The sequence below is a fragment of the Ctenopharyngodon idella genome, chromosome 22 (assembly GCF_019924925.1).
Source record: "Ctenopharyngodon idella isolate HZGC_01 chromosome 22, HZGC01, whole genome shotgun sequence".
Taxonomy (NCBI): Eukaryota; Metazoa; Chordata; class Actinopteri; order Cypriniformes; family Xenocyprididae; genus Ctenopharyngodon; species Ctenopharyngodon idella.
The window spans coordinates 29,002,415-29,074,503 of record NC_067241.1 but is presented as its reverse complement, the minus strand read 5'-3'; the positions used below and the strand labels follow the sequence as shown (position 1 = coordinate 29,074,503).

Below are 72,089 nucleotides of genomic sequence, written 5' to 3'. Positions count from 1 at the left end.
CATACGTGACATATATACACACACACACACACACACACACATATATATATATATATATATTCCGCATATGTCGTGTGCAATGCAAAGGGCATTTGCTGATGTATAAGTTTGTTTGGGCTAGAATAGAAACATGAAATGTGCAGAGAGTTTCTAATGTCAAAAGTTAATTTACCGCAGTACCACGTATCATTTGCATTTGTAATCATTTGTCAAAAGCCTAAAAGCCAGTTTTTGATGAGCTGTTTGGCATCAATGACAGATAAAGTTTAGACATCCTTCTGTTTTCTGTTGTCTTGCACACACGTAGCTTTATTTGTTTAATTTTTCGTTTTTGTTGTTGCTCACACAGCCATGCACGAAGGAATTCCTAGGGTTTCAATTTTACAAAGCAAATTTGTAGATGACATGTCAGTGTCACAATATTATTCAAATAGCCTTTAAATGACTGACAATGGCAAAGATTTTATTTGCTTTATTATAGCACACGTCTTCATTGAAAATAATATTTGACAAGAAAATGCCATTCAGGTGTTGTATAATGTAATGTTACTATATCAGCTTGTGAGTGTGAGGCACTTTGATTTGTACATCAATACCGTCACGCACTCTGTCGCAATTTGATAGCTCATCGCGATAAAATACTTTGCTGTTAAGCTGACTGTTTTTTGTTTGGTTGTTGTTTTTATTTTTTGACGCAGTTTGTGTTCCATAACAAGTATGACTTTATTGGCAAACTTTAACCATTAGAAGTAATGAAATCCCTTATTTTTTAATCTCTACAATAATACCAGCATCATGAAGTGCAAATATTTAATTGTAATGGATGTTTGTTCACAACTTAACACGGTAACCAGTTAAATCTTAACACTGGCACATTTTCTGTAGAATGAAAAAAGATCATTTTATTTACCATGTTAACACGTTGTCACATTCACTATCTGTCTCACCGTCCCTGAACTCAATTTCCCAGCATCCCTCCTGATCCACACCTGCACCCATTCAGCTCATCATCTCTTCGTTACACGGATTCCCTGCAACTGCACATCATTACCTGCACTCACTATAAATGCTCACTTCTCCTGCACTCCCTTGTCTGGTCTTGTCAACGTCAACTTCTATGTCAAGCTCCACGACCCTCTTACCTGTTGTTCGTGCGTTCACTCCTTGTTCCCCACTGCTCCAGATCTCCACCATCTCCACGCTCCGCTGTTCCCTCTGGATCCCCTGGAAAGAACAAACGGACAATCACTATCAGATAAGCCCCATATGACTTTCCCATTCCCTGCCTGCTCACCTGCACATTCTGCTCGTCTCACACATTCCCATTGTTGTTCAATAAACCTGCTGTTGCGTATATCACTTACCTCTGTGTCCCGTGTCTGTGCTGACACACGTACCCCACTTTATTTTTTACTGGCGCTTTTCTATTCATACTGTTAATCAGATCTTTAACTTATCCTTCTTTGCTTTTGCCCTTCTTAAAAAAACATTCAAATAATCTCATGTGGACTTTTCAAAATTAGTAATAAAACAATCACTCTTGGCAACAGGGAAGTACTGTATGTTTGCTTAACATAGTGTCAAACATGACAATTTATGAGATTAATATCATGATTTGCTCCAAAATAACTACGTAGACTACATATACACGGCGGCAGTCGTGTTTGAAATAACTTCTGTGGTCCCATGCCAGACTATTACAATCTGGCAGAATTTTCTGGGATTGTGAAGTACGACTCACCCACTGTGATCCGGCACCTGAATTGGCTTTTTAAGAGGCTGAAGGTGCACTCAACTACACGGTGCCGGGTAAAGCTGTAAAAAAACTGTAAAAAAAAGTTTCAGGTTTTGTGCTCAAACACGGTGTGCTACAGTGGCACAAAAGTTTAGTGATCCCTGAATAGTTTGGTGAACCATCAACATGGAAAGACCAGCAAGCAGTCACATTGATATTACTGCATGATGAGAGTTCTGGGGCGCTGGATGCTGGAATTGTGAAAGAACTGATAGAGTCCACAGTGTAATAGCCAGCCTGTAAGAGTAAACAAAATACTTTGTCATTCTATTAAAAAAAAAAAACAGAGAGGAAGAACCCCTTTTCTGCATTCTTGAGCAATTCCTTTTAAACTGTATATTTGTATTTGTTTTTGTCATTTTGTGCAACAGTGTACAAGAAGCAGTAGGCTACTTCACTTACCTGCCAAGGTAGTCCTGTTTCTGCAACATCTTCATAGTAGATCAGAATGAAAGAGCAATGAGCATTGTAGGCTAAAACCACCTGGAAACACATTCAAACAAACCAAGATGGACCATTCATTGAAAATCTAAGATTACTGTAGGCCAACCCGATCACATGAGAATGCGTATCAATAGTATGCGAGTGTAATCTCATAGAATATATATATGCCAAAACACAGTTTTTCACGTGTATATGTTATGCACTTTATGGCCTGTATATAATATGCTTGGTAGTCTTGGGTAGGATTAGTGGTGTGGGGTTCATGCCTATTGTACGCAATAAAGTGCGTATCATATGCACGCCAAAACTCATTTTGGCGTAGATATTCTACGAGATTACACTCGCGTACTATTGATATGCATTGTCATGAGACTGGGTTCGTAGGCCTTACCCCTCCACCATTATAGTATGGCACATTGTCCCAGGTAGCGACAAAAGCTGAAGTAGCAGCAAAAGTTATGTTAGGGAATTAGTTCTTAACAGCTGCAGTGGCTTGTGCCAGTACAGCACTGCTTGTATCCTCTCTATAGGAGATAGTTCCTCCACATCTATTGTCAAGGTGATTCCAAAGAGGAGCAACGATGTCTCTTCCAGAATCCAAAGAGAGGGGTTGTAGGCAGACAGCGGCTTGGTAAACTTTAGATTTTAAAAACTTTAAATTAGTTGGCACTACTAAAAGGATAGGTGATTCTGTTTGTGCCACAAATAATTAATGGTTGTTGTTCATTGACCTGCAGTGCCTTTCTGTAACATCTGCATCCGCCATCCATTCCTCCAACCGCCAGAGGGAGCCATCTCCCGAATACTGAGCACTGCCGGTTCTTCTCTCTTCTATTCCTGTCTACACCTGTTATAAGCCATGGGTGCTTCTCAATATCTCTCCTCGTTTTCTCGCTCCTCCGTCCTCCATCCTATGACCCGGAAACCGATCGAACTCAGCCATCTTGAAGGACATCTCAATTCTTTAATTGCACCACGAGGAGGCAAGGAATGAGGAGTGAAGAAGCTTCCTGAGGAGTCATGAGCGAGGAAACACAGGTGTATCCTTTGCGGAAGTCTTTCTCGTCGAAAAACCTGACGCACATATAAATTCTCCTCCCCCTTCATATCTGTCACTATAATTTAAATGTATGCTTTACTTTTGCGGTTTAAATAAACTTTACATCTCACATATTTCAACGGGGCATCTTGCTTTATTAATATTTATTTAATTTTTTTTTTAAATAACCAAACTTTAACAACATATGGGCAGATCCCTCGAGTGCAGCTGATGACACTTTGAAGTGACGCTAATGGGAGCGAGGATGTCATTTCACTTGATTCAATTCCTCCATCCTCGCGTCTTTTCCTTGTGTCCTTCCCTCGCATCCTGAAGGGGTGGAGCTAAGACACAAGGAAAGGAAGCGAGGAAAGGAAATGAGGATGCACAAATAAGAATTGAGAAGCACCCCATGTTGTTTGTACATCAAGTTGTGAAGTATTGCCAGTTTACCCTGTCTCTACCAAGCGTTTACTTATCCCTGTTTGTTTGCACGTGTATGTCTCTCTGCCTGTTTCTGACCTCGACTTTTGGATTACTGTTTTGGATTTGTTTGCTATCTGGACTGTTGCTATTGTTATCGACCCATTGCTTGTTTTTTGACCACGCTTCGCACTCTACATCTAACTTTGTTTGTGCTGTTGTGCTGAATAAAACTCCGGACATGGATTCAAATACTCAACCGAGTCAGTCATCGTCACACTGTCTTGATACTCAAGAAAATACACACATATGGTTTAAAGGAAACATTAAATAAATTTAATGTTATTTTAGATTATAAAGGTTTTTATAATTAAATGCATCTGAAAGGTGATCTAAAGGTCACATCATGTAGCAATGGTTTGCGTTGATTTGTTATTTTGCCTTTTTTATTTTTGTGCAGGCTTTTGGGTGAAGCACACCGCCATGGTTACGGATTTTGCTGTTTTGCTCAGTTTCGAAACCATCGGTGTACTGCTGTTTGTCGCTTTACTCTTAAAAGCTGCATGAAGATTAGGCATAGGACAGTTTAGTGCGTTGATAGGCAGGGTAGAAGGGGAAAAAGTGAATAGACTTTTTATCTGTACTATGTTTTTAAATGCACTTGCTTTATGTAACCAACAAGTTTAAGAGTTAAAAATGGTAAAATCCTAAATTTTAACGAACATGACCCTGATGTATTTTTTCTCTTTATTTGAGACCATAGCTAAAGAAGGGAATAGGCCGAACGCTGTCCGAATTATTATGCTTCAAACTGTGATTACAGGCAAAGCACAGGAGGCATATGCAGCGCTTATGATGGAGGACAGAAGAGATTATGATAAGGTAAAAGTGACTATCCTAAAAGCTTATGAGTTACTTCCTGGCATACAGCCAGTGTTTTAGGAACTGGAGAAAAGGTGACCACCAATCACATTCTGAGATGGTAAGAGGACTTGTTTCGCACGTTGATCGTTGGTGCTTTGCTTCCAATGTTGATAATTTTGAGAAGTTATGTGACCTTACTATTTTAGAACAGTTTAAAAGCATTGTGCCTGAGTATATTACTACATATGTAAACGAAAAGAAGACAAATGATGCGACTAAGCTGCAGTCTTAGCGGATGACTGCATATTGACGCATAGAAATGTGTACAGAGAAGACCAGTCAGGGCATTGTCTGTGGAGAAGTAACCATCTGGGAGTGTGTCCATCATTGCCAGTGGATGGTGTCATGGTAATACTTGGGAATAATTTAACTGGAGCTAGGGTATGGCGAGACATAATGCCACCACCTGTTGTAGTGCCCACTCCACTGATTGAAAAATCTGACACACTAAAGTAAAAGTTCCCTGAGGTATTTACAGCATGTGCAGTAACTCGTTCAAAGAGTCGTGAGGCAAAAAAGAGGAAAAAAGAAGGAAAAAATCTTGTGAGGAAGAAGAAGTTTCAAAGTATGTTGTGCCTGGTTTGTCTACTCTTTCTCCTATTTCTCATAGGGAATTGATGACTGCACAACTGAATGATCCTGGGTTATAACAATTGTTTGAGGGTGTTATTCCATCCCAAGAGGTAAGAAGTGCTGTCAGTGGATATTTTATCCAAGATGAGATGCTCTTAAGGAAATATGTTCCCTTTCGAAAGGGAACTCAACACTGCATTTGAATACGCTATGGGGAACGTAATCACGTGAACCGGTGTCTGAAAGCAATATCAAATCTCACCAATCCTATTGGCCAGCGACAGCCTATGACGTCATAATAGACGCGACCCAGAAGTATAAAGGAGCACCTAGAGAAGCAGTCAGTATCTTTTCGTCTTCAGGGACTGTTCTGTCTGATCGCGATTCTTCGAATCTGGTAAGAATATTTAAACCATGTCTAGCAAATGCTTCAGGAAGTGTGTGGATCCGTGTCCCAGGTTTCTGACACCTGATGACACACACAATCTGTGCGTTATCTGTCTGGGAGAGGAGCATGAACGGACAGTGCTTGAGGGCGTGGTCTGTGTAAATTGTGAGCGTCTCTATGAAGACGCTCTGCTCGCGTCTGTCCATCTTCTCGAGGGAAGAAGGGCCAAGCATCTGTGCCTGGTGGTTCTGGTCCCGCTCGTGCTGAGGCAGAGCGGCGGCTGAAATCATGGGGCTCTCAGGTGGAGCTCGCTGAGGAGTTTGAGAGAGGTGTAAATCTCTCTCAACACGCAGTGTCTGATGAGGGTGAGCTGCTAGATGATGATGATGATGATGTCCTCTCGTTGACCTCATCAGAATCGGCAGCGAGTGCTCTTCTGCCGTTAAGCTCAAGAGAGCAGGAGATGGCAGTTGATGAGGAAGTGGGCGAGCCTGCTGAACCTTCTAAGCCTCCCTGCCCTGAGTATGCGGAGCTGCTTGAGGTTATGGGGCGTGCTTCTGGCAGGCTGCAGCTGCCTTGGGACCGTGTTAAGAGAGGGGCCGCATGCGGACGGCTCGACGAGCGGTTCCTTTCTGGCCATAACCTGACAGCCCCCGCGAGCCTTCCATTCCTTCCTGATCTACATTTTGAGATCAAGAAGGCATGGAAGAGCCCATACTCGGCTCGTATTCACCGGCATCAGTGGGCTAATTTCGCTGATGTTGAGGGATTTGAGCCAGCATGTTGATGCCCCCTATTGATGAGACGTTTGCGGACTATCTCGTCACAGGGCGGGCCCCGACACTGAAAGCTCCAGTCCTGCCCTCCAAGCCCCTTAAGATGACTTCTCGTTTGAATGGCAGGGCATACGCAGCAGAGGGTCAGGCTTTCTTTACACACTACGGCAGTGTTACAAGCTTACCAGGCTGACCTGCTGAAGGATCTGGATCAGGGGCAAGGTCTGTCCCCTGAGGCGGTAGAAGAGCTGCGCCGCACCACAGATCTAGCTCTCTGGGCCACTAAGCAGACTGCTGCCTCGGTTGGAAGATCAATGGCAGCAATGGTGGCCACGGAGAGACATCTGTGGCTGAACATGGCTGACATCAGGGAGAAAGAAAAGGGCTTTCTCCTCGATGCACCAGTTTCGCCCTCTGAACTTTTTGGTACCTCCGTCGAGGCAGTGGTGGGAAAGTTCAGAGAGGCGAAGGCGCGCTCTGCAGTGTTTAAAACCTGCATACCGCTCAGATCTGATCCTGGGCCCAGACAGACAGGAGGTCCTGGTCCGTCCCGATTCGAGGATCGGAGAGAGGCCCAGAAGTCCAGTGCTACCTCTTGGGCACCTCCTCCTGCTCGGAGCAGGTCCCAGAAAAGGCGGGACTCCAGGAAGAAGCAGGATCTGAGGGAGGTGATCAATCACAGACGCCAGCAGCGTCCTCTCCATGAGGGTAGCTACATCTACCCTCTCCTCTCTTCTTCCACCTCCTGAGTAATGGTTGATTTTACCCAGGCGCTTCTTACATTCAGGCTGTGGGCCGGGCCCATGATCAATATTTCTCTGATGGCTCGCCTTCTGGCTTGATAGTGAAGGAGCTCTTTCAGGCTTGAAAGAACCATAGATTCCATCCTTCTATGATGGTAAGTCTTTGTTCTTCAAGCTGCAGGAAGTAAGTTGGTTTATGTATTTTTATATTAAAATATGTTGACCTTAGTCTTCCTGTATAGCTTTTTCCTGGGTGTGTAAAGTAAAAAGTAAGGGGATTTAGGGCCCTGAAGTTCCCATTAGGTTGGTTATTTCTGTGTTGGTTACATGGCCACTTTTACAGCCACCATATGGCAGAGTAGCTTTCTCCTCTGGTTACAGCTAGAGTTTGTTTAGAGATTGTCACTCGTTTACTTCAGATAGATCTATTTTAAGCGTCAGCCTTCGGGGCTGCCTGACATTGTTTGGCTTGGGTTGAGCATTGCTCCTCTGAGCTCTTGTTTTTAGAGTTTTAGGAGTTGCCTCTTTTATAATGAGTGTTTTAGAGGTTGAGTTTAAGCCCAGGCAGATCTATGCTTATGTGTGGCCTTATAGGCCCACAGCTATAGCTGGCCTAGGTTAAAACTAGGGTTTAGGTGATATACTGAAGCATTTCACAATATTTATTACTACCCCTGTCAGAAGAGAGTGTAGTTTCCTAGTTCTGGCCTCCTCTTATCAGAGTTGTCATGCCAAGGCCTGCTACCCCTTTGGAGTAGGTGCTAGATTATAGCAGCTAGGTAGCAGGCTATTGCTAGTCTCCCTGGTGCCGTTGTCTCAGGTGGTAGGCCCCTTATCACTATGTGAATAAGAGATTGCTAGTGTTGCTAGGCCCCACTTTTCTAGAACTTTCATTCTTAGTAAATTAGTCTTTTCCCCTGAACCCCTTGAATTAACATTCAAGTTGAGTGAAACGGTGTTAGCTTTCATTAAGCTCCTGTTCCCTAGGGTTTAGTACAGATATTTTCTGTCTTGGTGAAAAGCATCCGCCCTTGAAATTTCAGGGCAGGATGAATGAAAAAACGGTAAAGCGTTCCCCTGTTTCTCAGGGTTGTGAATGCTTTAGTTCTAGATTTTGCCCTACACGATGTGAGCCCAATAACTATATTGCTGCCACAGGTTAGCACCTATTTCTGTAGTAGTAGTAGTAGTAGTAGTAGTAGTAGTAGTAGTAGTAGTAGTAGTAGTAGTAGTAGTAGTAGTAGTAGGCTTTGTTCTAGCCTCCTTTAGAGCATGGTGACTAACTTTGTACTCCCCTTGCTATAAAGGTGAAAATGTTTTTTTTTTTTTTTTTTTTTTTTCTGAGTATATGGCCTGTTGGAATGCATAGGTTTAACACTGCCACAAGTTTGATTGTGTTGTTGGAGTAGAAGGCTTTGTCTTGTGCCTCCTTCAGTGTACAATACCTTGTTATTTCACAAGTTTGTTGGTAGATGTTTAATTAGAGTTTTTGCTCCTTTAAAACTAGCATTACCACAGGTTTATGCCTGTGATCTTTGAAGTAGTAGGCCGGTGCTGGCCTCCTTCAGAGCATGGCAGCGTTTTCATTTGTACTCTCCTTACTGTAAGGGTAAAAAGTGTTTCTTACTGAGTACATTGCCTGTTGGAATGTGTAGATTTAAGCTCAGGTTGAGTTAGGTATCTCACTTGATTGTTTGGTTCTCAGATTACGCTCCCTTGTAGCTTAGACACTGCCACTGGCTGACGCCCGTGTTTTCTGGAGTAGTAGGCCATGCTTGGGCCTCCTTCAGAGCACCTTGACATACTTTGTGCTCCTCTTGTTTTAAGAGTTAAGTGGTTTTCTGAGTACATTGCCTGTTGGAATGTGTGGGACAGATTTAAGCTCAGGTTGAGTTAAATAGTTAACCTCACTGGATAGTCTGGTTCTCATTTTGCTCCCTTAGAACTTAGACATTTAGAACTCGCAGGCCTTGTTTAGGCCTCCTTCAAGAACATGATGGTGTAGGTCTGTACTCCTCTTCCTTTAAAGAGTAAAATGTGTTTTTACTGAGTACATTGCCTGGCAGAAATTAGCTCAGGTCGAGTTAACCTCACTGGATAGTTTGGTTCTCAGATTTGAAAGCTTAGAAACACTGCCACTGGCTGACGCCTGTGTCTTTCTGCTATAGTAGGCCCTGTTCAGGCCTCTTTCAAAGCAGAGTGGCGTAGTTTGTACTCCTCTTGCTTACAGAGTAAAAGGTGTTTTACTGAGTACATTGCCTGTTGGAATGTGTTGAATTTGGATTTAGCTCAGGTTGTAGTTAACCTCACTGGAGTGTTTGGTTATCATATTTGGCTCCCTTAGAGCTTAGACACTGCCACGAGCTGACGCCACGTGTCTGTCTGGAGTCGTAGGCCCTTTTTTGGGCCTCCTTCAGAACATGATGGCGTAAGTCTGTACTCCTCTTGCTTAAAGAGTAAAAGGTGTTTTACTGAGTACACTGCTTGTCAGATTGTGTTGAGGTAGACTGTTATGTGAGCACTCTACAGTCTTTTTCTGCTAATTTTACTCATTTCAATCTGAACGAGTTCCTATGTCTGTGGGTGCTTGCTTTACCAGCAGTTAAGCTGCCTTAGGTGTGTGGCCTTCACAGGCTGCCCTGTAAGCTATTCCCCCCACATCTGGGTATCTTTTAAGCAGATTAAGCATGTAGTTTCACATGTTTATTGTGATTATTTCTACACTATGTAGAACTACATCATGTTGCAGGCCCCCTCTTGGGCCTCCATGATTTTGTGCCTACAGTATGGTTTACCTGTTAGGTCGAGCCCAATACTCCCTTCGCTTGAAGGTCGGTCTGCATAGTACTTAGCTCCCTAAGTCTGGTCAGTGGTTGAAGGCCTCCCTGAGGCCTCCCTATTTAAGATCAGCTCCTAGGCTGGTTGTACTCCCCTTGTTTGGGTCCCTCTAGAGTGCACAGCCTCCTCAGTGCAAATAACCAGGCGCTGAGTAGATCCCAGGATTGAGCAGAGTGTTACTCCCCTCATTGGTAAGGGTAAAAAGCGCTAAGCTGAGTCCTGCTCCCCAGGATGCCCATCTTTACGCTCTGGTCTGAGTTGGTTACTGCCTCTTTTGCAGCCACTCTTACTGGATATCTTCTCTGAAGAATGTGAATTGAGACTGTGTTCAGACAGGTTGTTGGCCAAGTCTAGGTTTCTGTGAGACCAGGTCGGCCTCCCTGGTGGCAATCAGGGTCGAGTACGTTCCCCTGACAAGTGACTGGCTAGGGTTTCTTCGGGCCCCCTGGCTACATTCCCTTGGAGGTACCCTCTTTTCTCTGAAAAGAAGTTTGGTCCCAGAAGCCTTTGAGCGGCCTTGGTAGGCCTTCTGTGGAAGGCCTCTTTGAGGCTTATAGCTTGGGCTGTTGGCCATAGGGAATTGTAGCAAATTAACTCAAAGGGGGAATAATAATAATTATTCATAACTCATTATTATTATTAATTATGATTAACACTCAGGGGTCGGCTGGTCACGCCAGCAATACCACCGTGCTTTTTTCTTATCTGTATGAAAGATACATACAATTAAGAGTTATACACCATTTTAATCTGTGAAATATCTTCTTTTATTTGTGTACACTCAACAAAATGTTGTGCTTTTTGCAAAATAAAGAAAACAAACATGATGCGTGATCTTTCGTCTCCCTCTGAACGAAGTCCAATCTGATAGTTCTCAGAAAATTGTGTAACTTAGTGAATACTAATCACAAAAAAATTAAAATTATGTCTAAAGAAACATTGAAATGTCAGGTTTTAAATCGTGTAAGTCAAATCGAAAATAAAAATTTTCTGTTTATGTAATCTGAATGAAAAGAGACACATGTCAGATGTCCGTGATTCAGCTCATTATCTGCTAATGCGGCCACGCCCACGGAGCGAGCGCTATTCAGACACAAATTCTTAGGCAATACATGTATACATCGTCGCAATCGTGTATTTATTATCTTCAAAAGTGTTTTTCTGCATGTTATAGCCATGGTTAGCGATCTCTGGAAGCCTCTGTTGTTAGTTCCTGGAATGTCACATGGTATGCCTGTTCTTCACTGAGGCATTTGTGGACTAAATGTGCACAGAGCGCCCTCCGGCTGCAAGTATGAATTGAAAACACAGTATCCAGTGCTCATAGTGATGACAATAAATATTGAACAAATATTACTCCTCTGTATAGAAAATTGACATAAACATATGAGAATCCATCAATTTTTCTCCAAATGTGCATGCTTTTAAGCTAAAAGCCCTGATGGATGTTGTTTTGTCAAAGGTAATGACTCCGTTTTTCATATTCATAACTCCTGACACATAGGCTATTAACAAATTACGGTCACTATAAGAGTAAAACAGAGGTCAAAATGTGAAGCTTGAGTCTTAGATCTTTTTAATGATGTATAGTTTGTCAACTGCACATTAACAAAGTATATTAAAATAGAAAACCATTATTTGGTTAGAGACTTGAGACTTCTTTTAAAAACATTATAATAGTAATGCGTCCAATCTTTTGACTGGTACTGTAATTTAAAATATAATAGGCATATACAAAATTTTCTTCACGTGCAATAATACGTGCATCATGAGATCACAAAAACCATGTTATTTTTGTCAAGAGTGGACATTACATTAACTTTAATACAATAGCTGATGTGATCCTGTTATCAGCATGATCACAGAGGGTTTTTCACATAGCCTACCTGACTGAAAGGGCTCATTATGCGGGTCATTATGCAGGTCATTATTCGGGTCTTTGTCTTCTCAGGTGTGAATCACAGCATTATTCATGAAGATTCACGCCTCCACGCATACTGTGTTTCTTGACAAAAAGTGTCTTACAAAATTTAAATTAATATATTGTTTTATATGAACGAGTAGGCAGGATCATTTTTACATAATTTTGAAGCAAAAACTCTAGTCTACAACTTCCAATACCCAGAAGTCTTGTGAACACATATATAATATTAGTTTTGTGGCCTTATTTCAGTGACTTAAGTTTTTTGTTTTTTCAATAACCACGCATAAACCTTAATCCTTCAAAAATACAAATACATACATGTTCCTTACATATCATGGTAGCCTAGTTTGTGCTGAATACAGTGTAATGACACCTTTTCCATTAATATGTTTATGAACAACTGAAAAATGCACAAATGTCAGTGAATGTCAAAACTTCTCCAGGGCCCCAAAAATCCTCAGACCCCAGAGGGTTAATTATGAATATGTGAATCAGTTAATCGGATTAACTTGATGTAGCTACATTTAAAATTAATATTACAATCATTTAACCTGTTCGTTCAGTGAACACTCAGTGTTAATTGTTTATTAATTCTAAGAAATGTTCATTTCTAGGTTATGGAAATCAACATTCTTATTGTACAGTACTACTCAGAGCATGTAGTCAAGATCTAAATCATTTAAGAGGCAATTTATTAGCTGACGGAGTCAGAACCAAACATGTATTGTGCACAGAACCGGAAGTGGGACCGGAAATGGAGCTATGGGAAAAAGTTAAAGACAATCTGGAAAAGAATCATCAGTTTCCTCAGTAATAAAGCACCTTAGCTGACACAGGTGGTTTACAAATTAATACTAAATCGCTGTTTAGTGTTCAAATGTACGATACTTGCAAAATGCCTTTAGGCTAAGGAGCTTGTAACCAGTCTCTTCTGCATTGGTCGAAGACATATGAAACAACTTGAGCTGTTAATTTGACTCTTAGTGGGGAAAGTGTTCTCCCTCTCCTAGTCAAGCACATGGTTGGGGGCTGGGCAGGCCCAAAGGCCCACAGGCAGCCCCAGCAGTCGCTGTGTTGTCGGGGAAGTAAGAGAGAGGGAGAAGCATTGCTTGCTGGCTTTAAGCTCTGGGAGAAGTCACACCCATAAGCAATGAAATGGGTAGGATCGCCGAGCAGCAAAATTTCTTTATGGGGGCTTTTATGACTGAGCTTGATTAAAATGGCTGAGTTGTTGAAGATGAACTTTTAAAGATTCTTGTAATACTGATGTGTTACACAGTTATCAACATATCTTGTGTATACAAGCATTTAAATCGTCTTGATACAGACCCATAGACACTAAACATGGCATAATTGAAGTTACCTTAAATGTATCATAAAATATGTGAATACACCACTGAGTACAATACAACAAACAGTAATAATGGATACCATTTCCTGGGGATGTGCATTTTCATTTATAGAACAGTCTGTCTATAAATGAATGCAGGAAAGTGGGGAAAAATGCAGGAAAGATGCAGGTTTTCTGTGTCTCTTTGTCTCTGCTTCTCCACGTGGCAACACACACATACTTCAGAGCAATAAAACTAAGGCTGGTCTTCTCGGGGGTTGGGGACAGACCCCAGAGTAAGTTTTAAACAATTATTTGTTTAATATAACAAATAATTGTGTCTGTTTTGTCTCAGTCGGTACAGAATGCTGTCACTGACAGCCTATGTGTGACCCGTAGTGGGAGTGGTTCTGGCATTTCAGTTGAAATTGCTAGTTTCTGACGTTCTGAACAGTCCCTTCAGACGATAAGGTACTGACTGCTTCTCTAGGCGCTCCTTTATACTCCAGGTCACGTCTATTATGATGTCATAAGCTGTCGCTGGCCAATAGGATTGGTGAGATTTGATATTGCTTTCAGACACCAGTTCACGTGATGACGTTCCCCATAGCGAATTCAAACGCAGTGTCTCGTTCCCTGTTCTCAGGGAACCATGGTTACATACGTAACCTGAAATGTTCCCTATAAGAAAGGTTTGATGGACAAATCTATAATTCAAGTTGTGGTGCCAATGTAATTTCGAGACATGGTAATGCAAATTGCATATGGTGAAGTTGCTGGTCATTTAGGAGTAAATAAAACTCATGACGAGCCCTTGTCAAACTCGTTCAAATCCTTACGCTTCTTACACATCAACTTTGAGGACAAAATGTTCACTTGCTGCCTAATATATCCCACCCACTAACAGGTGACATGATGAAGAGATAATCAGTGTTATTCACTTCACTTCTTATACTGTATATACTGTATATTAAAAAGGAAATTATGATTTTAAAATTTCACTTTTGATATTGTCTGGTGTTTTGAGGATCCTCATCATGATGTTGATGGGGTGTTTTCAAACCATGATAGGCATTTCAACCGCTATGCACAATTTGCTCTAATCCACTGGGGGTTTGTTGGTAAATGCCCATTTTGGTTCTGCATGTGTACTTTTCAGCAGTCTAAGGCTACGTTCAGACTGTCAGTCCTAATCCGATTTTTGTGCATATCCGAATGAAATCCAATCAGATTTAGCAAGTGTGAATGGCAAAAAATCACATGAAATATGATTTTCACAAATCCGTTTCAAGCTACATTTATAAGTACTTTGAAATCCTAATCACATTTCTGGGAATCCCTTTCAGTCTGACAGCTCAGATCAGATTTTGCTGTGTTTTATGACTTTCTCACGCCACGTAAAACGTAAACGTTACGTTACTCGTGAGACTGGAAATGTTTTTAAAAATGTTAAGCCACAAGAATGAACGTGAGCAAGAATGTCATACTTTACACATAGCCCACATATTGCATCTATTACTCAATGCTTGTAGAACATCTTGCCTTCTTTCCTTTAGTGAAGGCAGATGAGCAGGGACAATTTAAAAAAAAAAAAAAAATGAGAAGCAGCCTCCTGATAATGGTGACATTGGTTATACATTGAGTTGTAGCTCAGAGGTGTTTATTCCTCTTCATACTGAGTTTAGCTCCAACACACCTGCCTGGAAGTTTTTATTGATCCTAATGACCTTGATTAGCTAGTTCAGGTGTGTTTAATTAGGGCTGGAGATAAACTCTACTGGGTGGTTGCCCTGCATGCTTAATAAACAAACTCCAGCTGGTCCAAAATGCAGCAGCTAGAGTTCTTCCTAGAGCCAGGAAGAATGACCATATTAGTCTGGTTCTGCCAACACTGCATTCCCTATTAACACTCAGAGGTCGGTGGTCACGCTTTTTTTTATTTGTATACACTCACAGTAAAAACAAAATGTTGTGCTTTTTGCAAAATAAAGAAAACATCTTAGTTTACGTATGTAACCATGGTTCCCTGAGAACACGCACGCTATTCATACGTTTACCGCTATGGGGAACCGTCACTTGTGACAGGTGTCCGAAATGCCAAAGAATCACACCACTCCAATCCTATTGGCCGGCGACAGCCTATGAGGTCATCATAGCACGAACCCGGAAGTATATAGGGAGCGCCCGAGGAAGCAGTCGACACCCACTCGTCTTGAGGGACTGTTCAGCAGGCAGCCCAAAGCATGGCAGGGCAACGCAGAGTCTCTTTCCCTGTTCTCAGGGAACCATGGTTACATACGTAACCTGAGACGTTCCCTTTCGAAAGGGAACTTCACTCTGCGTTTACCGCTATGGAAAACGATATACCCACGCCGCCATGCTAAAGGAGAGTGCATGCCAAATGACTAGACAAACGTCCAGCAGTTCCAGAGAAAACCCGGGAGCAACTCCCCCTCGGGTCACGCAAGGCTGTCAATGACAGCATTCCCTATGGCCAACAGCCCAAGCTGAGCCTAAAAGAGGCCTTCCGCAGAAAGCCTTCCAAGGCTGCTCAAGCCATCTGGGACCAGCATTCCGTGGAAAATGGTCCCTTAAAGGGAATGTGGCCAGGAGACCGAAAGAAACCCTGGCCAGTCACTAGAGGGGAACTAAGTCACCCTCAGCGCCACCAAGGAGGCCGTACTAATCTAGCGAAAGCCAAACATAGTCTGGGCCAGCCCTGTCTGATACACAGAATCTCCAAAGCGCATTCTTCAGAGAAGAGAGCAAGTAAGAGCGACTGCGAAAGAGCAGTGAGCAACTCAAACCCACGCGCAGAGATGGGCATCCCGTAGAGCAGAACTCAGCTGAGCACTATAAACTCTCGTATTGAGGGGTGTATAATCCGCTCATCCTAGGATCTACTCAATGGCTGATTAAAGCACTGAGGAGGCTGTGCACTAGAAAAACACTGGTACAGGGGAGCACAAACCAGTTTAAGGGCTGGTCTCAACGGGAGGCTTCATAGAAGTCTACAACCAATGACCAGCTTAGGGAGCTAAGCACAATTACACAGTCAACCCAAAGGGAAGTACGAAGCTCAACCTAACAGACAGACCATACTGTAGGCACATAGTCATGGAGGCCGGAAAAAGGGCCTACAACATAACTAAAGTTCTTACAAATGAACTAAATATCCCACAGAAACTTAACACATATGGTGGTATTCCAGGATGGCCCATAAGGCCACTCACCTGAAACATAGTATGCTGGACGCACGACCAACCAAGTAATTAAGTAGCTGTGAGTGCCCACGAAACAGTCCGTCCAACACAATCCAACGAGCAGTGTACTCTGTAAAGAACCTTTTATTCTTTAAGCAAGGGGAGTACAGCGTACGCCATCACGCGCTAAAGAAGGCCCCATGGGCCTATAACCTCAGCAGACACGTGGCATCAGCTCGTGGCAGTGTTATCAAGCTCCAGGCAGAACAAACCGACTACAAAGGAGGTTAATGAGTCAGCCGGAGCCCTGGCCAGCCAGCGACATAAATCCTTTTTACTGTCTTCAGAAAAGAATGTCAAAGAAAACACAAACGGTACATGCCAGCATGTTCCCAAAGGAGGCCCCGAAGGCCTACCTGTCACACGGCATCAGCTAGCGGCCACTAAAGTTCTAAGAGCAAAATAGAACCGAGTAAAAAAACAAGGTAACTACTTAGCTCAACTAGAGCTAAAAGAGAACATGCTCAAGGAAGTGAATGCATAAAATCGAACAAACAGTTGGTTTAACACAAGAACTCACCCTGAGAGGCAAGCCACTCAGAAAATGTACTCAGTAAAAGCACCTTTTACTCTCTGAGTGAGAGGAGTACAAAACCAAGCTCCAGCATGATAAATAGGAGGCCTGAAAAGGCCTACGACCCGTAAACACGTGGCGTCAGCTAGTGGCAATCACAGCCCATCCATGGTGATGAGTCAGATAGAAGCCAACACAAAAACTGTGCCAATATGCAAACTGAAAGGAGGCCCTGATGGGGCCTTCAACCTCCATAAACACATGGCATCAGTCAGTGGTAGCTTCATGACTAAAACCAGCCAGTAGGCCAAGTACTGAAAAACACTTAGATAAGAGGAGTACACCTTGCGCCACAGAACTCTATGAGAGGCCTGACCTAGGGCCTACTCTTTCAGAGGCGGGCGTGGCCAATGGCGGTGTGAGTCAGCAAACAAGACTCAACCATGGAAGTGAGTCTAAATATAACCAACCTAGCTGGGCCACCATGAAAACTAAAAAGGAGGCCTGGCAAAGCTTACTACTTTTAGCACCATGTGGCGCCAGCCAGTGGTCATAAATAGGGCCCAAGCTCAAAGGGGACCAGCTCTAGACCCTACAAGTTAACTGTGGGTAACTAGCTACACAACCTGAGCTTAAGCCTACACATGTACATAGTACACAGGCAATGTACATAGTACACATAAACATGCTATCATGGTCTAAGGAAGGCCTACAAGGCCCACCACCTCAAACAACATGAGCATAAGCCTGAGGCAGTGCTAAGATACGTGAGAAAACTCGTGATCGTAAACCAACAGCGCCCGAGAAACAAGCTGTATTAAGAAAGGCTACCAATAAAGAGCCAACAATCTAACAGTATATGTAAAACAGCTGCTGTGGTCATGATTGACTGGGTGCTAACAGAGATCATACTATTCTAACCAGAATAAGACTCTCTACACTCGACCTGAGTGTGCAATCCAACAGGTGATGCACTCAGTGAAACACAAACCCTAACCGGGGAGTACAACAAAACGCTTAAAAGCCCAAAAGGCTTAAATAACGAGTGCAACTCCAACTAGACTTCAGTATTTAGCTGAGAAGCTACTGTAACACAGGAGGCTAAAAACCTAGTGGCCATAATGTGGCCTGCAAGTGAAACTAGCCAGCCTAGCGATTCAGGTATTTTGCCCAAAAGAACCCCTTCTGTAACACTGACTATATGCTCAGGAAAACTATACAGGAAAAACAAGGTCTACACTTTTATAAGAATAAAAGATAGACCCAGCTTACCTCCTGCAGCTCATAGAATGAAGATGTCTCTTCCTTTCCTCTTGCATGGAGAAGGATAAAATCCAAAGTTCTTTTAAGCCTAAAAGTACTTTTCACTATCAAGCCAGAAGGCGGGCCGTCAGAAAAATATTCATCATGGGCCCATCCGTCAGCCTGACTGTCAAAAGCCTGAGCACATAAATGTTTTCAATGCTCCCGGGAGGCGGAGGAAGAAGAAAGAGCGAGGGCAGACTGTAGCCCCCGCGAGAGAGAGGAGATCGATCATCAGCGCTGCTGGCGCCTATGCTCGATCACCTCCCTCAGGTCCTGCTTCTTCCTCCTTGCATCCCGCCGCTACTGTGACTTACTCTGGGGAGGAGGAGGCGCACGAGCGGCGACACTAGATTTTTGGGCCTGTCTCTGAGCCTCGACTCGAGACGGCCCCGGACCTCCCGGCTGTTTGGGCCCAGATCCGGATCTGAGCGGGATGCAGGATCTGAATGCAGCGGAGCGCGCCCTCGCCTCTCTGAACTTCTCAACCACCGCCTCGACGGAGGTGCCGAAAAGCTCAGTAGGCGATACCAGGCCATCGAGGAGAAAGTTCTTCTCTTTCTCCCCGATGTCCACACAGTTCAACCACAGATGTCGCTCTGTGGCCACCATGGCCCCCATCGACCTGCCGATCGAGGTGGCCGTCTGCTGGGTGGCCCTCAGAGCAAGATCCGTGGTGCGGCGCAGCTCCGCTACCGCCTCAGGGGACAGACCCTGACCCTGGTCCAGATCCTTAAGCAGATCAGCCTGGTACGCTTGCAGCACTGCCATTGTGTGCAATGCTGCACCAGCCTGACCTGCAGCGGCGTAAGCCCTGCCATTCAAGCGTGATGTCAGCTTCAGCGCTTTGGATGGCAGGACCGGAGCTCTCAGTGTCGGTGCACTCCCTGTAGCGAGATAGTTCGCAAATGTCTCATCAACAGGTGGCATCGACACGTACCCATGCTGGCCCAATCCCTCAACATCAGCGAAACTAGCCCGCTGATGTTGATGAATTCGGGCCGAGTACGGGTTCTTCCATGCCTTCTCGATCTCAGCGTGTAGATCGGGAAGGAATGGAAGGCTCACCGGAGTTATTGGGTTATGGTCCGAAAGAAACCTTTCATCAAGCCAGCCACGAACAGGCTCCTTCCTGACGCGCTCCCAAGGCAGCTGCAGCCTGCCCGAAGCACGCTCCATAACCTCCAATAACTCCACATACGCCGGGCAGGGCGGCCTGGAGGGAGCTGCGGGCTCACCCGCTTCTTCCTCCTCGGCCATCTCCTGCTCTCTGGGGCTTGCAGCCAGCAGAGCACTCGCTCCTGGATCCGATGACGTCAAAGACAGGACGTCATCCAGGAGCGCATCCTCGTCAGCCGCTTCGGCCTGAGAGAGATTTACACCTCTCTCAAATTCCTCAGCGAGCTCCACCTGTGAGCCCCATGATTTCAGCCGCTGCTCTGCCTCAGAACGAGCAGGGCCAGAACTACCAGGCAAAGGCGGCGACGCCTCTTCCCTCGAGAAGAGGGCCAAACGAAAACGGATCGTCTTCATGGGCAGATGCTCACAGTTAACGCAGACAGCACCCTCGAGCACCATCAGCGCGTGCTCCTCGCCCAAACAGAAAACGCATAGGTTGTGTGTGTCCTCCGGTGTTAGAAACCTGGGACAAGGATCAGCACACTTCCTGAAACGTTTGTCAGACATATTGCAAGAAATTCCTTACCGGTGTTTGAAAACAATGGCATAGACAAGACAGTCCCGAAAGACGAGAAGAAGACTGCTTCCTCAGGCGCTCCCTTTATACTCCCGGGTTCGCGCTATGATGACGTCATAGGCTGTCACCGGCCAATAGGATTGGAGTGGTGTGATTCTTTAGCATTTCGGACACCTGTCACGAGTGACAGTTCCCCATAGCGGTAAACGCAGAGTTGAAGTTCCCTTTTGAAAGGGAACTAACATGATGCGCAAGCTGCAGTCTCTCTCTGAATGAAGTCCATTCTGATAGTCCTCAGAAAATGAACTGTACCTTAGTGAATACTAATCACACAAACATGAGACATGTATCTAAAGAAATGTCAGGTTTTAAATCATGTAAGACAAATCAAAAACAAATATTCTCTGTTTATATAATCTGTTTGAAAAGAAAAGACTTGTTTGTGACTCAGCTCATTATCCACTATTGCGGCCACACCCACGGACCACGCACGCTATTCAGACGCAAATTCTGAGGCGATACATGCAACAGAGAGTGAACGCCCACATCAGCTTGGAAAAATGTATCAAGCTTAGTCAGATTCATGTACATCATTTTGAGATGCAGTGAGGAATAATTCTGGAAGAATTTGCCTCAGAAGAAGAGCACTTTCAATTTCATTTAGATCGAGGATCAACTTGATCAAGCCGATGATTGTGAATGGTAGTTTTTTTTTATTAAGTTCTTTATTCTAATCGCGATATAGTGTCTGTGAATATTAAACCATAAAGACTGTTTAAATATGAATCCTGCAAGTTTTGTGTGTCTCAGTGTGAATTAAGGGGGCAGATCGACGCACAGTTTAGTTTATTACACATACCTTACATTAGTAAATAGCCATATTGGCTATTGAATCATAATCATACCATGCTTGTTCGTTGACACTAGTGTCGCACTGACACTATTGGGTGAGAACTGAACTGAGGTGGACGATGATATCACTGTTTCTGCAGAACTGCTTCATAGATGAAATGAACTAATTTAATAATTGATGATCTTTACAACAGAACTGAATCGGACCAGCGATTCAGGGGAGTTCTCTGGGTTTGGGCCCAATTTCAAGCTTGGAGCCCTCCCCCTGGACAGCACGCCAAATACGCATAACCTTTATCTAATTATATGTAAGTGTGAACTCGTGAAATAGGTAACCTGTCACAGTCACCAGCTGGTGTGCCCAGGTTGACCACTAGAGGGCACTCCTTCCTTGACCTTTGCCACTCAGCCTGGAACTTCAGTCCCCATAATTCTTTGCCCGGACTCATCATGAATGATGAGTCCAGCTGTTGTTCATTACATTGTTAGTCTCAGCCTACTTATTCTCTCTGTCATTGTCATTGAGGTTTTGCAAATGTTACGCTGCTCTTCTGCACACTGTCAGCAGATAGACAAGGGACTCTGAGGTAAGAGGTACAAATAACAGCAGGTTTATTAAACAACGATTGAGACAACACAGGCGAGAGGACAGTCCAGGTAAGCGGGCGGGGAGCGGGGAAGTCTTGCGTGGCTTATCTTAGTCTGATAGTGTCTTTGTGTGTCCCAGGGGATCCAGAGGGAGCTGAGGAGCGTGGAGACGGTGGAGAACAGGAGCGGGGAAGAACTAGGACGTATCACAGGAGCAACAGGTAAGTAATCAACAGGTAAGTGGGTCAGGCGAAACAACATGGCCTACACGACGAACGGGAGCTTCCAGTCCAGAACACAGCTGAACCCAGAGCCCGTTCCACCACCATTGACCACGGAGGAATCGTGTGAGCCCCCCACAGACAGAGAGCTACCACCCGCCACAACGCGTCAGCCAGGGCCCGAAAATAACAAGACCCTCGCCCCAGAAGAGGAGCCCCCCAGTGAGTCTGATCAGGGGTGTGAGCCCATGACATAAGTGGCCGAGAGTATATTGGTATAGTATATTGCTGTTTTTAGACAGCACTATGGACTGTATGAACTCTTTTTCTGTTTCCTCTGAACCTTCATTGCTGTTTTTAGACAGACAAGACAACTGCATGGACAGGGTCTCGTCGTTGTCCGGAAAGCACCATCTGTTCACCATCTCCTGTCTCTTTCTCTGTGTCATCACCTCGGCTACCTCCAAAGGCCCCTCCATCCCTCCCACACTTCTTCTACCACAGCACAAGGTCGTGCCTACAGGGAGAGGGTGTTCTGTCAGGGATATCTGGATTCATTCATCATTAGTTTCACTTTCATGGACTTTCAGTTTGTTTTCATCAGTCACATTTCTTTGTCTTTGTTTACTGCCACTCATCTGTTCCCATGGACACTAATCTTCCACCACAGCTGCACATCATTTAGTTTGTTATCGCTGTGTATTTAGTTCCTCTGTGTTTAGTCTGTAGTTGTCAGTTGATGCTCATGTACAATTAGTGTTATGTTTATGCTCTCGTTCACACTGTTACTCCTGTGTACATTCCAGGGCCCAGTTTATGGCCGGGCCCCTCTCTGTCTGTAACGGTGGACAAAGGTTTGCTGCATTTTGATTTGATCCTGGTGGACTAACACAAACAAACTGTCCAATGCCATCAGATAAAGATGCAAGGACAACATCCCAGACACCTCTTAGAGGGCAAGAAGACCACCTCTGGTACCAAGCCCAGGAAGGACAGGACTTCTCATTGGTCCACATGCAGTTTCTGCCCTTCACCCATCTAGAGACTGATTCCTAAGGTTGGTCAGTGACTGCTATAAAAATTCCTCAGGAGCTCAGCAGCAGTGGGTGAAACAAAGTGACATCACAATGATCCATCCAAAACCATTCATAACTATGTTTGGAAACACTGTTGTAAACTACACACATCCATTTCATTCTTATTCAGAGAAATAAATATTTTCAGTGACAGAATGTTTGAAAGTTCAATCTTTTTCCATCATGTTTGGTCTCTATTTGTTTAGAATATTTCCAAAGGTATTCTGGTGGTGATTTGGAAAGTGAGAAATGCATTGTGTGATGAGCAGGGCAGGTGAGAGCCGTGAGGGAACGGTGAGAGGCCGCTGCGTGTTGCACCGGTCTAAGTTGTGAACGGTAAACACAACTTTAATATATAAAATAAACAAATACAAAACGAAAGTAATGCCGACAGACCCTCACGGACGTCTGCCGGCCACACAAACATAATAAAACATAAAGTAAAGTCCAGGCCTGGTCCTCTCTCGTCCTTCACTGTCGTCGCTCCCCTTTTATGCTTCCGGAGCTCCTCCGTGAGAGACTCGAGACCTGTGCAATGCGCAGTTGACGCTCATTATCACACACGTCACCGGCCTCTCGCCGTTCCCTCACGGCTCTCACCCGTCCTGTTCTTCACACATTGGTAATCTTTAAAGACACTTTAAAGATTTCCAATGGTGTGCTTATGCAATTGAGTTCCACCGGGGAAGGATGGGCCACACTGTGTGTGTCCCCTCTGATACCAGCAGCCAATCGCAGCACTAGAATGGAGAAGTGCCAAATTGCAATCTCCTCCCCACTGGAAAGGGATAAAGGTACCCTTTCAACAGACACTACTTGTTCTGAGTCTCCCATCGGGTGAGACATAACAGATACTGTGTACAAGTTTTGAGTCTCCAGTTCATTGAAAGAGACATTAACAGATGCATTCTCGTTCTGAGTCTTGGGCCTGTAAAGGTGAGACTGTAACAGATACAACGTTCTGAGTCTGTCCTGTAAGGGTATAGACAGGAACCGATCAACAAAGTTCTGAGCCTCTGGTTCACCCAGAGAGACAACAACAGATCCCATGATCTGAGTCTGCAGCTTGAGAGACAGCTACAGATACAACCATGTTCTGGGCCTCCAGCCTGTGAGGAAAGAGATATTAACAAACACTACGTTCAGAGTTTTCGTCCAGCGAGACAGTAATGAAGAGATGTCATACCGACCACAAGTTCAGTATGGAGTACCGCAAGGATCAGTACTAGGACTGTTGCTTTTCACTCTGTACATGGTACCCTTGGGAGATATCATTAGAAAGCATGGTGTTAGTTTTCACTGTTACGCTGATGATACTCAGCTCTATATTTCTTTGTGACTAGCATGACTAGTAATTTCCTTCTTCTAAATTCAGAAAAAAAAAAAAAACAGAGATTCTAATTATTGGACCAAAAACCTCTGTACTCAATAACCTAGAATACCTTCTAACACTTAATGGCTGTTCTGTCAAGTCTTCGTCGTCAGTTAGGAACCTGGGTGTGTTGTTTGATACCAATCTTTCATTTGAAAGCCACATTTCTAGAATCTGTAAAACTGCATTCTTCCATCTTAAAAATATATCTAAACTACGACATATGCTCTCAATGACCAATGCGGAACAGTTAGTTCATGCGTTCATGACCTCAAGGCTAGATTACTGTATGCTCTACTGGGTGGTTGCCCTGCTCGCTTGATAAACAAACTACAGCTGGTCCAAAATGCAGCAGATAGATATCTTACTAGAACTAGGAAGTATGACCATATTAGCCCGGTTCTGTCAACACTGCATTGGCTCCCTGTTAAACATTGTATAGATTTTAATATCTTGCTAATTACTTACAAAGTGTAATGTCTTGTTTTGGTGTTGTTTCATGTGCATATTTCATGGTTTATTTTTCAAGTTCATGCCTTGTTTCATTGCTTTGTTTGTTATATTTGCCACGTGCTCCCTGATGTCATGTGATTCTCTTGTCCTCATGTGATCATGTACGCGACTTTGGGCTTCTTTTTTTTGGCAAGTCACGTTAAAAAATCACGGGTCGTGGGTTGCGGTTTTTTGGGCTTATTTTAAAAAATGTGGTTGCTTGTTAGGAAAATATGATAAGCAACTTTGTTTCTTTACATTTATGGTCGCCGTTTTCTCCAATACATTGATTGACACTGTCTACTCCCAGCTAATAGCCAATCAGTGCAATAATACAAGCGCTATAGTTCGTCCTCCCACATCCCGCCTCCTTCTCCCCCTCATTGTAGAAAAATATCGTTCAACATGCAGGCATGTGAAGTTGTAAATGCAAGTAATGATAGTAGACGTAAATAGACGCATGTAACTTTACATTTTCACAAACAATGTCAGCACCAACAGAGATGGAGAGGAAAGGAAGGGAGGAAAGGCACAAAAAAATATTTGTGTAATGTATTTATCATTACAGGTTATATATACAGGTGCTGGTCATATAATTAGAATATCGTGAAAAAGTTCATTTTTTTTATTGTAAATTATTTTTAAAAAATGAAACTTTCATATATTCTAGATTCCCTACATGTAAAGTAAAACATTTCAAAAGTTTTTTTTTTTTTTTTTTAATTTGTTGATTAGAGCGTACAGCTAATGAAAGTCCAAAATCCAGTATCTCAAAATATTAGAATATTTACATTTGAGTTTCATTAAATGACCATCCTTACAGTATAAATTCCGGGTATCTTTTGTTCTTTGAAACCACACTAATGGGGAAGACTGCTGACTTGGCAATGGTCCAGGAGACAATCATTGACACCCTCCACAAAGACAGTAAGTCACAGTAGGTCATTACTGAATGGGGTGGCTGTTTACAAAGTGATGTATCAAAGCATATTAAATGCAAAGTTGACTGGAAGGAAGAAATTGGGTAGGCAAAGGTGCACAAGCAACAGGGATGACCGCAAGCTTGAGAATACTGTCAAGTAAAGCCGATTCAAACACTTGGGAGAGCTTCACAATGAGTAGAATGAAGCCGGAGTCAGCGCATCAAGAGTCACCACACTCAGACATCTTCAGGAAAAGGACTACCAAGCCACTTCTGAACCAAAGACAACGTCAGAAGCATCTTACCTGGGCTAAGGAGAAAAAGAACTGAACAGTGGTCGAAAGTCCTCTTTTCAGATAAAAGTAAATTTTGCATTTCATGTTGAAATCATGGTCCCAGAGTCTGAAGGAAGACTGGAGGGGCACAGAATCCAAGCTGCTTGAAGTCTAGTGTGAAGTTTCTGAAGTCAGTAATGATTTGGGGGGGCCGTGACGTCTGCTGGTGTTGGTCCATTGTGTTTTATCAAGTGCAAAGTCAATGCAGCCATCTTCCAGGAGATTTTGGAGCACTTTATGCTTCCATCTGCTGACAAGCTTTATGGAGATGCTGATTTCCTTTTCCAGCAGGACTTTAGCACCTGCCCACAGTGCAAAAACCACTTCTAAGTGGTTTGCTGACCATGATATTACTGTGCTTTATTGGCCAGCCAATATGCCTGACCTGAATCTATGGGATATTTTCAAGAGATAGATGAGAAACAGTCGATCCAACAATATACAGATGATCTGAAGGCTCAATAGTGCCTCAGCAGTGCCACAGGCTGATCACTTCCATGCCACACTTCACTGATGCAGTAATTTGTGCTAGGAGCAAGTCATTTGCTGTAATATGTCCTGCCGATCAAGTATTGAGTGCACAAAAGAACATACTTTAAAGAACTTGAACTTTTCTGTTTTGCAAATCCATTTTTTGATTGATCTTAGGAAATATTCTAAGATTTTGAGATACTGGATTTTGGACTTTCATGAGCTGTACGCTCTAATCATCAAAATGTAAAAAAAAAACTTTTGAAATGTTTTACTTTACATGTAGGGAATCTAGAATATATGAAAGTTTAATTTTTAAAAATAATTTATAATAAAAAAATGAACTTTTTGATGATATTCTAATTATATGACCAGCACCTGTATATAAAATACTAACAGTAGGCATGGTTCTAATTTATTTTATTATAAATATGTGGCTATATTACAAGTGCTTGTCTTTTTGACGATTTGCAATGTGTGTGTGTTCACTACTCACTGCTCCTAATGTGTGTGCACTAACTTGGATGGGTTAAATGCGGACAAATTCCAACTATAGGTTACCATAATTGGCCTTCACGTCACTTTTTCTTTTCCATCTCCAAACCTATTCTGTTCACAGCTGATCGGAGGATATAGTGCGTACCCTCCTGCTTTGTTGTAATTTGATGATTTGTGTAAAATAACATGTGTTTTTGCTTTTCAAACTCTGAGTGGTTTTAGTTTAATATGTTGCAGGCTCATTTATTGATAATAAATAATTGATAATAAATAATATTTATGATAATAATATAATAATATTGGGCTTGTTTTTGAAGCTGCGGTTGCTTATTTGTCTCGCAAGAGTTGGCAACTGTGGTTTCATTGTTATCTTGTCTAGCTTTGTTCCCTGTAATCTGCTGTTTGGTGAGATTTATGTCAAGTCAATTCATGTCACGTTATGTTATGATTAGTCAAGTCTTTGTTTATTTTGTACATGCTTATGTTAATTAAATACTGCAGATGGGTTCTCCCCACGTTCGACTCCAGGGGAATCATCACACAAAGCACTAAATGGTTTAGCTCCCCAGTAGCTGAGCGAGCTCTTAACGCATTATAGTCCTTCACGTCTATTGCGAGCTCAGAATTCAGGCCAGTAAATAATAGCAAGAATATCAAAATCAACTGCAGGCAGTAGATCCTTTTCCTTTTTACCACCTAATCTTTGGAACAGTCTTCCTAGCATTGTTCGGGAAGCAGACACACTTTGTCTGTTTAAATCTAGACTAAAACCACATCTCTTTAACCTGACATACACATAACACATTATCTTCTTCTATAATTCAAATCATGTAAATTGTAAGGCTGCATAAATTAGGTCAGCCGGAACTGGGAACACTTCCCATAACACCTGATGTACTCGCTACGTCATAAGAAGAATGGCGTCTACGCTAATATTAGTCTCTCTCTGTTTATCCCGAGGTTTGCTGTAGTCTGCCAGATCCAGGCCGTATACAGATGAGATGAAGAACCTGCATCTAGAAACGATGAAAACGCAGCCCTGAGGTGTCAACTAAACTATCCCCTTGTGAAGGCCTCCTTCCCTTTCCTTTCCCTGTATAGATAAAACTTTATCAAAATGATTCCAGTTCGCATAGATCCGCAGAAACGACTAATTTTTCTGTATTTTGCGGGCCAGACAAGTAATTTGGCAATGTCACTTTGTAAAAAAAGTCTAAACATCTGTGCACATACACATTCAAACTCGCGCAAACCTATAGCCTAAACACGTAAATGAATGGAAAGAACGCATTAAAAGTCTTCTGTTTTCAGTTAAAAAGGTGTAATTTAAGCAGCCCCTAAGTTAATAATTATTTTTTACAACGGAAGTTATTCAATCAAAAACCTACTTTACCTTGATAATAACTTTTTCCTAGAGCTGCTGTAAAGCCAAAACAATCTCTGTCCATTAATTGTCCTATTATCACTGTGAAGCTGTTTTGAAATAATCGGTATTGTGAAAAGCGCTATATAAATGAAGATGACTTGACCTGACTTGACTTAACAACTACAGAGAGACAAAAACAGATTGACCAAGTTCTGAGCGTCTGGCCCAGAGAGGCAGAAAACACACAGAGACACTTTCAACAAGATTAAGCTCAGGAGAGTAAACTTTCACTTCAAAGTACCTTCGTCTACGTGTTCTAGATTGTTAAGGACCTTCTGCACCTACATCAGGGCCTCATCTGTGTGTTCCAGATTTTAGGACCCTTTGGTGCTCCAGGAGATCAGTATCCCACTGATCTTTGTGTTCAAGGCTGTTGAAATAGATTCTGACTCCTTTCCCCACTGCATTGTCACCCAGCTCAATCAGTGGAAGACGTCACCATAATCGGACTCAACCACGTTGAACATATATATCACTTAACCAAACCTCTTGCCAGAGACCTTGGCATTGTTGTATATTATCAGTATATGATTTCCTAATTCATATTAGATGTAATGTAGCTGATGTCTGTTAATAACAAATAATCTTTCATTTATTTGTTTGATGCATAATAAGGTTCTTCACCTTATTATTTTCAGAGAAACAACAGCTTATCTTTCCATAAGATAATGTAACTCTTCCATAGCCACACCCAACTTAATCACTTATATTTAATGTATCTTATGCACTTCATTCCGTTATCATTCATGGTATTCATTTAGTAGTTGTGTTAGATATTCTTCTTTATCTTTTGTTAATAAAATTTATTTTATTACACTTGTGTCTTCCTTGTGCTGATAATACAGACGAGGTTCTACAAGTTAGTATCTTTCAGATAAGTCAACTGACCAACTCCATTCACTTTACATCAACTCTAAATTATTGAACAGCCTCCTGTTGGGACTGTTCTCATACTGCCAAGGTAAAAGACCTTGACTGGTGACCTGAACTAGGAGAAGGGGGAAGGGGTCATCTGATGTACTCATAAGCACACCTTAAGTGACGTGTGTTCCAAAAATCACCACGTCAGCAGTGATGTGATTACCATTCGCTATTTTTGAAAAAAAAAAAAACATCTCCTACTCTAGGGTCATTTCAGAGGGTGTTAAAAATGTATTTATTTTCCTTAGCTTTTAATAATGTGTTATGTGCTAACTGTATGTATTTTTGGTTGTATGTATTTGTTTGTTTTTGCTATTTTCATGTACAGCACTTTGGTACCCATTGTGGTTTTTGAAAGTGCTCTAGAAATAAAGTTAAGTTCAGAGTTGAGTATTTTACTTGGTGTCCTTGGATGGGTGAAAGTAAAATCACTACATCTGCCTGCCTTCTAGTAAGTAAAACCTTGTTTATATTTTATAAATCCTGTCTTCTGTCTGTCTTCTTCATCTTTGGGACGCTATCGTTTCTTAGACGGGGTTATTAAATTTTATATCAGTGCACCAGTTTGGAGGCGTTACTTGATTTTTTTGTTTGTGTCTTTGATGGGGATTCCCTTCTGTGGCTTCCTTGCTGAAAAAGGATTTTCCAGGTTCGTTGATTCGCTGGAGGGCTTTTCGCATCTGGAGTGACGTCTTGGGCAGCCAATCAAATGGTGTGTTGGCAATGAATAGAAGCAAAGTCTCTGCAGTTTGAAGTTGAAGTTTGAAGCAACAACTATAGAGTTGTGGACTGCGGCTTTATGCAAAAACTTAACTTGGAAAACAAGACTCTCAATGGAAAAGAAAAGAACCTAAGTAAAAGAAGGAAAATTAAATGAGACGAGAGTAGTTAGATGGCTTGCATGATGTTGTTTTAGGCTCTAACCCATTTTACCAGTGCTATGCACATCCTTCTCCTAATACTTTGTTTGAATCCAGAGTTTTTAAACTCAGATGTTTGTCCAACCCTTTGAAAGAGTTCTGACCAAGTATGTCTTTGGTTCAAGGGTGTGACTGTTTCTTCTCCTCTCACATAAATTACAATTGTTATCTTATTAGTCACATGGTCTCTTAACTTGCCTGCTGTAGCAGGGGATAATTTAAACATTATTTCTATAATACGAATATGATACATTTTACACAGATTTGATTCATACCACAGGTATTCTTTGAACTATAAATAGTTATCAAAAGGACATAAACAATGAGTGATTAAACGATACTCAAAAGTGTGCATTGCAGACATTATGTAGAATTATGCAACGAAATGATATTTGATTATTTGACATTTGATTAGTCTGTTTAGCATTGTTTTGGAATCATCTGATGCATTTTGATCTGTAAAGGCAGTCTCTGTGGATTTTAGAGTGGATTTCAGTCCTGTGTTCCAGAGGTAACTCAGAGGTCTTAAGAAGTTTTAGGTTTAAGAAGTTTTGTGTTGGGAATCATGCAAACTTATGTGAAAATTTTTGAACAGGATTATGTCGTCCAAATTTTTCTTATTTTGTTGAAATATCTTTTTTTTTTTTTTTCATTTAGTACTGACCGCTGGAAGCAACAGAAGATACTTACGCAAGTTTTCGGAAGACAAATTAAATAGAATTTACCTTGATCTTCAAATTCAAAATGTTTTCACCCCCCGGGTCTTAATGCATTGTGTTTCCTTCTGGAGCATTAGTGAATGTTTGAACCTTTTTTAATAGTTGTGTTTGAGTCCCTCAGTTGTCCTCAGTGTGAAAAGATGGATCCCAAAATCATACAGTCACTGCTGGAAAGGGTTCAAATATGCAAAAGATGGTGGAAAACTGAAGAATTTGCAGGACCTGGAGGATTTTTCTGAAGAACAGTGCTCAGTTTAACTGCTCAGAACAAACAAGTGACTCACGAACAACCATAAAAAAAAAAAAAAAAAAAAAAAACAGTTGTAGATCATCCAGGTAACCACACACAGTATTAAGAACCAATGGTTCCCAAACTTTTGAACGGGGATATTTTAATAAATTCAGCTATTTTTTTTTTTTTGTCTTGTGGACTATATGTAAACATATTTTATGTAAAATATATTACCCAGGACAATACTAAACACAAAAAATAACATGCCTTTTGTATAATCTCTGATAGATGAAAATGTAGCTATTCATTGATAAACAATTTTATATTTCTGATGGATCTGCCCTGATTTCTGTTTTGTAAAAGAAGCTTACTCTATTAAAGAGTATGCTAAATGTTGGAGTTTACATTTTACAACGGGGTAAGTCACTATGGTTTTCTCATGAATCAGAATGCACAGCTGGAGTAATTACATTAAGAAATAAATTAAGGTAAAATTACACGTTCTATTCTTACTACGTGAGTAGAGTTGCATTGCAATAGTGATTCATTCATCTCCCACAAAGCAAAAGTTAGCTCTCAAATGCTCAAAGAATTCACAAATGCATGATATAAAAATTAATTATAATACAAATAGCCGTTTTAGGATTAAACAGTTTTATTTATGTAATATTACTTCATGAACACTGTAAAAAGAAAAACAAATTTTCTTTCAAATTTAATATTTTTTTTAGTCCAGCATGCAGTCACAAAAGCCCCACCCTCAAAAATGTTTTTTGTTTTGAATAACACCCTGTTTAAAATAACACCCTCTATAAAAACAAAATGATTTCTTTCTGACAGCATTCATTGTTCATCCAGCAGGTTTATTAATCTAGCTCTCTTATAGACCCATGCTGATCGCTGCAGAGTGATGGAAGTCCAAAGATCTGCGCCTTCTGCGTCTATGTCCAGGGTTGCATGACTGAGGATGACAGACATTGAACATTACTTACAATGCATTTAAAAAAATAATAATAATAAATAAAAAAAAAATCATTGTTTTCTTTCAGAGAGATTCCAAAAACAACCGCATTATAACATTTCTAATTTGCTTGGAGGTTACTGTCAAAGCAATGCAAGGGGTGGATCATTAAAAAATCCTATGAATATGATACCTGTGCACATCTGCCACTCTGTACCAGGCAGAGGTGAACCTGACAGTGCAAAAAAATGTGATCAGAAGCTCCTGTGAATGTGAACATCCTGAAGGAGAAATGGCTTGTTGTGTCAATGCCATTCTGTAAAACTTCCACTGTTCCATCCTCAGGATTGGGACATCTAGAAAAAGAGGAAATGAGTTGTATAAGCCATTTCACAAGTCTATAATGCTTAGTGCTCCAAAAACCACAAGATTAATCCAAAGTAGCAAGCAGAATTTTCTAAGCAGAATATTTTTCTTAGTTTTCTGTCAGCTGTGCATGAGAATTAATTTCTTGAAAATGTGATTCCCGTGGAAATAACACTACACATATGGAATTACCCAGATGTACTTACAACTCACTTCTCAAATTATTTTACCATTTTCCCTATTTGAGACAGCAATAAATGCAGTCAGTTAACCATGAAAACTTAAAGTCAGTTACTCACTCTCTAATGATCAGATTCCAGCGAATTTTATATTCACTATCATTAACTGGTGTCGCCCAGCAGTTGTCCAGAATTGTTGCAATCTGACTTCTATCCACTCCTTCCACCTCAACCGCCACGTACATCTGCTGGTTCACCTGCATTTCCACATCCCCCTCATATGGGCTAGTAAACTGTGCATCATGGTAAGGAATCATGCGGATCTGGTATGTGCCCTGGCCAGGAAGGTCTATGCTTACCACACTGTGGGGCACAATGTAAAAGTTACATTAGCTCTTTCTTCAGTACACAATGGGGAAAAAAATGTTAAAAAGGAATAAGCAGCAATGGGCATGACCAACACATAAAAAATTAGCACCAAACACTACAGTATGGTTGGGATGCACAAAGAATTTAATTCCACAAAATTATTCTGGTTCCTAACTGATTTGGTTACCAATATAAAACATTTAGAATAGACCACATTAACCCTTTAAGACCTAAAGGCTTTTTTTTTTTTTTCTGAGCAACATACACAAAAGTAAAGACTCATAACTCCAAAACTGTAGCAAGGAGAGTCAAAAGGTAGGTATCATTTGATAGAACACTTTTTAAATATAGAAAAATATAAATTACAATTTTAGAAAATATAAAATTACATTTGGACATTTTCATGCTGAGAAACCGCTGATAAAAGACAAAAAATATCTATAGTATTTTTCTTTTTTTTTATTTGACATGGAATAACTCAGGAAGGCAATAAGATCGGAGAAAAATTCTTTTTGGTGATGCTCTCCTATATGTGAGCTGCATCTGGTTCAAGTTTTGTGGTAATAGCATAAAGTATAGTTGAATAAAGTGTTATTCATTTTTTCGCAGCCAGATGGTGCCCACGGGCGGTAAACTCCGGTTTAGAGGCACTTCTCAGCACTCGTTGGGAGTTTTTCAAAATGATTAGATGCATTAAAAAGCTGAGCTTTAAAATGATATCTATTTTGTGTTATTCCACATTGGAAAACGAACATGGATGGTTCAGGGAACACTGGATACACACTGCATACCGGAAAGATGAGAGACATGTTTTTAGCCAAGTATGTTACATCATTCCGTGAGTAATATCTTGTGATCAACGCAATATATTATGTTGATTTTGGGTTCATTTTAATCGAGAATCTGCTTTAAATAATGATGTGCCATTTTCCATGATCTGTGCATTTTTCATGAAGTTATGAGCACGTGAAATCTACATATTTGTATTCAGTTAGCGGCTGTGCTGTTTTTGTTGTAAATGCATATTACTCAGACTCATTAGAGGGTGAAAACAACGGAACAGGACCATGTGGGAGGCTTCATCTGAACGAGTAAAGTCTCTGGTTTTGTATGCAAAAAGAATTTTTGTGCTACCTATATGGGTTCAGTTTTTATTGGCTCTTAAACAGAGACACGCAAATGGGAGCACGGGCGCTCCATCCGGTCTTAAAGGGTTAAGAAATGTATTCTTATTACTGCCCTCTGTTACCAGCAACATTATTGGAGCTTCATAAAATCATGAAAATTATCAAATTGTACTTATTTTATGTTTACTTTTATTGAAAAATTGTCTCAAAATAATACCTCAATTCTCTTTCAAAGTGAAACTCAACGCCGTGCCATGGAGTTGATGATGATCATGATGATCATGAGTCAGTATCTGAAGCACGTGTGCTACACGGCAATCTTGATTGGCTACCACAGTCAGGTGACATCACAGGTGCACTGGCAGGGTATATAAGGGTGCCTAGACAGAACATCATCTGTTTTCTTTGTCTTCAGGAAGCTAGGAGAAAATCATGTCTAGCAAAGCATTTATGAGATGTGTCATGCTATGTCAGAGATATATAACAGCAGGAGATTCACATGATCTGTATGTTATATGTCTCAGAGCAGAGCACACTTGATCAGCCCTCCCACCTGGCTCTTTTCAAGGGGATGGGAGCCAGGCGTCTGGTGTACCTTCCCTTCCTCCCTGATCTCCATAATGAGTCTTTGGGATAAACCATTCTCGCCTCGTGTTTACACCCCTGTAGTGAACAGCTACAGGTGCTGGTCATATAATTAGAATATCATCAAAAAGTTGATTTATTTCACTAATTCCATTCAAAAAGTGAAACTTGTATTTTGGTTTTGTTTCACAATCCTCTCCAAGGTGCAGTTATCCATATTGCTTCTACACTTTTTTTTCTACCATATCTTTTCCTTCCCTTCGCCTCTCTATTAATGTGCTTGGACACAGAGCTCTGTGAACAGCCAGCCTTTTTTGCAATGACCTTTTGTGTCTTGCCCTCCTTGTGCAAGGTGTCAATGGTCGTCTTTTGGACAACTGTCAAGTCAGCAGTCTTCCCCATGATTGTGTAGCCTACAGAACTAGACTGAGAGACCATTTAAGGCCTTTGCAGGTGTTTTGAGTTAATTAGCTGATTAGAGTGTGGCACCAGGTGTCTTCAATATTGAACCTTTTCACAATATTCTAATTTTCTGAGATACTGAATTTGGGATTTTCCTTAGTTGTCAGTTATAATCATCAAAATTAAAATAAATAAACATTTGAAATATATCAGTCTGTGTGTAATGAATGAATATAATATACAAGTTTCACTTTTTGAATGGAATTAGTGAAATAAATCAACTTTTTTTAAACTAATTTAAAGGGGCTTGCTGAACATGGCTATGTGGGGATGCCCCAGTTCGAAGATTTGCTTGTGAGATATCTCATTCTTGGTGTGGTGACCTAGTGGAAGGCTCCAGCCTTGCCATCGAAGCCATGCCAGATGGCATCTAGGCTCAGTGGCGAGGCTTATGTGATGGCAGGTCAGGCCAGCGGAGCTCTGCACACCATATAGGTGTTGCATGCGTATCAAGCCAACCTATTAAAGGATCTGAGTGAGGGAGCATCTGCTCTGCTTGTGTGTCACTGTCCTTCATTTGTCACCCCTCCCGTCTATCTGGAGGTGATAGTGTGGACATAGTGTTAACAGGACTGTTAACATGATTTCTGGTTAGCATGGAGTATTGGAACAGAGTATAAAAGTGGACTTTATCACAGTTAGTGACCCACTCTCTTTTGTTCGCTGGAACAGTAGGAATGGGCAACCATCATCTGACAAGAGCTACTTGGTAGAGAGTACTATGAGAGCGCTATGGTGCACTGCTTTCTCGGTAGCCTCTTCGGTTCATCCTGGAGGTAATAGTTGGACAATTGTATGTCAACTAGCTTCCTAGGAGAGCCGTTACTGAGTGAAGCGCTTTCCTAGAGGTTCAGTGGCTGAGTTTTTTGGTCCTCAGAAGAGTTTTTTCCCATAGCATCAACTCCGTAATACAGTGTTAAGTTCCACTTCAAAAGGGAAGTCTGGGTTACGTAGTTAACCCTGGTTCCCTGAGAAGGGGAGCAAGACACTGCGCCATGTTGCCATATTTCCGGCATGCGTGTACATCTTCCTTCAGACCATATGAAGTTGATCATGTTCTTTCTAGCCACCCTTATATACCTTGCCAGGGCACCTGTGACATCACCTGACTGCAATAACCAGTCAAGATTGGCGTGTAGCACATGTGCTTCAGACACCAGCTCATGAGGAGCATTCCCATAGCGTCAACTCCATGATGCAGTGTCTCATTCCCCTTCTCAAGGAAATGGGGTTAGCATACCCCAGTTTAAATACCTGATTTAGTGTACTGATTAAAGTACAGATACCTTGATGAAATATTACTCCAGTAAAATACAAAAAAAAAAATACAACAACAACAACAAAAAAATTTTTTTACCTGGACATACCTACATATAAAATGTGCATACTCAAAAATTCTTTCTGCTGGGCCACACTGCCCTTTGCTCATTGTGTACTGCAAATTCTGTTAGATGTTATGATAAATTACTTGTTACAATGTTTCTCATTTTAAGGCTACTTTGTATAAATGTATCTGCTAAATTAATAAATGTATACGTTTACAAATAACATTTTTTTTATTTTTTTATTTTTTTCCTATTTGAAAGATTCCTTAGTTCTGGTTCTGGGTTTGGATATATATATATATATATAATATACATACATACATACATACATACACACACACACACACACACACACACACACACTAACATATACAGGTGCTGGTCATATAATTAGAATATCATCAAAAAGTTCATTTTTTTATTATAAATTATTTTTAAAAATGAAACTTTCATATATTCTAAATTCCCCACATGTAAAGTAAAACATTTCAAAAGTTTTTTTTTTAAATTTTGATGATTAGAGCGTACAGCTCATGAAAGTCCAAAATCCAGTATTTCAAAATATTAGAATATTTCCTAAGATCAATCAAAAAATGGATTTGCAAAACAGAAAAGTTCAAGTTCTTTAAAGTATGTTCTTTTGTGCACTCAATACTTGATCGGCAGGACATATTACAGCAAATGACTTGCTCCTAGCACAAATTACTGCATCAGTGAAGTGTGGCATGGAAGTGATCAGCCTGTGGCACTGCTGAGGCACTATTGAGCCTTCAGATCATCTGTATATTGTTGGATCGACTGTTTCTCATCTTTCTCTTGAAAATATCCCATAGATTCAGGTCAGGCATATTGGCTGGCCAATAAAGCACAGTAATATCATGGTCAGCAAACCACTTGGAAGTGGTTTTTGCACTGTGGGCAGATGCTAAAGTCCTGCTGGAAAAGGAAATCAGCATCTCCATAAAGCTTGTCAGCAGATGGAAGCATAAAGTGCTCCAAAATCTCCTGGAAGATGGCTGCATTGACTTTGCACTTGATAAAACACAATGGACCAACACCAGCAGACGTCATGCCCCCCCCAAATCATTACTGACTTCAGAAACTTCACACTAGACTTCAAGCAGCTTGGATTCTGTGCCTCTCCAGTCTTCCTTCAGACTCTGGGACCATGATTTCAACGTGAAATGCAAAATTTACTTTTATCTGAAAAGAGGATTTTCGACCACTGTTCACTGTCCAGTTCTTTTTCTCCTTAGCCCAGGTAAGATGCTTCTGACGTTGTCTCTGGTTCAGAAGTGGCTTGGTAGTCCTTTTCCTGAAGATGTCTGAGTGTGGTGACTCTTGATGCGCTGACTCCAGCTTCATTCTACTCATTGTGAAGCTCTCCCAAGTGTTTGAATCGGCTTTACTTGACAGTATTCTCAAGCTTGCGGTCATCCCTGTTGCTTGTGCACCTTTGCCTACCCAATTTCTTCCTTCCAGTCAACTTTGCATTTAATATGCTTTGATACATCACTCTGTAAACAGCCACCCCATTCAGTAATGACCTTCTGTGACTTACTCTCTTTGTGGAGGGTGTCAATGATTGTCTCCTGGACCATTGCCAAGTCAGCAGTCTTCCCCATTAGTGTGGTTTCAAAGAACAAAAGATACCCGGAATTTATACTGTAGGGATGGTCATTTAATGAAACTCAAATGTAAATATTCTAATATTTTGAGATACTGGATTTTGGACTTTCATTAGCTGTACGCTCTAATCAACAAATAATAAAAAAAAAAAAAACTTTTGAAATGTTTTACTTTACATGTAGGGAATCTAGAATATATGAAAGTTTCATTTTTTAAAATAATTTACAATAAAAAAATGAACTTGTTCACGATATTCTAATTATATGACCAGCACCTGTGTATATATATATATTTTAATCCAAAGCCACTGGTACAGTATCTGCTAAATTAATAAATGTATATGTTCACTAATAACTCTTTTTTTCTATTTGAAAGATTCCTTATGTCTGGCTTTTTTTTTTATTTTATTTTTTTTACATTTTTCATTTGAAATATAGTTGCATTCTCCATGAGCCATTGGTTACAGTGCTGTACAGTGTATAAAACAAACAAACAAACAAATAACTCCCCAAATATTGCAGGGTTGTATGTTGTAGAAAAAAATATGGTACAATATCAAAATCACAGTTTCTAAACGTTATATTCAATTCCTACCTCTGTTCAGCTTTAATGTCCATGGGCATAGAGAGGGTCTGGATCAGAGGGTACGCACAAGAAAATGCAATGTTCATCCATCTCTCTCTTGTAATAAGACCCAATGGCAAGTTAGAATGAATGAAGTTTTGGTAGATGAAGTGAGTGTCATTATTCTGTGAAGACATTAACAAATATCAATTTCAAGTCAGTTTACTAATTGTCACAGATATTTATAGATTAAAATACATCATCAATAGTAGCACTTGTGAGAAAAAGGTAATGAACCAAGTATTACCGATAGAGTGGTACCACATAGGTGGGCTTCATTGTCAAAATGAAACACAACTCTGCCATTTTCAGGAGTCCCTGTGCAGTTGGGATCATTTAGGTGCAGGACCTCAAGTGGAAAATCTGATTCAAAGAGCTGACAACGGGATAGAGACATGATGCCAGTGCTGCTGTAACAGACCTCCATGGCATCTAAGCAGAAAAGAGATCCAGTGTCACTTGTTGTATTACTCATATTATCCTGTATTACCATCTGCAGTTGATTCAGATTATTTGCAGTGTAGTATATCTACTACAGCAAATGTTGTAAAACCTACCAAAGGTTTCAGGATTAGGTCTTTGTCCTTCCAAGCAACCACAGCCATAGTCTTTTCTAAAACGGCAAACCTCATTTCCAGTGCAGCCTAACGTATCACAAACTATATAAAAAGATAGGGAAAGTAAAAAAAATATCATAGCAGATAAGGTAAAAAAAGTCAAGTGCTCTGGTAAGCTACCAAATCCAGGAAACCTGTTTAAAATGTTGGTTGCTGTGGGGATTTTAAAAATGCATTTAGAAACTATATCTAGCATGAAAAGAAAAATGATGGTCAACATATTTTGACAACCAAAAAATTCCAACTGCAACCAACCAAACTGCAACTTTGAGAAGCATTTTAGTACTAGCATTTAATACACCTCAATTGTTTATACAAGCAAAATGCTGTGAAACCATCATATCATTCTTATAATACTGAGAGACTCTATCCACCAGAATGCATGTGTAATGAACAAATCATGTATTCCATACTACAAAACATATCTATAACATACCTAGATGGTAAACAGAATTTCTTACATTACTTGCCACAAGTAGTTAACTTACAATTAATTACAGCAAACTCTGTGGTCCCCCAGTAGTAGGGTTTACACACAGGATCAAGATGATCATGTTTATGAGTGACTGCCAGGTGGTCAGGAAACCAATGTAACCATACATTCTTTTTCATATTGAGACTAACACTCTAACAGAAAATACACATATGCAATTTTCAGAACGTTCATTTAAACATTCATGCAATATTTTAGTTGCATTTGTGATTGTGTAAAATAGGTATGTAATATCTGAATAATAATTATTATTATTAATCATAGGTGCCTGAATCTAATCCAATCTTAATACTGCACATCTTGAGGTATCGTATCACTGGCTAAGTGAATCAATGTCAGATTGTATTATGATAAAATGGCCAATTTACACGCCAGAAATTATGACCTGCGAAAAATAAATAAATAAAATAAAATAAAATAAAATAAAAATCTAGGGCTTAAGCACAAAAAGTGCATTGAAATGGTCATATGGACGTCACCCTCTTTTTCCTGAAACTGAACTGCGCTTATGCTGATTGGTACAATGGTGGCTACTCAGAAGGTTGATTAAATTAGCTTGGTTGTCTATTCCAACATGGTACTTCCCACATCACTGGTATGAAATCTTGGTGTTACCTTTGATCCTCAGTTAGCATTTGATGCACATATAAAATATCTCAACAATCGCCTTCTATCATCTCAGAAATATTGCCCGACTTCGACTATTTCTCCTTTATGCTGTTTGTTTGCTTACCCACACTTCTCCACACAAACACATTACACCAGTGCTCTCACAGTTGCACTTTCCAATCATGCTAGAAATTATTTTAAAATTCTCATTTTAACATACAAAGCATTACATGGGATGGCACCAGTGTGTCTTTGTGATCTTATCAGTCCATATGCTCCATCATGTTCTCTGCGTTCTGCTAACACTCCTTCTCTTCATCAGCCTACATGTAAACTTATAACCAGCTCTTTTATCCTTGTTGCTTAGTGTTTTTCTTTTGTCTGTTTTTGTTGTAGCGGTTTGGGTGTAAGAAAAGTGCATTATAAATAAAATGTATTATTATTATTATTATTATTAATTTGTGTGTTTTTGTTTTCCTGTGTTTTAGTTCCTGATCTTTTGTTCTCATTGCTAGTTTGTTTCCTTGGATACTCATTATGATCACCTGTGTCTTCCGTTTACTTGTGTATTTATGCCCTCTGTTATCTTTATTAATTTCCATTATCAACATGAAAATAAGTACTGTGCGAAAATATAGATAAAAAATGAAAGAAAAATTACATTACCATCATAAACATGAAAAACCCAGCGACCATTCACATTGACATTACTGTTGGATGACAATTCAGAAGCCGTCAGTAAGGAAATAGAAGATGAGTGTGCAGAGTCCACTGTGCCGTAGTGAGCCTGAATTTTAAAAAAGGCATGTAAGTTGGCAATTTGTAAACTGAATCTCTTTTAAGATGTAACAACACTTTCAGTCTTACTAGCCAATGTTGTCTTGTTTCTGCAATGATTCCATAGTTGAACAGGATGAAGGAGTGGTCAACATTGGACACTAAAACAACTTGAAAAGTAACCACCTTCAAAACACCAATAGACAGCATTCAGAAAATTTCAAAGAAAAATACACAGAACTCCATAATCAATATTGATAGAGTATGGTCAATTAAAAATTTGGTCTTACCCCTTCACCAGAGGAGTACGGGACACTGTCCCAGGTAGCCACAAAGGCTGATGTAGTGTTAAAAGGAAGAGGAAGGTTAGGGAAGTTTTGATTAATAACTGCAGAGACTTGTGCCAGTATAGCACTGCTTGTATCCTCTCTATAGGAGATAGTTCCTCCACGTCTATTGTCAAGGTGAGTCCAAAGAGGAGCAATAATGTCTCTTCCAGAATTCACAAGGGGGGTGTAGGTGGACAGTGGCTCTGAAAATGTTAGATGGCCATTGTTGTTTACCTAAAATTAAAAAAAAAAAAAAAAAAAGGAAGAAAAAAAAGAAAAAGAAAAAAAGTGTGTTTTAAAGGACATATATTTGACTAACCAAGACTTATCCTCTTAAAACCCATTAAAAGTAATTTGAATTTCACAGAGTCTTCAGAAGTAAAGAATTCTCACAGATATCTTTGGAAAAAAAAATAAATAAATAAAATAAATGCTTACAAAGATCTGACTGTATGTGTGTTCAAAGTATTTGAAAGGCTGCTGCAAAGCAATGGCTTCCGAGCTTCCAACATCAGATATGCAGTTTACTATTTCTCCATTGCCGGAAGGCAAGAAATTAGCTGGCACTATGAAAAGGAAAAGTGAGAATGAATTCTTTAGTTGTGCTACAGAAACATTAAAATGGTACAGGTAAAGTAAGTTTCCTGTTACAATGGCATTTATTGCAAACAATAAGACAATTATTGAGACGCACAGTTTGGTGAGCCATCAACATGGAAGGACCAGTGACCATTCACATTGATATTGCTGCTGGATGAGAGTTCTGGGGCACTGGTAACTGGAATTGTGAAAGAACTGACAGAGTCCACCGTGTTGTAACCAGCCTGTAGAAGTACAGTAAATGAATCGTGTTTAGGTCCTCAATCTGTTCCAGATATAACTGTCTTTTGCTTGTAATGTTACAAAAATGACCAGTTATGTAAGATATGAAGTGAGGCAAGGGCAATTCCTTGTCATTCATCTCATTTGTAAACTACAAGGACCTGTCTCTACTTACCAGCCAAATTTGTTCTGTTTCTGCAATGTCTCCATAGTTGATCAGGGTGAAAGAGCGATGGACACTGGAGACTAAAACCACCTGGAAAGTAACCAACTTCAAAATACCAACGGACATCATTAAAAACTTTTACCCCTCACAGGAAAACACTAATTCATTGATAAACAATGATTAGATCTTACCCCTCCACCATTATAGTAAGGCACACTGTCCCAGGTAGCGACAAAAGCTGAAGTAGCAGCAAAAGGTATGCTAGGGAAGTTTTGATTAACAGCTGCAGTGACTTGTGCCAGTACAGCACTGCTTGTATCCTCTCTATAGGAGATAGTTCCTCCATGTCTATTGTCAAGATGAGTCCAAAGAGAAGCAATGATGTCTCTTCTGGAATCCAGATTGGGGTTGTAGGCAGGCAGTGGCTCAGTAAACGTTAGATGGCCATTGTTGTTCACCTAAAATTTAGGAACACATTTTCCAAAAGTATGTTATGGAGAATTTTGAAAAAACCTCAATGGGGAAAAAAAAAATAATGCTTACAAAGATTTGATTGTATATGCGTCCAAAGTATTTGAAAGGCTGCTGCAATATAATGGCTTCAGAGCTTCCATCCTCAGCAGTGGGGTTCACCATTTCTCCATCCCCAAAAGGTAGGAAACTTGTTGGCACTAGGAAAAGTTTAAGTGACAAGGAATTTAGTTGTGCTACAGAAACATAGGCTCAAAAGTGGTACAGGTTAAGTAAGTTTTCTGTTACAATGGCTATTATTACAAACAATAAGATGATTAATTGACGCACAGTTTGGTGAGCCATCAACATGGAAGGACCAGTGACCATTCACATTGATATTGCTGCTGGATGAGAGTTCTGGGGCACTGGTTAATGGAATTGTGAAAGAATTGACAGAGTCCACCGTGTTGTAACCAGCCTGTAGAAGTACAGTAAATTTAAGTGTTTTGGTTCTCAACCTTTTCCAGATATAACTGTCTTTTGCTTGTAATGTTGCAAAATGACCTGTTATGCATAATATGAAGTGAGGCAAGGGCAATTTCTTTGTCATACATCTCATTTGTAAATTACAAGGATCTGCCTCTTACCAGCCAAATTTGTTCTGTTTCTGCAATGTCTCCATAGATGGTCAGGATAAAAGAGCGATGAACACTGAAGACTAAAACCACCTGGAAAGTAACCAACTTCAAAATACCAACAGACATCATTAAAAACTTTAACCCCTCACAGGAAAACACTAATTTGTTGATAAACAATGATTAGATCTTACCCCTCCACCATTATAGTATGGCACACTATCCCAGGTAGCGACAAAAACTGAAGTAGCAGCAAAAGGTATGTTAGGGAAGTATTGATTAACAGCTGCAGTGACTTGTGCAAGTACAGCACTGCTTGTATCCTCTCTATAGGAGATAGTTCCTCCACGTCTATTGTCAAGGCGAGTCCAAAGAGGAGCAATGATGTCTCTTCTGGAATCCATAGAGGGGTTGTAGGCAGACAGTGGCTCAGTAAACGTTAGATGGCCATTGTTGTTCACCTAAAATTTAGGAACACATTTTCCAAAAGGATATTATGGAGAAATTTGAAAAAAAAAAAACTTCACTGGGGGAAAGGGGAATAATGCTTACAAAGATCCGATTGTATATGCGTCCAAAGTATTTGAAAGGCTGCTGCAATATAATGGCTTCAGAGCTTCCATCCTCTGCAGTGGGGTTCACCATTTCTCCATCCCCAAAAGGTAGGAAACTTGTTGGCACTAGGAAAAGTTTAAGTGACAAGGAATCTAGTTGTGCTACAGAAACATAGGCTCAAAAGTGGTACAGGTTAAGTAAGTTTTCTGTTACAATGGCTATTATTATAAACAATAAGATGATTAATTGACGCACAGTTTGGTGAGCCATCAACATGGAAGGACCAGTGACCATTCACATTGATATTGCTGCTGGATGAGAGTTCTGGGGCACTGGTTAATAAAATTGTGAAAAAATTGACAGAGTCCACCGTGTTGTAACCAGCCTGTAGAAGTACAGTAAATTTAAGTGTTTTGGTCCTCAACCTTTTCCAGATATAACTGTCTTTTGCTTGTAATGTTGCAAAATGACCAGTTATGTATGATATGAAGTGAGGCAAGGGCAATTTCTTTGTCATTCATCTCATTTGTAAATTACAAGGATCTGCCTCTTACCTGCCAAATTTGTCCTGTTTCTGCAATGTCTCCGTAGATGGTCAGGATAAAAGAGCGATGAACACTGAAGACTAAAACCACCTGGAAAGTAACCAACTTCAAAATACCAACAGACATCATTAAAAACTTTTACCCTTCACAGGACAACAATAATTTGTTGATAAACAATGATTAGATCTTACCCTTCCACCATTATAGTATGGCACACTATCCCAGGTAGCGACAAAAACTGAAGTAGCAGCAAAAGGTATGTTAGGGAAGTATTGATTAACAGCTGCAGTGGCTTGTGCCAGTACAGCACTGCTTGTATCCTCTCTATAGGAGATAGCTCCTCCACGTCTATTGTCAAGGCGAGTCCAAAGAGGAGCAATGATGTCTCTTCCGGAATCCATAGAGGGGTTGTAGGCAGACAGTGGCTCAGTAAACGTTAGATGGCCATTGTTGTTCACCTAAAATTTAGGACCACATTTTCCAAAAGGATATTATGGAGAAATTTGAAAAAAACTTCACTGGGGGAAAGGGGAATAATGCTTACAAAGATCTGATTGTATATGCGTCCAAAGTATTTGAAAGGCTGCTGCAATATAATGGCTTCAGAGCTTCCATCCTCTGCAGGGGGGTTCACCATTTCTCTATCCCCAAAGGGTAGGAAACTTGTTGGCACTAGGAAAAGTATAAGTGACAAGGAATTTAGTTCTGCTATAGAAACAGGCTCACAAAAGTTACCATTTAAACATTGGCTTACAGTTCAGTGAGCCATCAACATGTAAAGCCCAGCGACCATTCACATTGATATTGCTGCTGGATGAGAGTTCTGGGGCACTGGCTACTGGGATTGTGAAAGTATTGACACCGTCCACCGTGTTGTAACCAGCCTGTAGAAGTAAACAGAATTTTTAAAATCCTTAATCTTTTTTTAAATAGAACTTTCTTTTTCTAGTACAGGAAGTATTGAAGGAAGAGTAAAATTCTAAATAATTTCTGTAATTTGTAAAATGCTTTAGGACCTGTACTTCTCCACTCACCACCCAAATTTCTCTTGTCTCAGCAATATTACCATAGTTGAACAGGATGAAAGACCGATGAACACTGGAAACTATAACAACTTGGAAAGTGGCTGTCTGTAAATCACCAATAAAAATAAACATAGACAACACAGTGCATCAGAAAACAGTGGATCAATTGTTGATCATAGATAAGATCTTACCCTGTGATCATCATAGTATGGCACATTCTTCCAGGTAGCGACAAAGGCTGAAGTAGCAGCAAAAGGTATGTCAGGAAAGTATTCTCTAATTGCTGCAGTGGCTTGTGCCAGTACAGCACTGCTTGTATGCTCTCTATAAGAGATGGTTCCTCCATATCTGTTGTCAAGGTCAATCCACAGAGGAGCAATGAAGTCTATTCCAGGGTTTCGAATGGGAACATATGTCGTCAGCTGCCGTGTAAATGTAATGAGGCCATTGTTGTTCACCTAACATTAAGAGAAAAAAAAAAAAAAAGGAAAAGTTTTGACCAACATTTGACCAAATTAAATATGAAAAATATGGCACACTGCTAAATCTAAATTTTAATCTATAAGAAAAATATCAATTTCAATTACTGTAAATACTAGGTTTTTTTATGTATAATTATCGATGCATAAATAAATCTGCAATAATCCAATACTTACAAATATATGACTGTGTGTACGTCCAAAGTATTTGAAAGGCTGCTGCAAGAGAATGGCTTGAGAGCCACCATCATCTGTAAGAGGATTTACTGTGTCTCCATTTCCAAAATCCAGGAAATTAGCTGGAACTAAAGACAATGTAAATTACAACACATTATTAAGACTCTTAAGTACAAATTAAATGTGCAGGGCAAAAGTATGAATTAAAATTCAAAGTCAAATGAGGTTCATTAAAACTCAGTAAAAGTATTTTTATGTACCCAATAATCATATGTTATTCAGCAATTAATTTTTAAGCTTTGTTCTTTTAAGTTAAAACTAGGGATGCACTGATAACACTTTTTCCAGAACAAGGTCCATACCCATACATTTATTTTTGCTACTCGCCGATATCGTTATCTGCATTTTCATTGCATTTGTCATTTTTAAATGTATTAGGTAGAGAAACCAAAATAAAATGAATCATATTCACTGTTTTAATTTGTTTAGAAAATATATAGGCTATTCCCTTAAGTTATTTTCATGGACTGTTAAAATGTATTGTACAAGCCTTTGACCAGGGTTCCTACACATTTTCCATTTCAAAATTCCAAACTTTTCCAGACTCAAATTTCCAAACCTCTCTTACTATAAAGAAAACGAGAGCATGGATGCATATGAAATAACAGAGATCTATTTGCTCAAAATTTGTCTTTTCTTAGGGTAGTAACTTTAATATAAAGGCCTAATGTCCAATTTAACGCATTCCCTGTGGCGGCGGAGAAACCATGACACGAAATGGGCTGATGGCACAATATGGCTGTGTGCATTGTCCTATTTGCCAAGTTCAAGGTTCTATAAAAAAAAAAAAAAAAAAAAAAAAAATACTGGTACTGTACAATAGTGTTCAAAATTTGGCTTTCATTAGGGCAGTACATTTAGGTCTTTAGGTCTGCTCTAATGCATACTCTGTGGCGGCCAAGAAACCACATGCTGATGGCTGATGGCACAATAGGTGGCTCAGTGTGCATTGTCCTATATGCTAAGTTTAATGGTTTCTCGTGTGCACACGAAAGTCTGTATATTTTTTATTTTTGCAAAGGTCCTTTTAGAGTGCTAAGAATGTCATGAGAAGAAACCCAAAAAGCTTATAACCTGCATTTTTGCATAATGAAAAAGTGCACCTTGAATTCATTCAGTCGTGTTTAACAACTAAACAACTAAACTAAATCACTAAACAGCTGCCATGAAAACACACTTCTTGTATGATAAATTTATTTTCATTAAATTCTTAATTTTCTATTATATAAAAGTAAATAGAGGCAATAGTCTGGAAATGCAAATATTTTTCCATACTCTGTTTTCTTTTTTCCATACTGTTCCAGACCTGGAAATTACTCAAATCAAATTCCATACTTTTCCAAACTGAGTAGGAACCCTGTATTTTTACTGTTCATTCTGTTGCTCTATCATATTTTATCTTACATTTAATAGCACAATAACATATATATGTGTGTGTAAATATCTTATGGATCTTCTGCAATATAATTTGTAATAGCATAGTATTGTCATTACCTTCAGCCTTGGTTATTTTACCTGGTGTTGTGAAAACAGGACAGAGTTATTTTCAGAGCTTTTGTATAAATTATATAGTAGATATTTTATTTCATGTTTGACAAAACTTTGCAAATTAACATCTAAAACTGATATATATTTGAAAATTCAAAGTATTTAATTAATTTAATCATTAATCAATGAGTTTTTAAACATTTTCATATATAATATCTGACTGCCTTACTGGCAAAAAGAGACAGCAGTGCTACAACATGTAACAGGGCAGGTTTCCCCATCGTTTAGTTGGTCTGTCACCGTATTCTGTAAAAGACCAAAAATATTTTGTTTGCATAACATGTACAACATTTTATGAAATATTTGTTGCTACTGGGTAAAGAAAGCCTGGTTCACATTGTATGATTTAAGTATGATTTGGCTGTCTGAGACAAATTTTTTTGAATCCTAAAAGATTCCTCTGATCCTAGGCCAAAATCTGAAGTTCTTTGATCGCTAGTTTAACATGTTCGTACAGTCTGACAAACAACAATTGTAAAGGACTATTATTAATTGCACAGTGTGCACCTGGCTTTAGCAAAACTGCTAAAATAAACCAAAATCAAATTGAAATAAAATAAAATAATGATACAAAGAAACTTACCAATATGTGATGTTTCTGAAGAATAGCTAATGAAGAACTTCTCTCCTGTGCTTTTTGGAACACATGATTTCAACGTTATTGTGTCTCAATTTATACCTGTGTTATGGGTGTGTTTTGGGTGGGGTTGTCACCTTTTTTTTTTTAACAACCCTTTTAAGATTCTCACAAATTAAGACCGAACACTTATTTGCACTAGATACCACATAAAATTGAATTGTTAACATTCCTGAATTATAACTGGGAAACAATAAACAAGTGTTCACAACTGCATCTCTCTTTGAATGGCTTACACTATGTTTAATAACAAAGTCTGTAGCTTCAATATTTGTTTGTAGCATATTATAGAATCTGAGGCTCCAGCATGACATAGCATACCATGAGCTGGCCTCTTGACCTTTTAAACTGGTTTTATGAATTTAAAGAGTGCATTATGCTTAAGGCTTTAGGCTAAAGGCATTAGCCATCATTTAGGGGTGGCCAAGAAATGTACGATAATTAGACAAAGAACTGTTTCTTTACGACCACAATGCCCGGGAGAATTTTTTTAGGTGTGCACCCAAACTTCGCCTCAGTGCCAGGTGCAAATCAAACAAGAGTGCGAAAAAAATAAATAAATTATAGATATACGATACCAATAATTTGCCTATTTATACTATGCCCTAAAAGTATGTACCATTTTTGTGAAGAAAAAGTACATACTTTTGAGTGTGTAGCAGAAGAGTATAGGCAAGCTTTGGGACATAATACTCTGTCATAGTTGCATTTTTAAAGGACAGCTCTGTCGCTTAGTTATGTACATTACGTACGTATCGCGCTTTTTACAATGCAGATTGTTCCAAAGCAGCTTTATACTGATAACAGGAAAATAATTTTGGCTGCACAGCAGCTCTAGAAGAAAATGGTGTCACTGTCCAGCTTAAGTACGTTAAGTACGTATTGATTCATTCCATTGTAAAAATCATTAGTTATTAATTTAGTTCATTTATCTATACAGCAGCTCTGGAGAAAACAGTGATGTCATAGTCCAGCTCAGTTCAATTTGCATAGAATGGTGTCAATGCAGGCAGATCAAAAACATTGTTGAATATCAAGTTAAACTGACCTGTCAATCAACTAATCACAGTTAAAATCCTCCACATTAAAGGTGCAGTGAGTGGTATTTAAACTATGCTGTTGGACATTGTTGATATTTGAAATTAACCCAAACAAACCCACCCCTCTCTTCATTGCTCCGCCTTCAAAACTCACGCTCCAATACTAAACAACCTGCTCCAAGTCGGTCTCAAACACCAGCCCGATTGCTGCTGGCATGCTAGGCAAATGCAGCATCAATGACGCTAAGCACCTCATTCTCTAGCGGTCGTCAGTGGTTTAACTGCAGAACTCTCACTATCTGGCCACTGTTACACGTGCAATGCGAGTGGATGTCTGTTTAGCACAGCTGACGCGCAACAAAATGCTTCACAAAAAATAAAGCACAGTTGATGAACGAACAACAAGGAAGTACAAAAAATGAACACAGTACACAAGAGTAAATACAAAGTGTTCGTTGTTAGTCACAAACAGCACAGCAGCTCCAGACAATCAAAACCCAGTGTACTCACATGATAAACGGGATCAAAGCAGTTTTCAGGCCTTCCCTCTTAGCTCTCTCCAGCGCTGGAAAGCTTTTCTAATATAACCGGGTCCTAAAGTGCTTACCCAGGCATAAACCTTCATTCCAGTGATATTCTTTTGAGCTGTTTTTTATTGTGTCCCATTTCTCATTCTGCAGTTTTTTGTTTGTTTGTTTGTTTGTTTGTTTGTTTTTTCTTATTTTCAGAACTCCCTCTTGCTCGTTCTCTCTCCTCGACCATCATACGCCCCCTGATGCTGATTGGTTAGACGTTTGTTGTTGGACTTGGCCCTACTAACTTCCAAACAGTGTATTTGAAATATCACTGAGTCCCTCTTTAAATTTAACCCTTGTATGTCATTAAGGACATTTTTGTCTTCTTTTTTTTTTTCCTTTTGAAAATTTTGCCTGTGTTAATGCCAACAGCATAAATTTTGGCACAAGTGTGTATTTTTATTAGAATTTTAATATTTCACCCTCATTTTCTTTAATAAATCTATTTTACACTAGGTACACAAAATAATTACACTCAGGACCCTGAAACCCAATAAAACAATTTTTTAATCCCAGTGTCATTTAACTATAAAATGATGCAGCCTATTTAATAGGCTTTCATTCTGTTGGCAAGGCTTCAAAACTTTTTTTTTTTTTTTTTAACCAGATGGTGCCATTTTCTCAGGTATGGCCTATAAAGCAAATACTCACTTTATTCCTGTTTTCTGCTTCTGCATATTATGCCAGTATGCAGCTATAATTGTGTGGCTGTGTTGGTATATGGATGTCAGAGTGTGATTTGGATGTGTGTAATAAAAATAATAATAATAATAATAATAATAAAAAAAAAAAATTGTGTGTGTGTGTGTGTTAGCATGTAATGTTTGAGAGAAAAACTCTACTGTGAATCACAAAACCAACCACTGTTTGTACCAGTGGAGCTTTGCTGGCATCTAATGGGGAATTGTACTGCGCCCAAACAAAATCTTACTGCAAGCTAATTTTTTGAGATATCAACCTCAAATATTTAGTAGCTTTTGCATTCAGCATTATTTATAAAATATGTATTATATATAAAAATTTGCTCATAAATAATTTTCATAAACTAAAACCTTTATAAATTTTTTGTTTCACTTTTTAAAACCTTTTTTTTTATTTATTTCAACAATGATCTACCAAGGGTCTTCTTTAAAATGAGACCAAACATAGCTAAGTCTGTACTCCCAAGCTTCTTTATGACAGTTTTTTGACCTCAGTGTAACTTTTTTTTTTTTTTTTAAATGATGCACAAGGGTTGCATGGGTTCCATGAGTCGTGGGTCTTTCATGCGGAGAATTCTCCTCATGTGTTTGCAGTTTGCAAAATGATGCATTTAAAAGTTGACCAAACGTATCTTTACAAAAGTTCACAATGATGCAGATGAAATTTAATGTGGATAACATTTGATAAATATCTTTTCATCAGGTTAGATAGAGTACAACGGGGCTAAAGGCACACTTTAAGAAAGTGATGGGACGGTTGATACCCGGGCTCCGATGCTCTGACCAATTTTTCAAAGCACTACTCTGTTCGATCACTTTTAGGGGAGAATGCTGATCCTTGGAAAATTTAACAATTACAATAGGGTTTCAGCACTACACGCTTGTACCCCTAATTATCTATAAATAAATTACAGACAAAATTAAATAATTTTAATAAGGGCTTACACATTTAGGAACTGCATATAAAGTAAAGTAATAAACATCAGCAAAGTCTATATACACATACCTCACAAAGATCAGATATTGACAGGTTAGACTGGTTAATGTACAGATTTATTGCTCAGATTTTTTTGCATCTTTATGTTCATAAAACATAAATTTTATTGCCCAGAAAATTCTTGAGAAAACATGACAAGCCTTTGGCAATAGAATAACTATTTTTGCCATCCAATGTGTTTTTAACACAGAAAACTGGTTACTCCTTGGTTGTGATGGATTTCAGGAAGAAGAAAGCACCAAGTGTATCGAATTAGATTTGTGCCAAAATATATTGAACGTAACTGCAATTTATTTTTTTCAGTTTCAAAGACATTTTATTCAGTTTCACTTTATATTTTCATTAGTTTCTTAAGTTACGTTCAATATATTTTGGCACAAATCTAATTCTATAAAAGTGTGGCAACGGAGTGGCCAGCGAGTGATGAAACGAGCCACGAGTGCAGCGTGAGAGGAAAAATGAGCCGCGGGTGGGAAAATAACTGCAAATGTGAGTTACATGAGTCTGTTCAGTGAGTGGCCATGTTGCCTGTGTAGGAAGCTACGCTGGATGAAATTGAGAGTAAATTACTCGAGTTACTCGCAACCAGGGGCGTAGCACCAAATCTCGGGCCCTATGCAAAGACATTGTGTTGGGGCCCCTTTTGCTAGCTACCCATAATCCATATTTATCACACTTTTTTAAAAAAAAATAATAGGGTACAACTATACACATAGCTCTCACTGATAGAAAAACGGTTGTACTGTATATCATGTATTCAGTATAACACTTAAATAGAGCACCCCAGTATCCCCTTAGACATAAAAATGACAGTTTAACAATATTTAACTGTTTTATTAACAGACATTGTGCTTTGTATTCCAAAACATTATAACATTTCCAAACTATTTAACAAATGCTTATTTAACAAGCATGATGAACACAGGATTGATATTACCCTGATCCATAAATTACATGTCTGATATTTGTGCAACCATCAGTTGCACAAATATATATATATATATATATATATATACAGTGCTCAGCATAAATGAGTACACCCCCTTTGAAAAGTAACATTTTAAACAATATCTCAATGAACACAAAAACAATTTCCAAAATGTTGACAAGACTAAGTTTTATATAACATCTGTTTAACTTATAACATGAAAGTAAGGTTAATTAATATAACTTGGAGAACAAAATTTTCAGCTTTACTCAAATTAGGGTGATGCAAAAATGAGTCAAGTCAAGTCACCTTTATTTATATAGCGCTTTTTACAATGCAGATTGTGTCAAAGCAGCTTTACAGTGATAACTGGTATATAATTTTGGCTGCACAGCAGCTCTTAATGAAAATGCTGTCAATGTAGGCAGATGCAAAGCACTGTTGAATATCAAATGTCAAATGTCAAGTGTACACCCCACTGAAAGTCTCTGGAGCAAAACTAAATTTTAGACTACAATTGTCTAAGGCTACATCCACACAAAGCCACAGCTTTCCCCATTTCCATATCCGATTTTTTTCCCCCCTCATCTCAAGAAATATCTGCGTACACACTAAACCACTGAAACCGACTCAAAACGATGTAGTATACATGCCAGATCAGTATGTGATGCTGTAATTCTGCCACAGGGAAACACTAAAAATGGAGAATAAGACTTGGAGCATAAACCTTGCACGCTGTATACAAACTTTATTAAAGCTTAGAAATAAAGCTTTATTTTAGTAAAGCTAATATGCTCGGTAGCTTCTGCAGAACGAACACAAGCATATAGTCTGCTATTGTTGTTGCTGTTTTGTGCTGTTAGAGGTGTATGACTAGGGTCGACACGTGGGGTGATGACATCATCGTTTCACAAAATATACAGATTGGCTGTACACACGAAAACGCAAGGGCGTCGTTTTCAGATTTATCCACTCTGGGACCCGGTTTCAAAAAATAGCGGTTTCACCTTCTGAAAAAGCCGGATCCATCTGGACGAAACGCCTATTCGATACCAAATTGTTGCGCATATACCTAAACTTTTCTCTGTGTGGACGGGCGCTAATTTAACAAGAATTTTAACAAGAATTTAACAAAGGTGTTAAAACCAATGCAATACCTGCCAAATAGTGAGCTGTTTTTAACTCACATGTTATAAATGCTTAATAAATGTATTTATTAACACTTATTTAACTCAAAACCAGGTTCCTGGTTTATTTCATGATGCAGCAAAAATTGACTATCATAATTAGACTGAAGGGTGTTGTATTTGTGCTTTTCTTATTAATATCTCATGACTGCCACTTTTCTTACTATGTTGCTTACCAGAAGTTTCTGTCTTACCCATGATACTCTCCAAAAAGGTCATGATGCCTATCCACAGCAGTGTATATAAACTGATTTCTTGTTTTTTAAAGATGAAATTCCAACTTTATTTTGAAAATAAAACAAAAGATAATAGCTATAACTTGTTTAGATATTAATAATGAAAAATTTAATTTCAGTATTAGTTACCTGTGAACCTTAATGTAGGGTGGACACTTGTGAACCATTTATTCATGAGTTATAAACATTAATAACCTGTGAAAGTGAACCTTAATGTAAAGTAAAAACCTGTGAACCATTTATTAATGAGTTATAAACATTAATAACCTGTGAAAGTGAACCTTAATATAAAGTGAACATGTATTTATTAAAGCACACACAAAAGATCTTTTTTTTTTCCTGGTGACATATTTTATTGTTGAAATATTAATAAGCAATTCATAATTATTCTTGATATCATGATAAAGGATACTATAACTTTAGTATTTGGCCATTCATACAGTACCTGCACGCGACAGAAGCGGGAGCGCCGGAGCGGTTATTTGTTTAATATAACTACAAACTACAGGGTATATACAGGAATCGTGGAGTTAAATTTAATACCTTTTAAGACCTTTTTTAAGACTTTTTCCATACATTTTAAGACCTCATCGCCACTTCAAGTTTAACCGGTTACATCAGCGACACTTTAACTTAAATTTACTATATATTGATTGCAAGATAGCACAACTAAACAGTCTTAGTTTGTGATAACTCCTTATCAATGAAACATAATTCAGAAGGGTGGGAACAAAGTACAAGAGAATTAATTGAGTGACTAGCCCAATGCAAGGTTTATTAGAAAGAGAAACCAGAAACAAGAATTAGACCAATAAACAAAACAATTGACAAAACTTACTGAAGAGGGAAAATAAAGCTCTCCAAGCATTTGCGCGATAGAGACCTGCATTTTGCATCCCATAGCGGCTTTGTGGCTAGCACTTAGCATGTGGGACTGGACAGCGTTGATCCTCATCGAGGCTACGCTAATTGCCTTCCAACACACAGAGCAGTACGCCTCACGGTTATTCTCAGAGACGGCCCTCACCCATGGTTCCAACTAGGGGTGCAACGGTTTAGTTTTTATCACGGTTTTGGTGGAGTGGGCTCTCAACCTGAGCGGGCAAGGCACGCCCTGGGGCTCATACGCCAGGGCGATGGCGTCCACTATCCAGTGGGCCATCCTCTGCTTGGAGACAGCCTTTCCCTTCTGCTGGCCTCCGTAACAGACAAAGAGCTGATCTGAGGTCCTGAAGCTTTGCGTTCTGTCCACGTACAGGCGCAGAGCGCGGACGGGACAGAGCAAAGCTAGGGCTGGGTCTGCCTCCTCCGAAGGCAGCGCTTGCAGGTTCACTACCTGATCTCGAAAGGGAGTGGTAGGAACCTTTGGCACATATCCAGGCCGGGGTCTCAGGATAACGTGAGAGTCACTGGGCCCAAATTCCAGGCACGATTCGTCAACCGAAAATGCGTGTAGTTCCCCTACCCTCTTGAGCGAGGCCAATGCAACCAGGAGGACGGTCTTTAGGAACAGTACTTTTAACTCGACTGATTGCAAAGGCTCGAAGGGACGACCCCGGAGAGATGTAAGAACCAGGGTCAAATCCCAAGAGGGTACAAAGGGGGGCCGGGTATGATTCAGTCTCCTCGCCCCCCTCAAGAACCTGACGATCAGATCGAGCTTCCCTAGCGATTTACCATCAACTGCATAGTGATGTGCGGCGATAGCGGCAACATACACCTTGAGGGTGGAGGGAGACAGCCTTCGATCCAGGCCCTCTTGCAGAAAGGAAAGCACGGTTCTGACCGAACATGATCGGGGGTCCTCTCGCTCTGGTTGAGAGGAACACCATTCAACGAACAGGTTCCACTTCAGCGCATAGAGGTTCCTCGTAGAAGGAGCTCTAGCAGAAGTGACAGTGTCTGCGACCGCTTGCGGGAGATCACTCAGAACCTCCGCGTCCCGTCCAGGGACCACACATGGAGTTTCCACAGGTCAGGACGCGGGTGCCAGAGGGTGCCCCATCTCTGAGTCAGGAAACGCATATTTGCGTAGGCCCCGGGGCCAGCTGATTGCCAGGGCATCCATGCCGAGCGTGCCGCCGGTCAGGGAATAGAACAACTGGCAGTGGGCAGTCTCCGGGGAGGCGAACAGATCTATCTGTGCCTTGCCGAAGCGCTGCCAGATCAGCTGGACCACCTGGGGATGGAGTCTCCATTCGCCCGGAAGCGGAGGTTGCCGTGAGAGCTCGTCGGCTGCATGGTTGAGCACGCCTGGGACGTGAATGGCACGAAGCGACCTCAGATGCTTCTGATTCCATAGCAAGAGATGGCGGGCGAGTTGCGACATACGGCGGGAGCGTAGACCACCCTGATGGTTGATGTACGCAACGGCCGCAGTGCTGTCCGAGCGGACCAGCACATGCTTGTCTGTCAAAAGCTCCTGGAAGCGGCCCAGTGCAAGACGTACTGCTAGCAACTCGAGGCAATTGATATGCCAATGCAGTTGGGGCCCCGTCCACAGACCCAATGCTGCATGCCCATTGTACGTGGCTCCCCATCCCGTGGCGGAGGCATCTGTGTGGACCACAGCATGCCTGGACACTTGTTTGAGGGGAACTCCTGCCCGCAGGAACGAAGGGTCCGACCACTTGCTGAGGGTGCGACGGCAGTTCGGTGTCACGGGGACACGGAACGTACCGCGCTGCCACGCCCATCTCGGGACCCGCCCGCGGAGCCAGTGTTGAAGTGGCCTCATATGAAGCAATCCGAGCGGCGTGAGTGCGGCTGCGGATGCCATATGCCCCAGGAGCCTCTGAAAAAGTTTCAGTGGGGCCGCTGTCCTGCGCTTGAGCGTACTCAGGCAGGTCAACACTGACTGGACGCGCTCCTCGGTGAGGCGCGCAGTCCGGGAGACCGAATCCAGTTCCATACCAAGATAAGAGATCCTCTGCCCGGGGGAGAGTTTGCTCTTGTCCTAGTTGACCCGAAGACCCAACCGACTGAGGTGAGCTAACACCATGTCCCTGTGTTCGCACAACTGCTCCCGCGAGCTGGCCAGGATGAGCCAGTCGCCGAGGCAGTTGAGGATGCGAACGCCCTGTTCCTTGAGCGGAACAATGGCCGCCTCCGCAACCTTTGTGAAGACGCAGGGCGACAGGGCCAGCCCGAAGGGTAGGACTTTGTACTGATATGCCCGACCCTCGAACGCAAACCGTAGGAAGGGTCTGTGACGAGGCAGAATCGAGACATGAAAGTACGCGTCCTTCAGGTCGATCGCTGCAAACCAATCCTGGGGACGGACGCATTCGAAAATGCGCTTCTGCGTAAGCATCTTGAACGGCAGCCTATGAAGGCACCGGTTCAGGACACGCAGATCCAGGATTGGCTGTAGCCCACCGCCCTTCTTCGGTACAATGAAGTAGGGGCTGTAGAATCCTGACTTCATATCAGCTGGAGGGACCAGCTCGATTGCATCCTTCGCCAGGAGGACAGCAATCTCCGCCCGGAGAACAGGTGCATTGTCCAGGGACACCTGAGTGTAGTGGACACCCCTGAAGACCAGGTGACGCCGGGCGAACTGAATCGCATAGCCGAGTCTGATAGTGCGAATGAGCCAGCGGGACGGGCTGGGGAGCGCTATCCAGGCTTCCAGACACTGAGCCAGTGGGACCAAAGGCACCACAGACGCACCGGGGGTGGGGCAGCGAAGCAGAGTGCTGGAACCCGACTCGGACGGCGCAGCAGCCCGAAGTGGGGTCAGACTCTGCGAGGTGACAGTGTGAATGGGAGACGGCTGGGGGGGCGGCCTCGACCATCACACTGGGACCTGCTGGCGAAGTGAGAGTGGGCTGCGAGTGGCAAGGTGAGGCCTCGTGCGCTGACAGCCGCAGTCTCTTGTGACCTGGAGGATTGGGAAACTGCTCTCTTTGTGATGAAGTGGGTACCGCTGGACTCCGGCGGGACAGACAAGTTCACAAATTCCCCCCGGCCCTCCTCCGGGGGTGGGAGAGACGATGGAGTCCTCTCCCAAAGAGCAGGAACCTTCCCCTCCAGGTCGCCCGTCTCAGGGTCGCGTCTTCCTCGACCTCTTGCCACCTGGCTTGGCCTGAGCGGGCTGGGCGCCACGTCCGCGACCGGCACCCTGCTGTTTGGCTGGTGTTGGCTGCTGCTTTGCCGTCTTAGCAGGGGCGGAGGACGACGCAGGCGGGCGCCCTCGGCGACGAGCGGGCTGAGGCTGTGCGGCCAGCGGCGGGGTGGAGGCAGCAGCGGACCGCTGGGGCAGGACGTGTTTGATAGCCTCAGCCTGCTTCTGGGTGGCAGAGAACTGCTGGGCGAAGCTCTCTACCGCGTCGCCGAAAAGGCCGACCTGTGATATGGGGGAGTCCAGGAACCGATACTTGTCGGTATCCCTTATATCAGGAAGGGAAAATAGGCCGTCCGTGGGAAAAACCCCATTCACTCGAGTTGCCACTGTACGCCTAGGAAGTCGGTGGGAGCGCTGCAACGAATGGACGTTTCCTACTTAAATGAGCGGCGAAGTGTACGCTTTCCCCCTTACCCCTGGCTTAGGCCGACAGGGGGAGGTTTAGGCCTTCGGTGGAAACTTTTAGGCCGAAAGGGGGAGGTTTAGGCCGTCGGTGGAAAAGTAGGCCGAAAGGGGGACGTCTAGGCCGTCCGTGGAAACGTAGGACGAAAGGGGGAGCTTTAGGCCTTCGGTGGAAAACCCTAGGCCGAAAGGGGACGTTTAGGACGTCCGCGGAGAAGCGCGCCACCCCGTGGCCGCAGCCCGAACTGCGGGCCGGGCGCCCCGACTTCGGGCGCCCACCGGGGCGCGCCCCCCAAAAATCCCACGGGCCCGGCGCGCAGCTCCCACGGACCGCCGTCCACGGCCTGCAAAATAGGCCTCCCGTGCCGCCCGGGTCAGGGCGCTTCCGTAATGGGAATAAGGGAACCTAGGCGGAACGGCCATAGGCTCTGACTGGCGCGGGACGCCTACGCGCTCGGTGGGAGCGGCGCGCGCCGTGGACGGCCCCGGCCCAGCTACCTAGCAAGCGCGCGGGACTTTTTCCCTTGCCCCCGCCTACGCGTCCCCCTGAACGCCTACCCGTACGCCGAGCGCCCAAACGCCTCCCCCTGACCGACCGCCCTTCCTCAAATGTACACGAACAGCCTAAACCTCCCCCTGACCGACCGCCGACCACCGGAGTCTTCCTCGCGTCCACGGACTGCCCGCGCGTCCCACTGACCGCCTAAAACGCCCCCAAACGGCCCGGGGGAGGGCTGGGACGGTTGGGGTTGGGCCGTGACGGTCGGGGATGGGCGCGGGAGGGCTGCGGCGGCTAGGGTTAGGGTGCGGGCGGGCTGCGGCGGTTAGGGTTGGGCGCGGGAGGGCTGCGGCGGGTTAGGGTTAGGTTTGAATTTACCCATGCAGTTGTACACAGATGGCTTACGGGGTCCCTGTCAAATAGGTCGCAGCTGGGAGGAAGATTCCCTTACCCATGCAGTTGTACACAGATGGCTTACGGGGTCCCTGTCAAATAGGTCGCAGCTGGGAGGCGGATTCCCTTACCCAGCACCCTCCCACCTGCTATCTATTCGACGCGGACCCCGTAGGATGTCTGGGGATGCCGCTCGTTTGACAGCCACAGTGGGCTTTCATTTTTGGATTTTATGATTTGAAAAACTTGAATTGACTATTTTTTTGTACACAAATGGCTTACGGGATCCGTGTCAAATAGGTCAAAGCTGGGAGGAAGATTCCCTTACCCAACACTCTCCCACCTGCTATCTATTCAACGCAGACCCCCTAGGACGTTTGGGGATGCTGCTCGCATCACAACAACAGTGGGTTTTTAATTTATGCGTTTTTGACTTGAAAAACTTGAATTTACTATTTTTTTGTACACAAATGGCTTACAGGGTCTGTGTCAAATAGGTCAAAGCTGGGAGGAAGATTCCCTTACCCAACACTCTCCCACCTGCTATCTATTCGACGCAGACCCCCTAGGACGTTTGGGGATGCTGCTCGCATCACAACAACAGTGGGTTTTTAATTTATGCATTTTTGACTTGAAAAACTTGAATTTACTATTTTTTGTACACATATGGCTTACAGGGTCTGTGTCAAATAGGTCAAAGCTGGGAGGAAGATTCCCTTACCCAACACTCTCCCACCTGCTATCTATTCGACGCAGAGCCCGTAGGACGTTTGGGGATGCTGCTCGCATCACAACAACAGTGGGTTTTTAATTTATGCATTTTTGACTTGAAAAACTTGAATTTACTATTTTTTTGTACACAAATGACTTACAGATTCTGTGTCAAATAGGTCAAAGCTGGGAGACAGATTCCCTTACCCAACACTCTCCCACCTGCTATCTATTCGACGCAGACCCCCTAGGACGTTTGGGGATGCTGCTCGCATCACAACAACAGTGGGTTTTTAATTTATGCGTTTTTGACTTGAAAAACTTGAATTTACTATTTTTTTGTACACAAATGGCTTACAGATTCTGTGTCAAATAGGTCAAAGCTGGGAGGAAGATTCCCTTACCCAACACTCTCCCACCTGCTATCTATTCGACGCAGAGCCTGTAGGATGTTTGGGGAAGTTGCTCGCATCACAACAACAGTGGGTTTTTAATTTATGCGTTTTTTGACTTGAAAAACTTGAATTTACTATTTTTTTTGTACACAAATGACTTACAGGGTCTGTGTCAAATAGGTCAAAGCTGGGAGGTAGATTCCCTTACCCAACACTCTCCCACCTGATATCTATTCGACGCAGAGCCTGTAGGATGTTTGGGGAAGCTGCTCGCATCACAACAACAGTGGGTTTTTAATTTATGCGTTTTTTGACTTGAAAAACTTGAATTTACTATTTTTTTGTACACAAATGACTTACAGGGTCTGTGTCAAATAGGTCAAAGCTGGGAGAAAGATTCCCTTACCCAACACTCTCCCACCTGCTATCTATTCGACGCAGACCCCCTAGGACGTTTGGGGATGCTGCTCGCATCACAACAACAGTGGGTTTTTAATTTATGCGTTTTTTGACTTGAAAAACTTGAATTTACTATTTTTTTGTACACAAATGACTTACAGGGTCTGTGTCAAATAGGTCAAAGCTGGGAGAAAGATTCCCTTACCCAACACTCTCCCACCTGCTATCTATTCGACGCAGACCCCCTAGGACGTTTGGGGATCCTGCTCGTATCACAGCATTAGTGGGTTTTTCATTTATGCGTTTTATGACTTGAAAAACTTGAATTTACCCATATATTTGTACACAAATGGCTTACGGGGTCCCTGTCAAGTAGGTCGCAGCTGGGAGGCAAGATTCCCTTACCCAACACCCTACCACCTGCTATCTATTCGACTCTGACCCCCTAGGACGTTTGGGGATGCTGCTCGCATCACAACAACAGTGGGTGTTTCATTTATGGGTTTTATGATTTAAAAAACTGCTCATTTTACAGGTCGGTGCTGGTGAAAGTGATTTTTGGAGCTGCTCATACATGTATAACTACAGCGTCTCCTTGCCACACCCTGGCAACCGGGCAGCAGCAGGCACTTCTCTTTTCGGTCTTATTTTCAACATTGTGCATGTGAGATGCTGGCCGAGCCGAGCACACATCACAGCAGGCACCATTCGATTGACTGCATCAAACTTTGTCGTCTGACAAGATCGGATGTAGCACGATCGACAGCTAGACAAGTTGTGGCAGGCAAACTCTGAGTCTGCTGGGCTCCTCCTCGCTCACCGCCTCCCACCCGGTGCGTTTTCCAGTAAGGCCCAGGCAAACTTACTTACGAATGCACCCGACCCCTCAGGCTGCAATTTCAAGTCGCCCGTGCGTTCCTTACTCCAAAATGCACTCTTACTCCAAAGTGCACCCAGGGCCCCCCAGATGCATTTTCCAGTAAGCGCCGTTCCGCAGTGCCAAATTACTCCGAAATGGACCCCCTCCTTCTCGCGCTGTAGCTGAACGGCTCCGAAATTGCTCCACGCGTACGCGCGACGCCTATCCAGCAAGGGTCCGCAGGACGTTCGGGGACGCGCCACAGCCAACGACGCCCGGCGCTCCCCACGGCCCCCGGACCCCCCGCCGCCCGTCGGGGGCCGCCCCGGGCCGTTTCCCCACTTTTAGGCCCGAAGTGGACGGATAGGCTGTCCCTGGACACCCAGGCTCAACACCACCCCCAGTGGTGACACGGACTGACTATCGGCCGAAAAATTCCCTTACCGGCGAGTTAGGGAAAAACTGACATTGGACATCTAAATAAGCTGCAGGTGGGAGTACAAATGGAGACACCCTGTTCTTACACATACTACGGGGACAATGGCCACTTAAACCTATGGCAAAATTTCCACCAACAGACTAACTTCCCTAACCCCTATTAGGGAATTCCCTTACCGACGCGCCCACGGGGAGCCTATTTTGCACTCGGTGGACGGCCGTTCCTGGATGCTGCGCCGCACCCCCTAAACGATTTTTCACGCGAACGGCGGTGCCCCGGGGCCCGTCCGCGCGCCCCGCGGGCACGCGCGGAAACGTCCCCGTCTCCCTGGGCCCCCCGGGGGCCCCGCGGGACACGCGGTAATGGGCCGCTGCGGATTTTCGCGGCCCGTTTCCCTTACCGCCCTGGTCCCGCCTGCAACTTATCCGACGGGCCCCGTAGGCCGTCCGTGGGAGGGGCCCCCCACGGCCCCTAGGCCTCGCCGGACGGCCTCCCGGGGCGTCTCCGGAACCGAGCCTCCCCGGGGCTCCCCGAGCCCCGGGCTCCGAGTCGGCTCGGTTCCCGAGATACGGCCGCCCGAAGCCGGACAGGAAGTGGCCGTATCTCGGGAACCGAGCCGAGCCTGGGCTCCGTACGCCCGGTGCAGGGGTGGTCTCCTGCGACGCCCCTGGTCCCGGGCTCCGACTCGGCTCCGTTCCCGAGATACGCCCCCCCGAAGCCAGACAGGAAGTGGCCGTATCTCCGGAAGGAAGCCGAGTTGGAGCTCTGTACGGCCGGTGTGGGGGGGTCTCCTAGGGAGGCCCCCGCCCCCGGAGTCTGGAGGTGTCAGTCGGCTCGGTTCCCGAGATATCCCCCCCCGAAGCTGGACAGGAAGTGGCCGTATCTCGGAAGCGGAAGGTCCCCGGAGGTCGGGACTGGGCCCAGAGTAGGGTCCCTCCGGGAGGCCCTCTCGGGCCGAGTCTCGAGCCCCGCCTCGCTCTGGTTCCCGAGATACGGGCGTTTGAGTACAAGGGTGTTTGAGAGAAAAGGCGCCATATCTCGGGAACGGAAGGTCCCAGCGCCTCGTGCTTCGGGGTGGTGAGGGGTCCCGGTGGGGGCTCTCGGCAGGCGCCATCCCGGGCCCCGGGGAGGCTCGGCTCCGAAGCGCCCCCTAACCTGTGAAGGCCCGTAGCTCCGGAACCCGGCGTCGGATCGGCACGGGCCCGGGCTCGTTGGAAAGGGGCTCTCGAGAGGCTCCTCTGACCCGAGTTCGGGAGTTACGGCCGTTCGAAAATAGCCGTGGGATAGGCAGGAAGGGGACGAAAAAGCACTCCGTGGACACCCCGTCTTTACATCCAAACAGGCTGTACACGGACTGCCTATGGAGCCGCTTCGGATAAGTCACAGGTGGGATGCTGCGGAACAGGCCGAAAGGGGACAGAAACGCGCTACCTGGACATCCCATGAGGAACTTATTCGACAGGGATTCATAGGCTCTCCGTGGACACACCGTTTTTACAAAGGCCAACTCTCCAAAGAGGTTGTCCGCAGAGTGCCTAGAAGGGCCGCGTCGGATAAGTCACAGGTGGGATGCTGCGTAACAGGCCGAAAGGGGACAGAAACGCACTACCTGGATGTCCCAAGTGTAACTTATTTGACAGGGCTCCACAGGTAGTCCGTGGACACCCCGTTTTTTTACAAAGTCCAACTCTTTAAAGAGGTTGTCCGCGGACTGCCTAGAAGGGCCGCGTCGGATAAGTCACAGGTGGGATGCTGCGGAACAGGCCGAAAGGGGACGGATACGAAGTTCCTGGACAGAGGGAGCGAACGCTAGGGGGCGACGATGCGTTGTCCACGAACGGCCGTCCACGCCGTGCAAAATAGGCCTAAGTTGGACAGATAGGATGTTCCTGTACGGGGCGCGACCGCTAGGGGGCGACGCTGGGTGTCCACGAACGGCCGTCCACGGCGTGCAAAATAGGCTGTCCGGACACCCCCGGGCCAGGGCGCTTCCCTTAGGAGGGGAGGTAACGCAGCCGAGTCCTCATCTCCCGAGGACTCTTGCTCACCTTCCGATGCCGCGATCGACATGCGGTCATCCGCCGGTGCTCAGAAAGAAACGGCTGGTCGCTCCGTAGAGGGACCAGCACGCTCAGTTGGCAACACCACCGGTTGCAGTGAGGTAGAGGATACAGGGGCCCGCGGAGATCACCGGATCACCCTGCCTACACGCCGACACACCGTCACCCCGGCCGAAGCCAGAGAAAACGGCGGAACGGGGCATAGGGAAGGGGACCCCCGCTCCCTGAGAACCAAGGAACGAGAGTCTCGATCTCAACACTGCAATAGTCATGTTCCCACAATGAGAACATGAACTATCCACAAAAGCTGCTTCAGCGTGCTGAACGCCCAGGCACATGATGCAGCGATTGTGGCCGTCAGCGGGGACCAATGAATGACCGCATCCAATAACGCACAGACAAAATGACATCTTGAAAAAGACGCAGGATTCGTCTGTGAAGCTCTTTTAGGAGGGGAAAATTCAGCTCTCTTGTGCTGAAGCACACAGGGAGTGTCACGATGTGTACACCACTCCCCGAACACAACGGAGGAACTGGCCCAAATTGCAACAGACAACAAGCTGGGATTGGAAATTGTGCTGTAAAAACAGCAGTTGAGAGCTTTCAAGCTCAGGCTCCTCGGGAAGCTCGCGACCTCGCTGAAGTGCTGTCACACCAGCACAAGACGCTATTTTCCTTCTCAAGGCTTGAAGAATTCACTCTGAAGTCTGAAAAGCTGGAACACAACTAGATGGCTCGGAAGCAAAAGACAGAGTGCGATGGCATCTGCTCCCCTATTTATACCACCTGGCGGGGGCGGTGCGCATTATGCAAATATCGCACGCCAACTCCATTGGCCTGTTGTAGTTCACTCGAAGCTGATAGGGCTCTCTAGAGATATCCCAATTCGTCGGTCACTACTGACGTACGCCGAACGTGACCGACTGAAAGGGAACTTCTATTTTCCCATTAGTCAACGATGTTGCTTAACAACTGAGCGTGAAAGGACCGGTGCTATCAGTCAGTCAGTGAGCGCGGTAACAGATGACATCAAATCTAGCGGGATTCTATAAATAAACTACACAGAATCACACTATTCGCCTACGCAATGATTAAATTCAGGTAAACTTTAGCATTCAACCTCTTTGGACAAATATACATAATGAAGATTATACAAAATGTAATACCTTGGAAAATGGCTTTTAAGACTTTTTAATACTTTTTAAGGGCCTTAATTTTATCTAAATTGATTTATCAACTTTTAATACTTTTTAAGACCCCGCAGACACCCTGAACTAACACAGCGATTACACATATAATATACGAACTAACACAGCGATTATAACATAAACACTTGAAAAACATAGTCTGCAATGTCACTTCAGTTAGCTTACCCATCAAATCAGTAACGTAAAACAAAAAATTTCACTTCAGAGCATGTCGGAACAATACTGGTAACTGCGCCACTTCTTCTCATGAAAGTGGCAAGGCTTTATTGGATGCTCACTAGCGCCAACTCCTGTCACACGCCAGAACACGCATGCTTAGTGATGTAACCCCGAAAGAGTGATGTGACCTAAAAGAGTATATAAAGTATAGCCTAATATATTATTGTCACGTCTAGTTTTCTATTACTATAGCTTACTATAGTTTGTTCTCCTACATTTTTTAGTTTAGTTATCTTCATAATAAAAAAAAAAATGCTGCATCTAATTCCTGCTTCCTCACTGCTCTTTACAACCAAATGTGACAATAATGTATAATAAGCAATGTATTCTTCTTCTTCTTATTATTATTATAAGTAGTTGTAGTAGTAGGCTATATACTTTATTATACTCTTTAAGGTTCTCATCACTATACGTGTTAATTCTGGCGTGTGACAGGAGTTGGCGCTAGTGAGCATCCAATAAAGCCTTGCCACTTTTCACAAGAAGAAGTGACACAGTACTGTTCCAACATGCTTTGAAGTGAAAATTTGTGTTTACTGATTTGATGGGTAAGCTAACTGAGGTGAAATCGCAGACTGTTTTTCTAGTGTTTATATTATATGTGTAATCGCTGTGTTATAACCGCTCCGGCGCTCCCGCACAGGTACTGCAAGTGCGGATGGCCAAAGCCAAATATCCTCAAGTTATGGTGGCCTTTATCATGATATCAAAAATAATTATTGAATGCATATTAATATGCTAATGTTCTGTAACGGTGCATTCGGTCATTGATTTAATGATTAACACAACTGTTAAATAAAATAATACATATTTAGGTGCCTTTATTAAGCTTGTATCAAATATGTTTGGCTTATAGGTGTGATGCTTATTATCTTTTTTGGAATATTTGATTGTTTCTCTGAATGTTTTAATTTGAGTTTACTTGCATAAGCCACTTTTCATGAGAAGTCATGCTCTGTAATTTTGTGCTGTTTACAAGTGTTTTTGTTTTTTTGTTTCATTAATAAATGGTTCACAGGTTTCCACTTTACATTAAGGTTCACTTTCACAGGTTATTAATGTTCATAACTCATTAATAAATGTTTCACAGGTTTCCACTTTATATTAAGGTTCACTTTCACAGTTTATTAATGTTTATAACTCATTAATAAATGGTTCACAGGTTTCCACTTTACATTAAGGTTCACTTTCACAGCTTATTAATGTTTATAACTCATTAATAAATGGTTCACAGGTTTCCACTTTACATTAAGGTTCGCTTTCACAGGTTATAAATGTTTATAACTCATTAATAAATGGTTCACAGGTTTTCACTTTACATTAAGGTTCACTTTCACAGGTTATTAATGTTTATAACTCATGAATAAATGGTTCACAAGTGTCCACCCTACATTAAGGTTTACAGGTAACTAATACTAGAATTAAATTTTTCATTATTAATATCTAATCAAGTTATGGTTATTATCTTATAAAAGTATCTTATAAAGTTGGAATTTCATCTTTAAAAAACAAGAAATCAGTTTTTATACACTGCTGTGGATAGGCATCATGACCTTTTTGGAGAGTATCATGGGTAAGACAGAAACTTCTGATAAGCAACATAGTAAGAAAAGTGTCAGTCATGAGATATTAATAAGAAAAGCACAAATACAACACTCTTCAGTCTAATTATAATAGTCATTTTTTGCTGCATCATGAAATAAACCAGAAATCTGGTTTTGAGTTAAATAAGCATTTATAACATGTGAGTTAAAAACGGCTCACTATTTGGCAGGTATTGCATTAAAGTCGCCCTTTTTATTCATGCAGGTATAACATTTTTTTTTATTTTTTTTTTTTTATTTATAATGCATTTGTAAATGACTTATTACTCATTAACAAACACCTTTATAAACCCTTTACAAATGGAACCTTAATGTAAAGTGTTACCTAATTTTTTTTTTACACCAGAAAGGTGAAGGCTACAACAAGATCAGCAAAGCATTACTTATCAGTCAGAATATTGTAGCAAAAGTGGTACAAAAATTTTACAAAGATGGAACTGCAACCATCTCACAGAGACATCCAGGTCGTCCACGGAAGTTAACACCTCGACAGGAGCGTCTACTGATGAGAAGGGTTGAAGAAAATCGGCATGCAAGTTCACTGCAGTTATCTAAAGAAGTGGAAAGCCAAACTGGGGTGACTATTTCCCATGACACAATATGGCGTACACTGCAGAGGAATGGCATTCATGGGTACCATCCACGAAAGAAGCCTCTCCTAAAGCCCAGGCACAAAAAAGCCTGCCTAGAGTTTGCCAGGGCCCATGCTGACAAAGATGAAGACTACTGGGACTCTATACTCTGAAATGATGAGACCAAGATAAATGTTTTTGGAACTGATGGCTTCAAAACTGTATGGTGTTGCAAAGGTGAGGAATACAAAGAAAAATGCATGGTGCCTACAGTGAAATATGGTGGTGGCAGTGTCCTTATGTGGGGCTGCATGAGTACTGCATGTACTGCTCTATACTGAAAGAGAAGAAGCTATCCTTAACTCCGTGCCCTTGGTCGTCGTGCAGTTTTCCAACATGACAATGATCCTTAACTCACAGCTAAGGCCACTGTTGAATTTTTTAAGAAGAACAGGGTGAAAGTGATTCAGTGGCTCCTGATCTGAACCCAATCGAACACCTATGGGGAAGCTGAGCATCACTCTCCATCCAGCATCCAGTCTCTAAAAGAGGTGATTCTTGAAGAATGGAAAAAGATAGATGTTGCAAAATGTCACCAATTCATTCCATGCCTAGAAGACTTGGTGCTGTCATTAAAAATCATGGAGGCCATACAGAGTACTAGATGTAGTAGTTTTTGTTGTGGGGTGTACTCATTTTTGCATCACCCTAATTTGAGTAAAACTGAAAAATGTGTAATCTAAGTTATATTATTAACCTTACTTTCATATTATAAGTTAAACAGATGTTATATTAAACTTAGTCTTGTCAACATTTTGAAAATTGTTTTTGTGTTCATTGAGATATTGTTTAAAATGTTTCAAATGTTTTACTCATTTTCGCTGAGCACTATATATATATATATATATATATATATATATATATATATATATATATTTGCTGGATTTGTAAACAATAGCTTGCCTTTTACAGTTGCAACATTAAGAGGAGCTGCAGCTGCAGTCAGATCTTGTGATGACTTTTGTGAGTGTTTACTGTTTTTTGATTAATTACATTTTTTTTACAGTTTTTACAGTTTTTTACAATTTTACTGTCATCACGCCATCTAAAAATTATATGACCAAGTTTGCTCATATTAATATTTTTTATGCAAGATCCACACAAACATCGCTTACATTTTGTTTTCCATATTTACAGTTTATATTTAAAGATTTGTCACACTTTTCATGTTACTTTGATGTTTAGAGTAACGTTACAATAAAAGCGCTTATCACCGGCTTAGAAACAAGTTGTTTCTCATTATGTAGGAAAATGCAGACTCCTGTGCAGCAAGCTTACATAATATAAGCCCCGCTCAAACAATATAGGTTCACACTTGGTCTCTTTGGATAGAAAGTGAGGAATTGTTTTTCCTTACTATGTTTACTTATCTCCCCTCCTATTTTTGCCTGACCTTTGTTTAAGCATTGCACGTAGCGGCGGCGCGACTCGAAGATCACCACACTCTGGTGTCCGGCGAGTCTGCTCTCCCTCACAGCCAATTGGCGCTTTGCAACGTTCCTAGACAGCCAGTGAAATCATGCAAATTATGTGCGTGCTGTGCTCGTGGGAGGCGCCTACACGGACATGTGCCAAAGCTTGTCAAAATGAGCGAACAGCGAAGTAGCGCAGACGCAGTGTACGTGCACAATTGTAAAATAATAATAATAATTTCAGGATCTTCGAGGGCCCCTCACAAGCCAGGGCCCTATGCTCTCTGTCACCCTTTCCCCCACTTACAACGCCTCTGCTCTCAACTGAGAAGTTTGAGTGGAATGCTCAAGCTAAATGTGGAGGAGGGTGAAACACACACGCCTCACACACTGAGAAGACTGTCTATATTGTTAGATATAAAGGAGAAAATTTACAATTTGAGAAATTATGACGAAGTGGAAACTGATAGCTCGTCCAGTGTACAGCATGAAACAAGCAATGAGGGGCAGCGAAAAGTTGACCTAGAGCGCCACCCTGTTGGAGTTAAGAAGGAAGACTGAAGGAAGAGACAGACACCTGCTGGCACCAATTCTCATTACATCCAGTGAATTGGAGAAACCAATAATCGGCTTTAATGTGATTGAGGAATTGGTCCAAGCTAAAGCAGTCCAGCAGATTCCTTTGAGTTTCCTTGTGAACACACTGATTTAATCTCTGGACTTTGATGAAAATCCATCATTCTTCCAAGGTGTGTGAGAGTGAAGGTCAGTTGTGGCAAACTGAATAAGACAGTTCCCCTGGGAACACACGTGATGCTGGAGCCCAATCCAGATGTACCCTGGCCTGCAGGGATAAAGGTAAGCAAACAGCTCATTCAGATGCCTCTGAGAGATAATGACAACATCACAGTAAAGGTGGAAAATACCACAGATGAAGAGGTGACCCTTACTGCACGGACAGTCCTGGGGTGGTTGCATGCAGTGGATGCAGTAGACTGGCATCCCATCCCGCAAATTCAAGAAATTCTAGAAAATCTAGGGGGGAACTCCTGGTTCACGGTGCTGGACCAGGGTAAGGCCTAACATCAGGGCTTCATGAGTGAAGATAGTAGGGCATGCATGGCATTCATAACTCCCTGGGGGCTCAGTGAGTGGGTACGGATACCTTTCGGCCTCATTAATGCACCCGCTGCCTTTCAGAAGTAATAGGAAGAATATCTAGGAGAGTTGAGGAATGATATCTGCATTCCTTACCTTGACAACATGTTACTCTTCAGCAAGGACTTCGACCAGCACCTTGAGGACTTGAGGAGAGTGCTACAGCGACAGGAGCAGTGTGATATCAAGCTAAGGCCAAGGAAATGCAACTTTTTCAAGCGGGAAGTCTGCTATGTGGGCTGCATAATTTCTGAACATGGGTACAGCATGAACCCCAAAGAAATAGAGTCAGTGCAAGCACTCAGTTGGGAAACGCCCAGCTCTGTTCGCGAGGTGAGGAAGCTCATGGGTTTCCTTGGTTACTACAGATCATGCATTGCTGACTTTGCCAGAATAGCAAAGCCTCTATATAAACTGTTGACAAAACCCAGTATGTGCAAAATGAAAGGCTCAGGGAAGAAAGGAAAACCCTTCCTCTCAAGCACCTCCATCACAGCCAGTAGAGACATCAATAAGTGCTGGAGAAGCTGATCGCAGAGTTGTCAAGCCCACCCATTATGGCATACCCAGACTTCGAGAAGCCATTTGTCCTTCATGTGGATGCATCAGAAGAAGGGTTAGGAGCCGTATTGTACCAATGACAGGGAGGCAAACTCCGAGTAGTGGGTTATAGGTCTCAGACTCTGACCCTTGCCGAAAGGAACTACAGGCTGCACTCTGGGAAGTTGGAGTTCCTGTGGCTCAAATGGGCAATCACAGAGCATTTCCAGGGCTACCTGTTTCATGAGCCACATTTCATTGTCTACAGTGATAATAACCTGTTGACATATGTCATGAAAACTGCAAAGCTCAATGCAGTGGGGCAACGGTGGGTTTTGGAGCTGGCAGACTACCGTTTCACTTTGAAGTATAGACCAGGAACGGCAAATCAAGAAGCAGACTTTTTGTCACGGAGACCAGTGCCCATTGAAGTCACAGTCAGAGAGTGTAATCAGGAATGTGAGCCAGAAGTTCTGGGATCAATCAGGGAAGCCCTGAAAGCACAACGGCGGGGAGAAGTGGACTGGATATCTGCAATCACCTGCAACATAGATGTCTTACCTGAGGAGCTGAAGAGCGGATCAGAGACCAGTCGACGGCTACCACCTCAAGATATCAGGAATGCCCAGCTGAGTGATCCAGTCATCAGCCGAGTACTTGAACTGAAAAAGAAACAACACTACCTCAAACACAAAGGCAAACTGAAGGAACCGGAAGCTGTGAGACGACTCTTATGAGAATAGAATCACCTGCAGATTGATGAGGAAGGTATCCTGCAAAAAAAAAAAAAAAAAAAAA

The 72,089-nt window shown here is 42.2% G+C and overlaps 2 long non-coding RNA genes across 2 annotated transcripts; both read right to left on the bottom strand.

The window, feature by feature from the left end:
* Window positions 1–31,654: 31,654 nt before the first annotated feature.
* Window positions 31,655–36,185, bottom strand: LOC127505195 (uncharacterized). Its single transcript, XR_007927631.1, has 4 exons — window positions 34,237–36,185; window positions 32,644–32,886; window positions 32,172–32,334; window positions 31,655–31,978 (listed from the first exon to the last, which is right to left on the bottom strand). It is a non-coding gene; the product is annotated as an uncharacterized LOC127505195 (long non-coding RNA).
* A 4,844-nt stretch (window positions 36,186–41,029) lies between these two features.
* LOC127505199 (uncharacterized) lies at window positions 41,030–42,904 on the bottom strand. Its single transcript, XR_007927637.1, has 3 exons — window positions 42,467–42,904; window positions 41,231–42,293; window positions 41,030–41,150 (listed from the first exon to the last, which is right to left on the bottom strand). It is a non-coding gene; the product is annotated as an uncharacterized LOC127505199 (long non-coding RNA).
* Window positions 42,905–72,089: the final 29,185 nt, after the last annotated feature.